At 36.3% G+C, this 72089-nt stretch overlaps 2 protein-coding genes across 3 annotated transcripts; one reads left to right on the top strand and one right to left on the bottom strand.

Moving 5' to 3' along the window:
- The first annotated feature begins 30501 nt into the window (after positions 1–30501).
- On the top strand, positions 30502–41138 carry LOC131065227 (uncharacterized). Of its 2 annotated transcripts, XR_009111388.2 has the most exons (7): positions 30502–30949; positions 33067–33120; positions 33240–33326; positions 33698–33767; positions 33897–33985; positions 40433–40563; positions 40772–40902. XR_009111388.2 is itself a non-coding variant. In XM_057999680.2 (6 exons), the coding sequence occupies exons 1-6, from the start codon at positions 30782–30784 to the stop codon at positions 40901–40903; spliced, it is 600 nt and encodes a 199-aa protein (XP_057855663.1). In that variant the 5' UTR covers positions 30515–30781; the 3' UTR covers positions 40904–41138. The 2 variants fall into 2 exon arrangements, 1 of the variants encoding a protein (XP_057855663.1); XM_057999680.2 differs by lacking the exon at positions 40433–40563 and having other exon boundaries at positions 30515–30949; positions 40772–41138.
- Positions 41139–48734: 7596 nt separating this feature from the next.
- Positions 48735–50042, bottom strand: LOC131065211 (pentatricopeptide repeat-containing protein At1g08070, chloroplastic-like). Its single transcript, XM_057999662.2, has 2 exons — positions 49373–50042; positions 48735–49272 (listed from the first exon to the last, which is right to left on the bottom strand). Exons 1-2 carry the CDS (start codon positions 49617–49619, stop codon positions 49235–49237), a joined length of 285 nt encoding a protein of 94 aa, XP_057855645.1. The 5' UTR covers positions 49620–50042; the 3' UTR covers positions 48735–49234.
- Between the last annotated feature and the right edge of the window lie 22047 nt (positions 50043–72089).

The following is a 72089-nucleotide window of genomic DNA, read 5'->3' as shown; positions in this document are numbered from 1 at the left end:
ATCTTATGAAGAGAAGGAATATAAATTAAAAAAAGTACAAGCTATGACAAATTGAACCAAATTTTGAAGCACTAGAAAACCCTGGACATTGGCAATCAGTGAATAGTGTCTGATACTTTTCTGACAAAATTTGAGGAAGAGAATTTGAGTGACAATTTGATCTTGAAAATATTTTTGATATCCAAATCTAACACCTTTAGGACTAGGTTTCCTATCCTCATAGTTTAACATTTCCAAGCTGAAATTTCACAAACATGTTTCTCTATCTTCCTATTTCCATATTTGTACTTAGTGTCTGCATATCTATTCTGAAACTCCATGTTCATATCAATTACTCTCAATTTTGCATCAGTAGCCCTAATTCATTTATATATCCAAACCAAATCAAATTTCATTCAAAATAATAATCAATCATTAGTGCCTAGCTCTCCCTAATAGGTCTAAAGTTGAGCCTATAATGAGTTTTATTCTTCATTTACATAATTAGACCAATGAACCCCATTTTTCACCATTACAGGTTCCATATGGTTTGACTACTTAAGTATTCAATGGTTAGAGTATGTCAATTAAGATTGATATTAAAAAAGCATAAGAATGACATGGATAAAGATATCCTCCCCCAAAAAAGGAATTTTATTTTAAATATTAAATAATAAATTATCATTGAATGGATAAGGACATCATTCCTAGAAATGGATTTTATATACATCCACTCTATGTTTCCAATCTAGAACTTTCAACATGATTAAAGTAAGTTTCTAAATTCATATTTAAAAATATTTATAATAGTTTTTAAAAAAGTGTTTATTTCTATCTTTAATCTTCTTTGGTTGTCATCCTCCCACTTGTTCAATTTTTTACTTTTCATTTTTTAGTTTTAGTTTTTTTCTTTTTATTTCTAATGATGCATCACTTTACAATATTAAAGGGCCTCTAAGATAGGCATTTATCACTTTCCAATATGTATATTTTATTTGGTGAGGTGTTGGTTGTGTTTCACTATGAATGACTATGGTTATGGGTGATTTTAGACATTTATGATTGCATAATTTCATTGATAGTTCAAGGTGTGGGATTTAAAGCCTATTTTGCAAGCCTTGATATTCAATTAAAGGTAAAGTAGACGATTCTTAAATCAAATGTATTCATATAGGATAGCTACTATTAATTATGTGTTATTGCATTGCAGGACATATCAAAGAGTTAATTCTAAGATAGTTTTATTGAGACATTTCTACAATATTTTGCATACATATATGTTAGACCGCTTTCAACAATAACAAAGCCCCCTTTAAAAATATTTTGTTTGCAAATCTTGAATTATTATTTTTTGTACTTATTATTCATAAATTTCATGGCTTTTGAGAGTTCAAAGACTAATGTCTTACGTATAACTTACTATTTAACTTAGTTATGGATAGATAAATGTATGTGTAATCTTGGATTCGTAAATATGTCTCTTTTGACCCAGAGACCAAACTACTAAAACAATTTTTTTGAACCAAGAGCATTGATAATATGATGAAACTATAAGGATCCGGTCAACTACTAAGAGGGGGGGGTGAATCAGTAGATAGGAAATAAACTAAACTTTCACCAAACAAACTTTCAATTCTGAATCCAACTCATAAAGTACACTGGTTTAGACACTCAGACAAATCTGCAACTGCACTGTCAAACTTTATTGGTTGACCAAAACATCAATGATACAATGCAACAAATCTGAAACTCAAATACAATTCAACCAAAACATTAAACCACTTCACTAATATCAGTAATAGCTCATTTTAGATCAATTCTGGTCATCTAAACATATCAAAGTGGATATACCAGTCATTCATATCAACCATACCAAAAACACATCAACAAAATCATTCACCACTTGACACAATGATTTTTCATGTGGAAACCCAAATGGGAAAAACCACGGTGGGGATGAATACCCACAATTATTTTGATCTCTTTTGAAGTTCGCACTGTTAGGAGCCAAGCCTTGTTAGAAGCTTATATAATAATGTCCTGTTAAGAACAAATCCGGTTAAGGGATTGAGTACAATACCTATTAAAGGTAATACCCTGTTAGAGGTAACCTCAGTGGAGGATTTCAAATTCAAGCTAATGGATCACCTAGTTAGAGGATTTAAATAAGAAGCATGTTAAAGCTTACCCGGTTAGGGGACTTTATTATTGTAATGGTTAGAGAACAACAGGTTCTTTGTTGATCTGGTAACAACACTTCCTTGCTTAATCAAATCCTTTATCGCTCCTATCTGCCTTCACAACATTATGCAGACACTCCTTCTGGTTTGGCAAAAATCACACTACCACACTTAACCAAATTTTCCAACACAATTACAAACAACTCATTGACCTTAAAAATAAATACAATAGGTCAGTAACACAATACAAAACCTACAAATCTCATAGAGATTACAAACATATCGGTTCAATCATAACCATTGGATTACATAGTAATCAACTACACATTGTTCTAGACAACTTCAACCACTTCTGGATCACCGCACATTGGATCCTATAACTCATCACATGTTTTTCACTTCATGCTATGCATTTGATCATTCCCAAGATAAACGGTTATCTCTACGCACCAAAACCACTTTGAAACTCATCACGAGCATCATGCTTACGTGGCATCTTCATCTCTGATCATCATTCGGTCATAGATCATCACAACCGATCCTCCAAACTCCATCGGTTAGGGTTATTGGTTGATGTCTCTGCTTCAATAATACCGGTTGCCTTCACTACATTACTACCGATTGCTTTATTGCATCATTGTTGGTTACAATACATCTTCATTACCGGTTACTATTGACATCAATGACAATGCTATACTTCATCAATGCAATCTTCATGCAATGCCAACAATGACCTGGTGGGGAGTTTTATGTGATTGTTTGGGTTTTACATTTAGGGCAGAATTACAGAATTGAAAATTTCCTAGTGGATGATACTATGTAGATTTGTATCGTGAAGATTGGTTTTGGATGAATTTGAACAAACATATAGATTTTCATTCTTCTTTGTTGGTTTTTACTGAACAATGCATGTCCTCAATATACTTTTATGTATAATTTTTTGCATTTTTCTTTTGATATCAAGATTAATATTTAAGATGGATATTGTGAACGGTGAATTATTGCTTATTTTTTAGGCTTGCAAAAATCATGAATCATTTACAATCATAGATGAAATGCATTAATAAATCTTTTAGAGAGAATAAAAAATATTTTTATTAGTCATTCAATTGTGTCTGATTGTAAAATGATTTATCTTTTTATAGTGATGTAAGCATAATGTGTATGTCAATTGTTATTTTCTTCTCTTCCCAAATGTAGTGCAAAAATATTGTATGAAAATATTGTACATGTGTTATTTATTGCAACATGAATTTATTTTAGCAATACTATATCTTTGTCACCACTTGAGATGACTTCCAAAGAACACCATAGATTAAGAGCTCAGTTAGGATTTTTAAATATTTCTTTTCAATATGGATATTTCTCAACATATTTTACATGAACTTTTATAAATAAATAAGTATGCTAGTATTGATATTAACATAATGTAAATCCAAACTTTAGTCAAAAGGGGAAAATATCATGTGAATCCAACTCACTAAAATCAACAATGGATTTTTCACATTCATCATTGGCGATCAACATGGTAGCTCAATTTGAGTCTCTACAAATGTAAGTTTTTTTATTAAGGGTAAAACAAGTTTTGAAGGGACCCAAGATCCTTTTTACAAAATGTTGCTTACATAATAATTACAACCAAACAACAACCTACCTATGGTAAAAAAAATAAACTAAACAACAAAAATAGAAATGATAAAAACACAGTTGCATCTTCTTCAAAGTTTTAGCTACTTGCAACTCTTGTTGGTGAAAACTTTTATGGAGGTTGACTAGTCCTAGTAGCTCATTCTTTTCATCCTCAAAGGATTTCTCCATGATACCACAATTTCATGGTCCCTTCTCAATAGACTGATTAACTTGTTTACCCTTATTATTTTTTTCCCCATAATTTTTCTCCATACAATAGAATCCCACATAAGGTGCTCCTATTTGAGGTTCCTAATCTTCTCAATACTAATTTTGATCCCTTCTATGTTGTTATGAATGGTGCATTGACTAACTTTGATCACCCTTTCTAGGTTGGTTGACCTCAAGCATTTTATCTACAGACCCCTTAATTCTATTGTCATAATCACTCTTCATCTCATAGATGTCCTTAGTTGACTTGTTCAACATAGATTGAAACTTTATATGCTCTATCATGCTATTGAATTCTCCTCAGTCCCCCCTTGAATACCATCCAACTTAGTTATATAGGGATATCAAATTGGCATTAATTTTATTATCTTCAAATGTGAGTTGATTGGTATACTACTCATCATTTTAAACAAAATGCAAGCATGATTTACTAAATCTTTGAGCTCTCGATCAAAAGGGACAAAGAAATGAGCATCAAGCTCATCAATTTGAACCTCACTTACACAACCATTTGTGTAATCAGATGATACATCACCAAAGTGATCCATGGTCATAAAGTATTGCATATGCTAAAACATGATTGTATTCCCTCCACAAAAAAGACCTTTATATAATAAATATTTTATAAGAGAGAAAAAAAAGAAAAAAAAAATTGTGTACATTGACCCATTGTTATACCAAAATGAGATCAAATATGTAGTATCTCTAGCGGACATAGGTCAACAACAATTTTTTATTTAAAATAGTAGAATGACCATCTCATAAAATGAGGAAATTCTTGGAACATATAGAGCCACCAAGGTAGAATTTCCTAGGTCTTTTCATCAATAGAATCTTCAAACTAATGTCAACCCATCAATACCTTATTAAGTGGGCAACCAACCAAATTACATCAACATATCTATTCCCTTACAACAATTCCATTCTATTGGTGTGAGTTGATGAACTATAAAGCCCACGTAAACAAAATAAAAACTATGAATCTTTTGTTGATGAGGTGTTTTAGAATACATCTAATTGTCTAAGACCCAACAATGGCGATTGCAACCTACCATAGGTTATGTCTAGCTAAAAATATGCATTGAAAATTTGTGTGGGTGGAAGGAGACTCAAACAACATAATACAATGCCTTAAAGGCAACCAAAAACCTTCTTGGACTATTCAGAATTGGATGAAGGACTCCTTAGACATTATTAATTCCTTTGACAAAGTTGTTATTTCCCATGTTTTCAGAGAGGGAAATAGGGTCGTGGATTTTTTTGCCAACCTTGATGTTAGAAGTGACAATTTAATGATTAGGAACTTTGGAGATCCTATTCAAAAGAATGTAAGTCATTTGGCGGCTTATGACTGAACACACATGCATACACCCCACCTTTCTAATTTCCAATGATCTATCTGTTAGTTTCTTACTTAATCGTTCAGTATGGTTTTTTTAATGCAGGGATTTGGAGTTGCTTGAGGAGATTTAGATATCATCTTTGTTTATTTTCTCATGCTTTCGAGGTTAATATTGTCAAGGTTTTTGGTTGTTTGTTTTTCTAGAATAGAAAGAAGAGGAAGAACAATTTTTAGACTATGGGGGGTGATAGGAAGACCCTTGAGCCCATTGATTGTGGGGATGTCAAGAAAAATGCTACTATTTGGAGAATTCTAAAGCATGAGGGTGTCACTCCTTATTTGGAGCGGTTACATGACTTTGACCCAAAGGTCACTACCATTTTTGCAAAAGGATGGAAGGATGACTACGTATCTTTATTTGGGTAGAGCTTTAACATCAATGAAGAGCTTATTGCCTAGGTTATTAGGTTTTCTATGGAGGGGGCTAAAGTTTATAGATATAATTTTTTTGGAGGTTGCCATCAGAAAATTTCCCAAGGGCAAGGAAAAGAAGTTGTTGGTTAAAAGATTTGTGCCTATGGTATTGGGGGCATCAAGACTCTTTGGTGGGTAGTGCTAAAGGTACTTATGAAATATTTTTCCTTAGAAGGCCACTTCGCTATAGTTTATGACCACCACTTTGTGTTACTTGATCACTTTAGGCATAAAGTGAGGATTTCTTTTCCTTTCTACTTGCTTTCTTCCTTGATCACCAGCATTAGGGATCATAAAAAAAAACCCTAACAATCCAATGTTGCATGAGGATCTGTTACTTCTTATCTTTGAAAATTGTAAATCCCTTTCCTTCATCATCCAAACCCAGGGTTAAAACCTCTTGCCTCTTCCATGTAGGCAAAGGATTTTGAGGAAGAGGATTTTGATAGCCCTTACTTAAAGAAAGAGGATTGGTAAACAAATGAGGATTCTGATTATGTTTCCTTAGCCAGGGAGGGTAATGTTCCCAAAAATAAATATGTCAAAAAGAAGTTTACCTCACCTATTTTTGAGGATAAAGAAGTCATTGACATATCTATTCACAATATTTCTACTGATTCTTTACCTGCAATTGATTCTCCTCTTCTCCATTTAGACCAAGAAAGTCCCAATAATCTATTGGGTATTGCTAGGAATGCGATGGTTTATAGCTTCAAAATGTATAAATAGATGTTCCACAAGGTTAAGGATACTAACCTTGAGTTACATGTTGTCATCAACAAATAGGATAATAGGAAGGAGGTGCCATGGGATGAATATGAAGATAAAAATTTGGTTGCATTCTTACAAAAGGTTTTTAAGGATGTGGAAACCATGAAGAATTATTATGAGGGGAAAATTTGGGGTCATGAAATCAAAATAAAAAACATTAATAACAAGCTCATTTCCCTAGTTAACATTAGCCATAAAGTTGTGAAAAACAATGTTGACAATATGAACAACATGGTGGATAGATTAGAAAGAATGCATTAGAGCAGAAGTTAGGTGGTTGATTTGGAGGTTGGGGACAAAGGTAAACTACTGTAGGAGGACAAAGGGTTGTTCAAGCGCACAAGGGCTGATTTGAAACATGTTGTGGATCAGTCCACTCAGGAAATTTAGGGGGTTTAAGAAGATTACCTTGAGTATGTCTCAACTGGAAGCTAAAGCTACAAAAGCACTTGAGAATCTTAAATAGTTCTTTTGATCTCTCTTGTTGTTTCATGTTGTCTTTTGTTCTTGTCTCATTTTTTGGTGATGGTAGGCTACCCGTTTTCTGGTTTTATGCTTTCGATAGCGTGATGTAAATTGGGTATTGGGTCCCTTCAAAACTTGTTTGATCCTTAATAAAAAACATTGGCTAATATGTCATCAATAATGACCATTTTTAATTGATTTAAGTTGTACACACTCAAATTCCTAAGACTTGATAATCTCTTAAGTCATCAGGGTGTTAAACCTAGGACGATTACCACAAACCTATATGTAGGTTGTGAAACTTAGTACCAATCGTTGAGGTGGGAAAGACCTTCACTTCTGGATTTGCAAGTGCAAGTGAGTTTCCCTAAGGTGTTGTAATAGATATTACCATAAAAACACAAAACTTACCTCGACACAAACCATACCCATCGCATAGTGCACTCCTATTTTGGTTGTCACTTTGTGCCTATATGCTAGTTTGGGAGACTCAAGGTTAAGCACCTTTTTAAAATAAATAATCTACCACATAAATTTTAAAGAATGTTAAGGTAAACCCTTTTGATGTCATGGACATTAAAAAATGGTAGTTGGAACACACTATAACTAATAAAATTACCATGTCTAAATTTGTTTATTATGAGTGTGGAAAAGATGATGGGGAGAAAATGCCAATAATAGATCAATGCCTTTATTCAGTTGGGCAACAAAGTCTCTAAATTCGTACAAAAGAAGCAATAACTAAAACCAAGGTGATACCTTAATCAAGCACCACAAAAGACTATGCTTTTCAAAATGCACAAGTAAGACAAGCTCTACACATATATTCAAAAATAGTAATTGATAGTTTTAGACTATTAAATGATCTACCTAGTGATCCATGAGCATTCTCATATATTTCCTTTATTATTCCAAGAATATACCATACAATATCCTATCAGAGATTTTATAGTCCTCTAGTTGACCAACTAATTAGAAACACATCTAGAAATATACATTATGCATATGAATACACTCAATAAAGATTGAATCTACCATTAATCTCTTGATCTATGATGGTTACAAATGTTATTACAAATTTGTGATGAAACCAAAATATTGCAATAAGAAAAATGCAATACCTAGATCTATAAATATGAAGCCCCCAATATTGTTGCATTGTTCTTTATTTTGCTATGCCCCTCCCTAGTCGAAAGGATCCCCTCCCATAAAAATGAAACTCAATTTAAATAATATTAATTTTTATGTTTCCCAAAAATGGAAACATGTAGAATTGCATAAGGGCCTACAAATCTATGATTTCTTGCAATTGCATGTATTAGTCATGCTTGCACATTAGAAACTTCAATTCTTTTTGTGTTTGAAGCATACCCTAACATGTCCTTATTATATTGGTGGAGTAAGGGAGTACATCTTCCATTAGGAGGCATCACTTATGGCATTATTGGCCCGTATATGAACATTAATGGTTTCATAAAGTGGTAGGTGGAAGAAAGAAACAATAGCATGGAAAACATGTCTTTTGGAGTAGCCTTCATTGTTATTGGCAAAGTCATTGGCCATCACTTACCTTCATTCCAATCAAACTTGTAAGAGAATAATTAAAACCTCTGATGTCTTGACATATTTCTCTATCACTTGTGTCTTTTTAGACCATTGAGTTGTCGAGGAGCCTTTTATTTGCATACTTATTATGCTAAGGATGTGGGCATGCCTACCATTGACATCTCGAGAGAATTGAGATATTCGACATGTTGAGCTACTATTGAACCTTTTGATAAAAAAAGGTGGATGAGGCACTGTGAAGGGATGATGATGCCAACAAAGATTTATGTTAACATGGAGGATTGCTTAGGATGGATGATGTTAGTAAGGGGGGATGACGTCAATAGAGGAAAGACAAAGTTTTGAACTTTTGAGGAAAAAAGGAGTTTTAAGAAGGGAAAGGCTAAAAGTTTGGAACACTTAGAAGATTTTTGGAATGGACCAAGGGAAATATTAGGGATTCAAATTTTCAGGAGAAGCACAACCAAGTTGACAAGTTCGATAGAGATGAAGGAACAAAGAAGTTCAAAAATTTGAAAGATAAGGGACTTTCAAAGAATTAGGGAAGGAAAGGATGGCAGGATGACACGAGAAACATTGAAACTTTAAAGGCTTGAAAAATTAGACAAATTAAGGACTTTGGTGGAGTTTCATACCTCTATGGGTAGATGGAAAGAGGTACTGAGAAAGGGCATGGCTGGTTTTTTTTACTTTGATAGGATACATAGAGAAATTGATGAAGTATAAAATAATAGGGGAAGCATAATAGAGATGACAAGTTAAAAAAGAATGGAAGAATGAAGAACTGAGAAATTTTCATGGGGATGGGTGGAAGAAAAAGTCCAAAATATTGAGGATTGAAGTGTTGGGGAAACAAGGAGTTGGGAAAATAAGTACCAAGGGATGGATGGATGAGAAAGTCCATAAGTTTGACAAACAAAAGACTTAGTTTTACAAAGGCTTTTGAGATTTTATGGATCAAGGATGACAAGAAATAGTATGAGGAGGTGGAGATATTTCATATTACGAAGGACCAGTGATTAACACTCTATTTACCTTTAAGTTTTAGAGATTGAGAAATCAAATAAATGGTATGAAAGAAAGCGAAGCTCATAAAGTTTGACAAAACAAGGCTTAGCCACTTTCAAGTTTCATATTCTAGAGAGTGAAAAACAAATGTCACATGAGAGAAAGGGAGACCTCAATGGTATTAAATATTCATATAACAATTAGGAAAATATATGTTTCAAACTTCGATAAGTAAGGATGCTTAAACGTGTTAGGTGCATAAGGGAAACCTCAATAGTTTGACAAATTAACATAGTTGATTTTTGAAAGGATTGGAGTGGGGATTCAAGAGCGATAAGACAAACATGCATGCATGGATACCCTTGAAACTATGAAACTTTGAAAACCTGACACTTGGTCATATTTGGATTTTTTGGGGCATATGAATAAAACACACAAAGGGGAAAGATAATGCAATAATAAAATACACATATTCATAAAATTGGTTCACTTAGGATCTCTCATATTGGTTATAACCAATGGGCAAGAAACGGGCAAAATACAAACATTATAGAGTAGAACAAAGAAAAATGAGACACAACAAAATAGGACATCAACACATGAGAAGCAAGAGAACATGTAAACAACACCATGTTGTTCCCATTAATTCTTTAGAATTTAAGCACTTTCAAAATATCTAGGACTAGGAGGGGATCTACATGTACTTTCATAACTAACCCATGGTAATGATTGGGAGAGAAAGGATCCAAAAAGATCTTTGAAGGAGCATGGGATGAATAAATAAAACAAGAAATCTTGTGATAAATTGGTACATGCCAAAAATTTAAGACATGTAACAAAATAAGGAAAGAGCTTATTTCTCTTAGAAAACACAACCTCAAGTGCTTTTGGAGGGAGATACAACAAAATAGAAAATAATATCTCAAATGCCTAATGGTTAGAATATATGAAGCTTCTATATGACTAAGTCCAAGATAAAGACAACCCTCTCATAATTAACACATTGATCAAGCTTTGATCAAATGAAAGATATCAAACAAGGCATAAAGGCCTTGGTAGGGTTAAGACACAATACACGAATGAGATACAATTTGAGTATTTAAAGTGGGGAGTAAAGATTGTTGCACCATAAATCAAAAGAGTTTTCAATGGCATCACCCACGATGAGTTTTTGAAGGAGTGCATGCTTAGTAACATCAATCATATCTATAAAAGTGGAGACATCAATAATCCATCTAACTATTACACTATTATGTTCAACCCCCTTCTAGATTATTTTTTTTACAAGCACGATACAATGTAGAATCAACAATTAGGCAAAATAAAAGGGATATAGAGCAAAAGGGTAGGAAAGTTTTAGATCGCAACACTCTAATATTGATCACTGCATCATTCTTAGGACCTTGATTGAAAAGTTTGGGATAGTGAAGGAGAAGAAGCTTTATGTTGCTTCATTTATTTTAAAAAGGTCTTTTGACTTAATTTTTAGGGACAACTTTGGAACATGATGGAGAAACTTGGAATTCTATATGAATATAAAGTAGTAGCGTACAAGATTTATGAAAAGGTTGGCGCTAAAATCAAAACAAAAGAGGTAATGCCTAAGTGTTTTGGAAGCAACCTTGACATCAAATACAATTGTCATTTATCCACCACTTTGTTTGGATTATACATTGTAAAACTTGAAGAATAGTTAAACAAAATTGTTGTTATCCAACTTGCTTGATGTACGTGAGGAAGTTGCTCTTATATGTTGATAGTTTGTCTAGATTGGTTATGGAGAAGGATTTAAGTTGTAAGAAGTATATGTGGATAAAATAAAACAACAAATGGATGAATAAGTGGGACATTGAAGTGGAAGAGTGTCCTATCATCAAATATGAAATAAAAAAAATATGAGATAGAAAAATTAAGATTCCATGTCAACAAAGCAAGTAGGTTTTAAAAAAGCATATTATGCTAAAGAGTTTTACCCCATTTGAGACCATGACAATTTGTTTTTATTTTGGGAGTTGTGATCAAAGAGAAACCAAAGTTGCTGATTTGCAAAGTTAAGAACCAAATCACATCATTTTAGAAGTGAGACCGGTTGATGGAATATATCTAAGAAATTTTTAGAAACATGAAAGTGGCTATTTTGCATCAAAGAAAGCAACATAAACAAAATGAAACTTCATCATGAAATGTAAACTTATGAAAACATGTATCGATATAAAAACAACCTAAAAATAAACTGTATGCGGGAAAAGTGGTGCAATGAAACGAAAATTACAAAAAATATTCAAAGACTTGCCCACACACCAATGGGACTCTTGGTGCAAGTAATGGAGCTGTGTGGAATAACTCAACTTCCCAAGGGGTGTTCCATTGTTCTCTATCTCACAAGACCCCTCAAGCCAATGCCTTTGCTCTCATATCACTGAGAAAAGTGACTTAGGGATGACAATTTTAAGAATGAGGGATGCTTTTGATCAATCTTAGTATGAATGCATCCTATTTATGCATGATTTTAGATATGAACTAAACTAGTGATGATAAGATGACAAGATTAGTAAAATACTATCCTAACATGATATACTAGTTTATATGATTTAACTAAAATGATAGAAAATGCTTCTAAAATGATTATTAGATTTATTTCTATTCCAAAGAGCAATTAAATGCTTTGCTAAAAATGAGTATAAGTATGATGCAAAAGACTTGGATGATAGAAATGGAGGGATGATGGCTCTATTTATAGAAGAAACAGGGCAATGGATGGTTAGGATTGAATGATCCAATCAATGGTCAGGATTGAAAGTTATCAATCCATGTTTACAATTCTCACCAATGAAATGGTGACAATTGTCAACATAAGACTGCTTGAGAGGAGAAGTAAGAAGCATTAAATGCTTGAGAAGACCTCATGGTTACCCTAGGAGGTAAGGGTTAAGGTTAGGTTAGGGTTATCCAATGGATAAAGGTTTTACCCAAAGGATAAACTCTTGTGCAAGGGTTAAAGGGATAACCATGGTCAAAGCAATGAATGCTTGATGAGACCCCTGGGTTAGATGAGGGTTGAGCTAGGCAAAAAGTCTCTAACCATGCCACAAAGGGTTAGTTAACCATTAATGGTTTGAAAGAATTTGGGGACAAATTTGTAAGAGTCCTTCCAAATTTGGGGGTATTCAACAAGTTAGCTTGTTGAAGGCATAAAGGCTTTAATGCCTTTGGAAGACTTTACTCCAAATTTGAGAAGTGACCTCCTCAAATTTAGGGAAAGGGGATAATTGATGGGTTTAGGTTAATTGATTAGGATTAGATGGGTTCTAGAAGAATTTAGGAAGAGGGTTAGAAGGCAAGTGGGAGATGTAGGAAAATGCAAGTGGGTGAGGGATAATAGGATTTAATTAAAATAAATTGCTTTATTTTAATTTTGTTGCAAGGGGGATTTAAAATAAATTAGATTTATTTATTTGGGGTGAACTATTTAATTAAATGTAAATTTAATTAAAAGTAGAGAGAAGGGATTAAATTAAATTAAATGATTTATTCAATTAAATGTTATGAAAGGCTTAAGTGAATTTAAATAAATAAATTCAATAATTTATTTAATTTAAATAGAGGAATGTGGGTGATTTAAATAAATTAGATTTAACTAAATAGAGGAATAAGAATAAAATGAACATTAAATATTCATTTAAGAATATGGTCATTTTTATACGTCTACATTTTGCCCCTCTTTGAAGTCACGTGTGTGCACATATTGATTCAAAGAAAATTGATGTGTCGTCAAAATTTGATCAGTGATCAATGTGATGTCGTATATCGAGATGTTCATGTCGTGCCCCAGATTTGATAAATGATGTTCCAGATTTGATAAATGATGTTGATAATGCCCCCTCGGGAGATGAATCAAAAATTTGAAAATTTGATTTGATTTGATAAATTTCATGGTATTTTAAAATTTTGTCCATTTTGAATGCGTTAATTTTATTCATCTCTCGATAATGATGTTTGGTAGGGTTATAAGTGAGACCACGAACAATTTACATGTTCCATCACGTAACCCTAATTTCCATTTACCCTATAAAAAGGTAAAAAGTGAATTTTTTTTGTATCATTTATGTTTGTTGACTTTGGAGAAAGTGACATTTGGAGAGAAGACAAAATGTCGGTTCCCCATGCTTCTCATCGATTCGAGCACGTTTGGAGGTATCGAAGGCCCACCATGTATGGACCACTGGTAAGTCATCATTTTTTACCCCTTTTTGCTTTTTGTTTTGTCAGTTTTAGTCATGCTTTCCAAATTTTCACGCGGATTTTAACGATTTAGCACGTAGGGTCTGTACCCTAGCGCATACGATAAGAAGGGTAGCACGTCCAGGCTTAGAAACTAGGGTAGCGTCCGGGTTGGGTCGGGTAGCACGGTAGGGGGTTAGGATAGCGCATCGATGGTATTTAGCGTAGTGGGTTCGTAGGCTAGTGCGCAGGGGGGAAAGGGTAGCGCATAGGTAAGACCTAGCGCATAGGGTCCACAAGGAGTCGCATGAGTAGGCTAGGCTAGCGCGTAGGTGTAACCTAGTGCATAGGGTTAGGGTTGCAACGCATAGGTAGAGTAGAATAGCGCATAGATAAAGTTAGCGCATAGGGTGATTTAGGTGGCGCAATGCTAGATCAGGGTAGCGCATAGGTGTAGTTTAGCGCTTAGGGTGCATTTGGCAATGCATAGAGTATGTTCGATAACGCATAGCGAGCAACTTAGTGCGTGGATAAAAGTTTTTAGCGCTTGGGCAAAAAATGTTGATGAAAATAGGATTTTTGAGATGAATGAAGATAGTTGGGGGTAAGTAGGTGTTTGCCAGTTTTTCCAGGATGGGTGCGATAGTCAGTCTGCGTGCCTGCTCTGTGTGATATAAATTGTCTGATATGAGTTCCGATATGGTACTTTGATTTGGATTTTTGATAGATAACTTGATTTGATTTTCAATGTTTCAAGTTGATGTTGATTTGATGTTGATATTGATTTGATATGAATTTGATTTGATATGAACTTGATTTGATAGGCATTGTTTCAAGTTGATATAAATGGTAAACTTGAGTTGTTTTTTATATGGTTGTGAAACTTGAGTTGTTTTTCAAGCTGATATGGATGTGAAACTTGAGTTGTTTTTCAAGCTGATATGGATTTGATAGATAACTTGATTTGATTTGTGGTGTTTCAATTTGAAATGATCTGATACTGATATGGATTGATATGATGTGGAACTTGATTAGATTTTCAATGTTCCAAGTTGATATGAATTTGATTTGATGAGGAAACTGATATTGGACATGTTTTGTTTGCGACAGGAGCGGCTTGGGGTTTTGCAGTCGCGAGAGCGACTTTCGAGACCATGGTCTTTGATACCATGACTGACACAGGCAGACCGGGATATAATTGAGAGATGTGGACTATCCTCTTTGTTAGAGATGCCCCGGCATATCATTAACCGGGGTTTATTGACAACTTTGGTCGAGAGGTGGCATAGTGACACCAACACCTTTCATTTGGCGACAGGTGAGATTACAGTGACACCTGAGGATTGCTACTGGATTTTGTGGATTCTCGTGGTAGGTGCACTATTGCCATATGAGCAGACCGAGGAGGGTGGCACAGAGGCTTTTCGCAGGATATTACAGGATGATATGATTTGCGGGTATGAGATCTCCTGGCAGGAGTTCATTGATTTAGATTATGCTCCTCTACCATCAGTGTTGGCAGGATTTATAGGTGGTTTCTTATGTCCTAACCGTAGGTCGAAGGGACTGGCAGTAGGATGGGGGTTGGTCTTGGAGGACATGGTGACACAGGGTCACCGATTTGCATGGGGGCCTGCTACGTTGGCCCACTTATACAGGGACCTGCATCAGGTGGTTTACTTGGGATATGGGAGTCTATCAGCTGGGGTTACATTGCTACAGGTGTGGGCGTGAGAGCATATTCCCACAGTGAGGCCACTTGCAGACAAAGATAGGCCAGTTGGGTGTGCTTATGCCTATGGATACCGAGGGATAGTTGTCCAGCGTAAGCTGGGCAAACTAGAGCATTGGAGGTGAGTGCTTGATGATATTGACACGGTCGTCTAGAGACCATTTATGGATTGCGAGGTGTGGGCAGAGGATGGGATGGAGATGCCTTATGTCTACATGTCTTGGTATTTGATAGGGCGGATGCCCTTTGTTATTGAGAGATTTCTACACAACCGAGTTTTGCGGCAGTATGGACGACAATAGGGGATACCATAGGGAGCATGCTTGTATGCTCAACGGAGGCAGGATGTGCTAGAGTGGGGACCCACCATTGATAGCGTGACGACACTTGAGGATTTCTTTCACCTCATTGGCCAGATCTGGGATTATGCCTACGAGATAGTGGATGCAAGTATGACAGAGGAGTTCATAGCACTATTTGCGTCTTATGCGGTGGCCAGGATATTGGATCCAGCGAAGATGATTCCCGCTTTTGATGAGGATGAGGATGAGCAGCTGGAGAGTCTAGGTAGATGTGGAGAGGAGGGAGAGGAGCTAGATGAGGGAGGTGGGGATGGTGGAGGTGATGATGGTGGAGGAGGTGGTCAAGGTCGGCGTGGGGATAGAGGGAGAGGATATCGGGAGAGGAGAGGAGATAGAGGTGATGTTGGTGGAGATAGAGGGATACGGGTTGAGAGGGTAGTGCGGTGGGCCATGGCAGATAGAGGGAGGGGAGGTTTGGATATTGGAGCTGGTGGTGGTGGGCGAGTGGGGGAGGTGATAGCAGCTGTGGGAGGGACAAATGATTTTAGGTGATCAGCCCAGAGGAGGAGGTCAGATGTTTTACCCCCACCAGCACCGAGGACAAGGAGAGGGACAGGGTGTACCATGACACAGGTACCCCTCCAGATTCGGATTCCCACTCATCGAGAGGATGCTCAGATTAGATCCTTACAGTTATCAGTGCAACATCTGCAAACACAGTTGTTGGCACATCAGCGTCAGATTACGCAGCTTACCGTAGAGCAAGATACAGAGAGAGAGAGAGCGTCGGGGTCGAGCAGAGGAGCTTGCAGAGAGATTGCAGAGAGCGACAACAAGTGCCCCGATGTGAGACACACTGTGGGAGATACGACACACTACCATGGCAATCAAGTACTATAGGTGGTTGTATGAGGACCTAGTCCCCAGAGAGCAGAGGGCCCCTATCTTTAATGCTAGTCGGTCATCTCGGAGTCAGTCAGGGACAGAGAGTAGGGGTGTGACCAGGCCACCTCGATAGGATCCACTTGGAGATCCAGGTGCGGGGACATCTGTCACGAGACCGTTACCCTCAGGAGATAGTCATACCTAAGATACCTTGTCTCTATTGCATTTTGATCATTTGTTGTATTTTGGGACAGACATGACATCTTTTGTATACTTGATCTTTGTTGAGATATATATACGACACCGTTTTCTTTTATCCATGTGTGATGTTTTTGATGAATGATGCTTTATATATGATCTTAATGATTCTATGATGATGTTGCAATGCTTAGATAGATGTATGTGATTTGATATATGATGGACATGATATGACGATGCATGATGTATGATATGTGAGATGTATCTTAAAAATGAGATGTATGATAATGATAATGATGTGAGATGTATGATAATGATAATGATGTGAGATGTATCTTGAAAATGAGATGTATGATAATGATAATGATGTGAGATGTATCTTGAAAATGAGATGTATGATAATGATGATGATGTGCAACTATTTGTAAAATGATATGCAACTAATTGATCATCCTCATTCTTTTGTTTGTCATTCCTGTATAGTCACATGTTTTTGCTTTCTTTGTGTTTATCATCATTGAGCATTGATTTGTTGGGATATGTTGAAAATTTATACAAGCATAATGGTATAATTGAACCATAATGACCTGAGAAAAATTTACATGATTTTTGATTTTGCAAGATGGCACAAGCATCGAGGTATAATTGAACCAAGATGACTGGAGTGCGGCTTGTGTATAAAAAGACAAGATTAAACCAGTTGTATGTGCAAAGTGGAACCATGTCTTCAGTGATATGCCTTGAATCATGTCTCGAGACAAGTATTTGCACAGTACAAGTGATCGCGTCACAGACAAAAAACTAAAAAAAATATTGGAGTCCCCATTACTTTCTCTAGCTTGATGCATTGTTTTGAGAAAATATAGAGGATCCAATAGTTCAAAAAAGTTAAAGTGAAAAAATAGTCAAAACTTTATGCCAAATGCAAACATTTTATACTTCAGAAAATCATCCATCATGTGTTTGAATTGTTAAGTGTATCAATGTTTTGTTCTCGTGATTGTTTGGTTGCTTGCTGGATATGATGCTCCTAGTCTGCTGGAAGTTTTGATTTAGAACGGAATGGTGATTAATGTTGCCCCTAGATAAAGTTACCTCCTGACGTGAATATATATAGTGATTACCAAGCCATGGTGGGATATGATGAGATGATATACGAATAAACCAGGATAGTGACTACGCTAAGTATATCTGAGATGATGCTATTTTGATAAAGTGTTGGGCGATGGCCGGTAGTGATTGATTGTGGATATAAAAGTTCGAGAGTATAGGTAGATAGAGGAGTTGTCCTTTCACAATAGCACTTGTTGCCAGATTTTCACTAGTTGTTTTTATGGTACCTTTTTATTTGTTTTTTTTGCTTTTTTGCTTTTTGATTTTTTTGTGCATTAGACTGCTCAAGTATAGTATTTCTTCAAATGGATGTTGTTAGTTGGTTCATCGAACACATCTCCTTCTGAATTTGTTAGCTGATAGGTGTCTAATCCATAGGCTGATATGATGACATAGGGACCCAACCAGTTAGGTTCAAATTTCCCTTTCTTTTCCTGATCCTATTGATTTCTGGGATTTTCTTTGAGTACTAGATCACCAATTTTAAAAATCCTAGGGATGACTTTGTGGTTGTAGCTTCGGCACATGCATTGCTGATATGCTTTGAGGTGAGTATAGGCATGTTGTCGCTTTTCATCTAGAAGTTCTAGCTCTTGCAGTCGGTTGACTCGATACTCTTCATCCAGAATGAGGCCTTTTAAAGATACTCTGAGAGATGGGATTTCTACCTCCAGGGGTAAAATTACTTCTGATCCATACACCAATGAATATGGTGGAGCTTCTGTAGGTGTGCGGATGCTAGTTCTTTATGCCCAAAGTGCTGGATTGAGTTGCACGTGCCAATCTTTTCCTGCATCATTTACTATTTTCTTGAGGATTTTCAATATTATTTTGTTGGATGCCTCAGCTTGACCATTCCCCTGTGGGTAGTAAGGTGTAGAGAAACGATGTTGGATCTTGAATTGTTCACATAGTTCTCACACATCCTATTTTTTGAAAGGTCGTCTATTATCTGTGATGGTGGAACTTGGAATGCCATATCTACAGATCAGATAATTAAGAAAGAAGCAATTTGTTTTCTAGTTACTGTGGTCATGGGGACCGCTTCAATCCATTTGGTAAAATATTCTGTTGCAGTGATAATGAACTTATGTCTATTTGAAGATGAAGGGTCTATTTAATCCACTAATTCCAGTCCCCACTGACAAAAAGGCCAGGATGTTGTGAATGGTTGCAGTTCTCGTGCTGGTGCATGTATAAGATTGCCATGGATTTGGCATTTAGGACATTTCTTTGCAAAATGATAAGAATCATTTTCCATTGTCGGTTAGTAATATCCCATTCTTATAAGTTTTTTAGCAAGCGTAGGACCACTTGAATGTGTGTCATGGATACCTTCATGAAGCTCTTGTAAAGCAGAGTCAGATTCATTACGATCAAGGCAACGAAGAAGAGTACCATCTAGACCTCGACGGTAAAGAGTATCAGCAGTGAGGGTATAATGGGCGGCTTGCCGGATAAAGTTACATTTTTTTATTTCGAGATAGGTCAATGGGTAAGGTATTGGTTTTGAGATAGTCGTATATTGTTCTGTATAACAGAGAGTTTGAACCAATTAGGGCATAGATAACATGGGATGCAGAATGGTCATAGGCTGGGGAGAACAGTTGCTCTACCAGAAACTCGTAACGACTTTGTTGTTCTGGAATTTGTAGCAGTGAAGCGATAGTAGCCATTGCATCGACTGCTTTGTTGTCCAACCTTGGTATTTGCTTGAAGGTGATGTGTACAAAATATTGTTTTAAATCATCCACCATTCGTTTGTATGGTAGCAGCTTGTCATCTTTTGTCTGATAGTCATTGTTGATCTGAATTATGACTAGTTGTGAATATCTGTAGACTTTTAATTATGTGATTCTCCATTCCATGACCATTTTGATCCCGATAACTAGTGCCTCATATTCAACAATGTTATTTGTGCATGGAAACATGAGCCTATATGATCTTGGTATGGTGTGTCCGTTAGGAGATGAACAGAATGCCAACACCTGAGCCATGTTGAGTGTAGGATCCATCAAAGTATAGGGTCCATTGCTTGGTGGAAATAGCAAGAACATCCCTATCTGGAAATTCAATCTCCATTGGTTGTTTATCTGTTAATGGTGCATTGGCCAATTGATCTGCAATCACTTGTCCTTTGATAGCTCAACGCTCTGTGTAGTGGATATCAATTTCATTGTGAATCATTACCCATTTAGCCAATCTGCCAGTGAGAGCTGCTTTGCCGAGTAAGTACTTTAGAGGGTCAATTTTTGCTACTGGCTTGATTGTATGAGCTAGCATGTAGTGTCAAAACTTTTGAGAAGCAAATACCACTTTTAGACAAGCCTTCTCGATGAATGTATAATTGAGCTCATATCCATTCAAAGTTCTACTGATGTGATAGATAGCTCGTCCCTTTCCTTCTTGATTTTCTTGTGCTAACAGTGCCCCCAGTGATATGTCTTTTGTTGATATGTAGAGAATAAGTGGCTTCCCTGGTATGGGTGGTACTAGAACTGGTGGGTTCATTAGATATTGCTTGATTTGGTAGAAGGATTCCGCACATTTGGCCTCCTATCTGAATGGTACATTCTTATGTAGCAAATGATTGACTGGTAGACTTTTATCTGCTAGTTGAGCGATGAATCGCCTGATTGACTGGAGCCGTCCTTGCAAGGATCTGAGTTGACTGATGTTCTTAAGTGGTGGCATCTCCATGATGGCTTGTACCTTTGCTAGATCTACTTCAATGCCCTTTTCTAGAGACTATGTAGCCTAATAATTTGCCTGATGTAACCCCGAAGACACACTTCCTAGGGTTGAGTCTGACTTGAAATTTTTCCAATCTGTCAAAAATCTTTTCTAAGATGCTTAGATGTTCTGCTCGAGTAAATGACTTAGCTAGTAAATCATCCACATAATCCTCCATGAAGGTATGCATCATGCCATGAAAGATCATTGTCATTTCTCATTGATAAGTTGCCCCAGCATTCTTTAAGCCAAACATCATGACATTCCAACAGTATGTTTCCCAAGGACAGGTAAATGTTGTTTTATCTTGATCCTCTGGAGGTATCTTGGTTTGATTATAGCCAGAAAAACCATCCATTAGTGATAGCATTGCATGGCTTGCTGTGAGGTCTACAATTATGTCGATACTGGGTAAAGGAAAGTCATCCTTGGGACAAACTTTGTTGACATCTCTAAAATCGGTGCATATCCTGATGCTGCCATCTGGTTTTGAAACTGGCACAATGTTGGAAATCCATTCAGCATAGTCGATAGGTCTAATAAATCTGATGTCTAATAGTTTCTTTAGCTCAACTTTGACCATGAGTGCTACATGTGGATTCATCTTTCTCAATTTTTTCTTAACTAGCTTGGCTCCCAGAGAAATGGACAAGTGATGCATGATTAAGTATGGATCGATCCCGGGCATATCTGCATATGACCATTCAAAATTGATTTGCTTTTCTTTGAAAAATTGGATAAACTCTGATCTTTCTTCCTCTGTCAGAGATTCTGCTAGGTGTATTTTTTGGCTACTTCTGTTGTACCAATGTTGATTGATTGAGTGGGCTCAATCAATATGGGTGATCGCTCCTGATAATGTTCAGGAAGAGTGTCAAGTCTCCCATCTTTAGATGCCTCAAAAAGGTTTTCACCCACAAATGCGTCCTTTATTTTTACTTTTTTGTGATCTAGTGCTGTCATTGACTGGTTTTCAGCAATAGATCCTTTATTTCATTCATTTTTGTGGCTGAGAGACTTGACACTCCCCTAATTGTAGATGTCGTTACCTTGTTCACTGGTAGAGTCTGTTTCCGGGTTGATGGTACATAAGTAATGGATAATGGAATCATCATTTGGGAAAATTGGTATGTCATGATTTTCAAGTTCATCCCATTCTATGAGGTCAAGAAAGATAAGTGGTAAAGAGTCATTGGGTGGGTCGAGCTCAGCTGTTGTAAGTGTCAGGATGGAGGTATCATCGTGGTTGATCGGGATATTAAATAAGTTAATGATTTTGTCGAGGTCTTCGATGGTATCATCTTTTGTGTAGACTTGCTCGTAATGTTGCTGCTCGTTTTCCTTGGCGTCATAGATATTATGTGGACCAAATTCAAGTAGTCTAGGTTTTGTGCCTTGTTCTTCTTGAGAAATGGGTGTATGACTGTCATTTGCAGCAATATATTCAGTAACATTGGAACAACTACCCCATTCATATTCATTTGAATCAGTCTCCAAGGTATTATCCCAGATTTTTTCAGTGTTGTGGACTGGTATGTTGTAGGTTGAAAATAGGTCCTTGATGATTGATACGAGTCTGATAGTTTTCTCTGATTCTATATCAGATCCCACTTCTACTTTTTGCATCTGCTCATAAACTATCTCTCTTCGGGGAGTAGTGAGGTTGTCCGGGGGTGATTCTTATTTTTTTGAAACAGGTTCTTGAATATGATGTACCTCTGCACAAGGTGCTTCTGCCTTTTGACTGACTGATTGTTCTTGATGTTTCTCTTTTTCCTGATATTCACGTTCCTTGCGTATTGTTTTTGCTGATTCAAATAGTTCCTCTTGCCATGAGTCCTCTTTGTATTTCTTCTTTGCTTTCCACTGAGGTTTTTGATATTTACTTGGTGTCTTCTTTGGTGGTAGAGTGTGTTCATAGCCCAATCCTATTTTGTTTTTACAAAATTGTGAAGGAGGATCTAATGGTTCTGTGACGCCTTCCTGACACTTGTCGATAGGTCCTTTGCCATTGTATCCCATTTGTTGCATGATTAGGTAGCCTTTTCCATACAACTGTGTTGGTATGGCTACTTCCATAGTAGTTGCTCAGTCTTCTTCTTCATCTTTGTATAGCCAACTAAGGATGTCCTTTTCCTCCGATTCATGTGCTAGTGTGCCTAGTTGAATGGATTTGTCGTCAAACTTGGTGATGGGCTGTGTTGCTTGATGTGTTGATACTGAAGGTAACCCATGAGATTTAGGCGATGCTCGTAAGTTGGTTAGGCACAAGGGTTCCAAAGAGTATTCTCCCATGCTTTGTTCTTTGATTTTCATTTTCTGTTTGAAATCCATAGATAGAGGTTTACGCTTTTCTTGTTGAAGATCTGGTGCTGAGGAAATTTGTTTTTCTCTGTTATGGGGAACTAAACTGTCTTAGGCTGCCCCCATAGCATTACGATGTTGAAAAGGGTTATGATTTGCTGATATAGAAATCTCCTGTCCATTGTAGGGGAACTTAACACACTGGTGATAAGTTGAAGGTACTGCTTACATTTCATGTATCCAAGGTCGATCCAATAAGATATTATATGTGAGGTCTATGTCTAAGACTTGGCACATAGTATCCTTTTGTATTGGTACCACTTGAATTGGCAACACCATTGTTCCTTTGGATGATCTCTCTTCATCATCATATGCTTTGATAGTGATCTTTTTGCATGGATCAATAGACTGCTCAGAGAAGCCTAATGCACAGATAAGTTTTAAGGTACAAATATTGAGTCCAGCTCCTCCATCTATTAATACTCTTTTAACTCTATGTTTGTAGACCAAGACTTCAATGTGGAGTGAAGTATTGTGTAGATGGCTCAATGAAATATTATCCTGCTCAGAAAAGGTGAGATTATGAGGCCCTGTCATGTGAGCCACCATGGATTGGAATTTTTTAGTATCCAGATCCTGGGGTACATTTGTTTCCAATAGTGCTTGTTCCGAGATGCCCTTGTGTTTTGGTGAAAGTTTCAGCAACTCAAGTATAGATATTTGAGCAGGAGTTTTGCGTAGTTGACTAACCAAATCATATTGAATTTTGGGTATGGTGCTTGTTGCTGATGTATGTCCCTTCAAGACATATTTTTGAGCTCTGGTGGTTACATTGATTGATTCATGTTCACGCTTGTCGTTGATTGTAATAACATTTACTTGATTGTCCTCAGTTGATATATGATTGATGGTGCTATTGTATATGTGATCGATATGAGCTCCACGTGTATCATTTGAAGTCGAAGCTCCATCCTTGTTGTAGTTTGGAAGAGGATTCTTAAAGACTCCATGGTCACCATTTGTCTTGAGACCATCGATTGTTAAATCGCCTCTATCAATCATGTCCTGAACTATGTTTTTCAATCTCATGCAATCATTTGTTTGATGTCCTTTGTTTCGATGAAAATCACAAAAAGTGTGAGTCATTCCACCAAGGTGGTTTGACGTGTGGTTCAAAGTTGTTGATTGATAGTAAGGAGATAATTTTATTTGCCAAGAGCTCTCTGAATGCAGACTCCAATGATTTCCCTAATGGTGTGTAAATGCGTTTAGGAAAGTTGTTGGTGTTACCTCGTGAGTTTGTATTGTGTCCTCGATTGGTGTTATTGTTTTGGGTATTGTTGGTGTTGTTTGTGTTGAGATGATCTTGGTTGGTATTTGGTGTGTAAGTGTTAGTACCTTGGTTAGCACCTTTTTGATTCTTGGTATCTTGAGGATTGCCTGATAAAGCTAACACTGGTTGTTTGGATTTTACATCATTAGTCTCGTTTCCTCCTTCATTTCCAGTATTTTTGTTTCTGGTCCAGAACCTGGATTTGTCTAAGTTGTTGTTGTTTTGGTTATTGTAATTAGAGTTGGATGAGTTCATCCCTTCTTTGAAATTTTTTAATGTTCCCTTTTTTACACATGCCTCCTCTACTTGGATGCCATTTTCAATCAATTTGGCAAAAGATGGTATGCATTAGAGCTTGAGTCTGTAACTCATCTCGCTATTCAAGTTGTCGATGAAAATTTCCATCTTTTCCTTTTTAGGCACATCTCGAGGATATCTTGAGACCATTCGTCACCAACGTTGAAGGAATACCATGAATGTTTCATTGTTTTTCTGTTTGGTATTGCAGACATTTAGCATGTTGAATGTTGTAGGAATATTGAGTTATGAATTTGTTGACTAATTCATCAAAGGATCTGATAGGAGGTGTGATTTTGGATAACCATTCCATGGTTTGCCCGCCCAAGCTTCTTGGAAATAATCTCATTAAATAAGTGTCATCATGGGCAAATTCCAGGCTCAAGGTACAAAATTTCCGGACATGATCACGAGGATCGCTTTTCCCATCATATTTGTCGAATTTGGGAATGTTTGAATTTGAGGGAAAAGGTAACATGTTTAACCTTCTGTTAAAAGGATAAGGACAAATTTCATTCAAGGAATACCGTACTGTTGATCCTTGTTGCATGTCTCACATTTGTTTTTACATCATTTGCATTTGTTGTGTAAGAGCAATCAAGGGTGCATTCATTTGCTGAGGGAAGAGTTCTTCCCTCTCATTGTGTCTAGGTTGGAATGACATGTGTAGTGGTATGTTTTGCTCAGGGATGTTTTGCTCGGGTATGTTTTGCTCAAGTATGTTTTGTCCAGGGTCACGTGCTTCCTCCTCTATTTGTCATTCTTGATAAGCATAATGTTGAGACCTTGTTCTAAATATGTTAGTATCGAAGTCTTTAGGGAGTTTAACTCCTTTTCTTGTGAGCATGAGTAGGTATTTTTCTTTGTCGGCTTCCATTAGTTTTTCCACAAGTTTTTCTGAAATGAAGCGCTTTCTTAACATTCTTGGAGGAGTTCCTCATAAATTTTTGTGTCTTCTAGATTTGGATATTCGAAAGGATTTGATAATCTTCAACCCATGCTGGACTCTGGTTGTGGTTCACTTTGCTTATTTCGTTGAGAGCGAGTAACAACGGGCATCTAGTAGAAACTTTCAGTGACAAAGGGAACGAACTCCTCTTCGATGTTTTGCTCAGGGGTTGGTGGTTCAAATTGAGGTATGTTGTAAGTGATGCACACTTCTGGGAAGAAAGATGGATTGATCTTTCCTCCTTGATTTAGGTGTTGGCTGAATGTCGCTTTTTGACAGAATGCTCTACTCCTCAATGGTTCCTCGTCAAATTCATTTGTTTTGTCTTGAAGATACAAGCACATATGACAGAGGAATGTTCGATGAGATTTGAAGAGTTGGCGATTGATGTATAAAAACCTATTCCGTTTAGCAAGTCTTAGAGAACTGGGTTGTTGTTTCCTCAACTTAGTGTTGTGATAAATACTCTTTCTTCTCAGAATATGAGGATTAGTCATGCACAAGTGATCAATGGTTTCCTTTGATTTGTTTTGGATTCAGATATCTTGTTTGAAAACTTCAAGTTTACTTTATCAAATGAAAGTTTAGATGCCCCCTTACGACAAAGTGCATCAAATGTTATGGGATAAGAGCTTTCCCGATATGGAAACTCGATTTGACAACTTGGAGTTTGAAACAAGTATGTTTTTGGGATAAAATCCGCTTGATTGAAGGACCTTTTGATATGTGTGATGGTGTTTCCTGATTCTGATAGGAGAGATGTGTTTTATCTTTTGACTAGTTTTAGGATTTTGACAACTTTTTTTTAAGGAAAACTTTCTTTTGGAATAGTTTTGATACTCTGATTTCGATTTTTTGTCTAATGGAGTTCAAGTGAGGAAAAAGGGCTTCCTAAACTGTTTTCAATTTTTTTTAAAAATAGTTTCTGTTTTGCCCTCTGTTTTCTTAGTTTTGGCTATGCGCTAAGACAGAAACCCAATGCGCTACCAAATACCCTCAATGCGCTAGTGAATGATCTCAACGCGCCAAGCTGCCTTTTTGACGTGCTAACTCAGACTGTTTGATTTTGGTTTGGTTTGAAAGCTATGCGCTAATATGTCCTATCAATGCACTAACTATTGATCTTAATGCGCTAATGTTTGATCTCGACGCGCTAAGCTGTTGCTCCAACGCGCTAGGATGTTTTCAACAAGCGCTAAGATTCGAACTGTTGAATGCTGGGATTGATTATGCGCTAAAGTTTAGAACTGATGCGCTATGTTGAAGCTTGGACGCGCTAATATATGTTTCCAAAGCGCTAAGATGTTGCTCTTACACGCTAAACTGTCCTGGTTGTTTTGCCTTGGTGGTTTTTCTATGATTTTTGAATTTTTCAACTGTGATAGATGATTTTCTGAAGTAAGAAGCGAAAGCACAACACAAAAGAGATAACCATTTTGCTTAGTCTAAATAATGAGTGTATGTTCTGCGAGGATGTGTTCAAATCCCCAGTGTTTTAACAGGTTTTGATACAAAAAATACAATTCAATCAGACTCTTTATTCAAGGGTCATCGACAATACCATAACTCACTAGTCTCGATACTCCGTCAGCTGAAACAACCTTGTCACCCCTAGAGGGTGCCCATTTTTTTGCCTTTTGCCAAAAATTAACTCAAAGTGAATTGTTTCACAATTGAGTAGTTATCTTGGGAGATATATGGTGAGTAATCTTGAGGGCGGATGCTTCCCCACCCTTGCACTATGATACAACAAATGTTTGGATACTGACTCGACTCAAAGTTTCTAATGCTAAAGTTTGTAATCGGGCTTCATGTTCGGCCGTCAGTGATAAAATCCCTCAAGAGGTTTCCCAACCTTTAGAACAAAGGCTTTAAATATTGTAAAGATACTGGGGGAAGGCTAATCGTTGCGCACAACCGTTGAAAAGGACTTTCGTCATTTTCCACTTTTGATTATAGTGGGTTGGAACACTTGGCGTCAAAGCCGTTTCCCACTTAGGTCATTCCCCTCACACCGACCAAAGAATGGCTTTAAGAGTTGTTAACTCATCGGGAGGGCATACCTGCTAAAGGATTTTAAAAATGCTTTAAAACACTGAAAGCGTAAGAGTGGTTTTGCCTTTTGATCACCTAGTTAAGGGGAGAGCATATACCTACCACTTTTGAAGCAAAACACACAAGTGTTCTTTTTAGCCTTTTATTGCAATGATTTGTTAAAGTCTATATGGAGATATTGCTCCACAAAAACATGGTGTTTATTTTATTTCCTCAAATCAGTGATTGTCTATTCTAGTGAAGAAACCTGGTCAACCAAGCAAAATTTCGATTTTGGTCAACAAAATAAATCGACAAAGGTGAAGAACTTCCCTCTTTAACTTGGAATAAAATTGGACAAGTGAGGTTATTTTTGCTTGCAAAAATTTAAAGTTGATCCTTTTAAACAACAAAGGATGGTGAGATTCTTTTTTTAAAGCTCTTTTGCAGAATGAAAATTTGTTGGTTCTTTTTAGATGTCCAAAATGAAAATTTTCTCCTAAGAAAGCAAGAAAGATTTTTGTTGTTGTTCTTTTTAGGTGCCCAAAATGAGGTGTGAGTTCAATTTTAGTTTTAACAAGAAATGAAAGAAATCTAAATCTAAAATTTTCAAACTACTTTAAACCTAGCTCAAATAAAAATATGCTCCAAACCTGCAATTAAATTGTCAGTTACTTGCAAAACAACAATTAATCAGTAAGCAAAATAATGCCTTTGTGGAATTCCACAAGTCTAACTCTCGAAATCTCTGTTACAAATTATTCTTGCTCTCTATTTGTGATGCGCTACAGAATGCCCCAGATGTGCTATCCGACAGACCCGACATGCTAAGCTATTTTCTAAATGCTCTGGACTGTTAAATTCAGGCGCTGAAAGCTACAGGAAATATTAAAAAGGCTATGCACTAAAGATGGGTTCCTACGTGCTAAGAGATGAGTCCAACGCGCCAAACAGTAGACCAGATGCGCTGAAGTGTCGACCGGATGCGCCAGGAAATATTTTCTACACGTCGATTCTCGTTTCCTGCATACCTGCAAAGTTAGTCCTATTCAAAAACCAATTTGATAAATGGGGTTATGCCCCATGGTGGGCGTCAGAAATGTATGCGGGAAAAGCGGTGCAATGAAACGAAAATTACAAAAAATATTCAAAGACTTGCCCACACACCAATGGGACTCTTGGTGCAAGTTATGGAGCTATGTGGAATAGCTCAACTTCCCAAGGGGTGTTCCATTGTTCTCTATCTCACAAGACCCCTCAAGCCAATGCCTTTGCTCTCAGATCACTGAGCAAAGTGACTTAGGGATGACAATTGTAAGAATGAGTGATGCTTTTGATCAATCTTAATATGAATGCATCCTATTTATGCATGATTTTAGATATGAACTAAACTAGTGATGATAAGATGACAAGAATAGTAAAATACTATCCTAACATGATATACTAGTTTATATGATTTAGCTAAAATGATATAAAATGCTTCTAAAATGATTATTAGATTTATTTCTATTCCAAAGAGAGATTAAATGCTTTGCTAAAAATGAGTATAAGTATGATGCTAAAGACTTGGATGATAGAAATGGAGGGATGATGGCTCTATTTATAGAAGAAACAGGGCAATGGATGGTCAGGATTGAAAGTTATCAATCCATGTTTACAATTCTCACCAATGAAATGGTGACAATTGTCAACATAAGATTGCTTGAGAGGAGAAGTAAGAAGCATTAAATGCTTGAGAAGACCTCATGGTTACCCTAAGAGGCAAGGGTTAAGGTTAAGTTAGGGTTATCCAATGGATAAACTCTTGTGCAAGGGTTAAAGGGATAACCATGGTCAAAGCAATGAATGCTTGATGAAACCCCTGGGTTAGATGAGGGTTGAGTTAGGCAAAAAGTCTCTAACCATGCCACAAAGGGTTAGTTAACCATTAATGGTTTGAAAGATTTGGGGACAAATTTGTAAGAGTCCTTCCAAATTTGGGGTATTCAACAAGTTAGCTTGTTGAAGGCATAAAGGCTTTAATGCCTTTGGAAGACTTCACTCCAAATTTGAGAAGTGACCTCCTCAAATTTAGGGAAAGGGGATAATTGATGGGTTTAGGTTAATTGATTAGGATTAGATGGGTTCTAAAAGAATTTAGGAAGAGGGTTAGAAGGCAAGTGGGAGATGTAGGAAAATGCAAGTGGGTGAGAGATAATATGATTTAATTAAAATAAATTGCTTTATTTTAATTTTGTTGCAAGGGGGATTTAAAATAAATTAGATTTATTTATTTGGGGTGAACTATTTAATTAAAAGTAGAGAGAAGGGATTTAATTAAATAAAATGATTTATTCAATTAAATGTTGTGAAAAGCTTAAGTGAATTTAAATAGATAAATTGAATAATTTATTTAATTTAAATTAAGGGAATGTGAATGATTTAATTAAATTAGATTTAACTAAATAGAAGAATGAGAATAAAATATTCATTTAAGAATATAGTCATTTTTATACCTCTACATAAACAATCTAATTATCTTATAGAAAAAAACAAACCTTAACAAAATTACAATTCTTTGATCCAATCTTTTTTAAATACCTAAAAATTACCTAGAACTTTCAATTCCTTAAATTGTTTGATGTGGTGAAGTTCATTAAAATCTTCCATTTTATATCTTTTCATATCTCTAAATAAATTGCCCAGTGGTAGGTTAATGGAGTTTCCTAGAAAAAACCAGTCCCTATTTCCACGTGGCAGAGGCTTCGACCAATTTCCTTTTCGCACGATTTAAAAACCGGGAAAAGTAGTCACTTTTTAAATAGCACGCCCAAGAAGTTTCTGGAGGTTATGTATTTTCTCCGTTGGGCTGACTGACTATTTATCAATGCTGTAAGTCATTGCAGGCATTCTTTCCCCTCGATCCAGCAAGAAGAATACTGAAGGTTTATTGTAGCCCCGCGGTCTGCGAAGCAATTTGGTTTATCTGTAAGCCTTTTAATTTCATACGGAAGAGTATTACTATTGTTTTAGTTAGGTTTTTTTTGATCGAGGGCATGGAGGGGCAGGTAGTAGAAGAACAGAAGAAATCGACTTCATCTTACAGGTATTGGGTGAGGGAAACGACGGTGGAGGCGGCGCCGCTTCCTGTTCCAAGGAAACTTTCTGCCCAGGATTTGGCCACGCAGCCGCAGTCAGCTCCTTTGGGATCTCTCTGGAACAAGGTACACTTTTTCTATTCAATCTTTTAATTTTTTTTTTTTTTTTCTCCCAATTCTGCGTAGTATCCTTAAGGCCTAGAGTACTACGAGTGCTGTGGGCAGAACAAAAAATTATAAAAGTGAAAGGAGATTTTATATATAATATTCATCGACTGTCACAGTATGTCCTAAGTAGAGACAATGAAACTGACAATTATGTCCCTTTTTAATGATTTGGCAGGTTTATTTTGTGTGGTAACTTTCTGCTTAGATGCAGTGGTAGTCTTCTGCTTGTTGCAATGATCTGTAATGCTATTTTGCTTTATTTGTTAGATTTGCAGGTCTATTGCAGAAAATCACTACAAATGTTGTAGTAGAGTAGAGTTAATGCAGCTAACTGACTCAACATATACTAATTAAGACTCTACATGTACTACTGTTCTGAAACAAAAAGACATTAAACATAGAGCTTACATTGTAGGACCAAGGCATTGCATTCAATAACTGTAGGGGTGGAGAATAGCAGTAAATAAAATAAACACACGAACTTCTAGATTTGACTGAGTCCAAACTAGAAACCATCAAACAACTAAGTAACACCTGAGGGACAAAAGAAGAAATTTAACTATCCTAGAAGATATGATTTCCAACCCAGATCAAACCCTACAAATTTACAGCAGTATGTATACCACACTTGGTTGTTAGTTTGATTTCTCCTAGTCTAATGTTATGTGAAGTCACTGGAATTGCAAATGTTCAGAAATTTTTGATAATCTGAAGGATGAGTTCTGGTAAATAGGTCACACAATCCAAAAGAGGTGCAGATTTCCAGTTTTCTTCAATGTTCGGTCATCTATACTTTACATGTTATCTGTTCATTTAAACCCATAACTTGTAACTCAAATCAAAGACCAATGTTGGCAAATTTGTGGTTGGCCTATTCATTGCAATCGCATATTGGTTTGTGATTACGAGCTTAGATAGACTAAGATATGGATAGACGTGACAATGTTGAGATTGGTGGGTATTCGCAAATACATGATTTTGATCCGTTACAAGAGAAAAGATTGCCCTCAAAGAAAGACATTTGTAGTTGGCCTCATTGTAATTACATATTGTTTTGTGATTATGATCTTGGATAGACTAAGATGGATGTTAAAATGTTGAGAGTGGTGTATTTTCAGATGAATATATAATATTTGATCTGTATTAGATCTAATATAAAAATACATCCTCAAAGGAAGACATTTCAGCAAAAATGAAGTGAAAGATCCACCCAAAGAATTTGGTTTTGTAGACAAAACTGTCAGTTGATGCCCTCATGGGTAGATGGTCTGATGAAAGACAATTTATTTATGTAGCACAAGTACAAAATTTAAAACCCAATGCAAGAGAACACAATTCAAGTTCACTTCTTAAGACAAGAATGATCAACCAGATGACACAGAATAATATATTTTGTATATGCTTCATTTGACAAAAGTCACAATAGATCCATGTACAAATACGATTGTACCAAAATAAGTACATGCCAAGATTCACAACCCTTCTGGATGCTTGATCTTCAATTTTCTCTATCTCCCCTCGTCTTTACTTGTTCAAGTAATATGCCACCTTTTTATAGAGATACTTGATATTAGAAGGCAATTTTCTTCCTTTTTATTCTGAAAGTACTTTTTAGAAGTATCATAAGCCGGAGAAGAAATTAGAGGGCATTACATAGTTTGGTGTGAGAAGTAATTCAACCTGGATGGCCAACTTTTTGTCAAAAGATTGAAAAGGCATAAATATATTCTCGTGAAGTTACCAAGTTCGGTGTGAGAAAGTAATTCAACTTAGATGCGCAAATTTTTGTCAAAATACTGGAAACGCATAAGTATATATCCATGAAGTTTTAAGATAGTTTCCGTATGTGCAATTATTGAAGTGATGGTGCTCGACTTGTCTGCTGTTGGATATTATTCTCTTGTCAAAAGACTAGAAATTCATACGCCTTTTTATTGTATGGAATTATAAGTTGGTTCTTTCTGGGATAATGATGACTGTTCATGATTAATCTGATGTTGACATATTTATTTCTGAGTTTTGAGAATTTATTTCCATTTTTAATGATAAAAATAAAGCTAGATTATTAATAACAGGCAGGAACTTGGGAGGAAAAGAATTTGAGCGCGTGGGCAAGCAATAGGATAAAGGTGTGTAAATACAGCATTTAATCATGTGCAGTGCTAAACGCGATTAGATATTGTTAGACTGTCTTAAGTAAATTCTTATTAATTTCTATGCTACCTACGTTATGTATTATGAATATCAGGAACTGCTCAATTGTTTAGACACTCAAGAATTAGAGTTTGCTAGTGGAAATGCTAAAATTTTGGAGGTATCGAGCTGCATAGGTGAGGTAAGGCTTCGACTTCTTAATTTGTTTGAAATAATGTGGTATATTTGGATGTTTAGTTGACAAAACTTGTTGTCGTGCTTGTATTTTGTGGGGATTTATGGTAGCTGATTTGCAAATTCATAAGTAGTTATAAACATAAATGCATATGTCAGTTACCTTTTTCATGAATATTATTATATTATACGTAGAGTACACCATGATGCTGTACACAACAAAGAACAAACTTTATATATGTAGCGAAGTGAACATGTATGTTTTCTAATTATCTATATTCTAGTCCTTTGAGGTTGTATTTTAGCATGGCATCTCCTGCAGTATTTATTAAGGCCAAGAAGTTGACTCCCTGGAATTAACTCAAAATATTCCTATAGGCTTCCATGGTAACGGTGCGCAATAAGAAGCGGATTGGCTATTCTTATGAAATTTCCTTGAGATTTCAAGGTTAGCTCCTTTAAAATGCTTTGACATGGCATGGCTTTTTTTTGGGATGTTTGCTAATATTTTTTCTATTGCCTCCCTAACAGTTGTTGAAGAATTTTATCGTCTGATGCATGTTATGGTTTGAGACAGGGAAATGGTTGATCAACGAAGGAATGAAGGAAATAAATGGCAGTTTAAAAATTCCAGAAGCCTCATTTGGTGATTTGGAAGATATGCAGGTGTGGGTTTGAAATATTTTAAATCCTATAATAATTCCACAGATTAGAATATGTATCAGTTCATGCACTGCAATTGCAAGGTGTGGCTTCGAAATGTTTGAAATTGTTAAATGCTATAATAATTCCACAGACTGGAACGTATGACAAAAGCATGGACTGGAAATTGCTACTGGTACTATCTCAAGGTTCTAGAGGCAATGCAGCTAACTTATGTCTATGAATAGGGAAATGTTTCAATTACATCAAGTAATATCTTAGCTGAAGGTGACTTCAAAGTTAAGAATATGATGCATCCCTTTGCTTCTCTATTGTGGCTTTGAACTATTTGAAATTAGAAAATAGTACTATAATACTTCCACAGATAAGAATGTGTATCAGTTCTTGCACTGGAATTTTTACTGGTGCATTTTCAAGGTTCTAAAGGCAATGAATGAATGGATGTTTTTAATAATGTCCATGAGGCCAAACAGCCTATGGGACCCACGGGTAGCCAGTAAAAGAAGAGTATGCAAAGACCAAAGAACAATCTGCGAAACCTCCTTTTCCATTTCTTTCTGCATCTTGGATCTTAAACTGTGTAACTTGATCAATAAATCTGCGATTCTTGTTATCTTATCTTCTTCAAATAAACTACTCAAGGTGTTTACATTTAGCATGTCAATGTAGTGAATTCGGATACCATTGTAAGCTGGACATTCCATGATATAGTGCCATTCTGTCTCCACAACCCCTTGGGTGCAATATCTACATTTTCTATCTGCCCACTCCTCTTTAGGTATCATCCATCTCCTGGCTTCACACCTAAGTTGATGTGAACTAGTCCAGATTTGAGCAATTAACATTTTTGCTTTCCATTTTATATCCATTCCTATGTAATTTTTTTGACTACAGCAACACAGCTAACTTATATGTCTATTAATATGGAAATGTTTGGACTACATTATGTAATATCTTGAACAAGGTGACTCGAAACTATTTTGAATTCCTTTGCTTGTCTAGTTTGTTTTATTCAGATTTTTACTGACAGTCTCCAAGTGACAGATGATTGGAAAATCATTCACCCTTTATCCTTTTGTTTAAGCAAGCATATTTTTTCATATTATGTTGTTTTGTTAGGATTCAACTGTTTAGTTTTTTGACTCAATACTTGTTGACACATATTTCATTGATCCAACTCTCATGAGCATAGATGTAGCACTCATTGCGTCTAGGTGAGGCTCAAAGGTTGAATCATCACGACTTCCTGGGAGCTCACCCATCTCAGTGCTACTTCAATTCAAGTGCGCTTACCATGGATTTTCCCTCAAGATCAATCCCACTTAGCTTGCTGTCCCATTTGTAAAACCTTTAGCAAGCGCTGTGCCTTATGAACCATTCATTATAGAGCCCCATTAGCTCATTCAAGAACAAGTAAGAGCCATTTTTTTGTAGTGTGTCACATAATGGTGGTTTATAAGGATTCAATTGTGTAGTTTGAGCCAAACACATTGATCCATATTTAATAAATAGTGGTCCACACGGGCACATTTCTCATGAGCACGAATGGACCATTTAGCACTCAGGCTTGCTTCTAGGTGATACTCGTAGGGGTGAAGCATTAGGATTTTTTTGGAGGCCACCCATCCTAGTACTCAAGTGTACTTAACCATGGAGTTCAAGCTGAAGGTTTTTCAAATGGGCTAGCAAAACCAAGTGAGCTTGATCTTAAGGGAAACTCCAACTCTATTGTGAGTATTGGGTTGGGTGCCTTCTCAAAAAATCCTAAGGCTTCACCCTTGCGAGCATCACCTAGATGCAATGAGTGCTAAGTGGACCATTCATGCTCATGAGATATGGGTTTATGTGAACCATTACTCATAAAATATGGGTCAATGAGTTTGACTCAAATCCTTCTTAGTTGAATCTTTTTTTTCGATTGGTAATGACTTTTTTTAGACTGGAGTTTCTAACCAGTGAGGGTCACATTAGGGGGACCCCTTCCCGTGGTTACATGGTCTGAGGTATTAACACCTACCTAATTTGTCTATATTGATCTCAAATCTTCTCCTTTCCGGGGGCATTCTATTTCTTCCTCTAAGCTCCATAAGTCTCCTTATTCCTCCTCACCTTATTACTCCATGTGACATCCATCACCCACCTTATCTTTCCGAGGACCCTCCATCACTCCCCTTGCCCCTGGCACCATCATCTCCTTGCTCCGGAATCACCACCGTGCACCACATCTGCATCAACGGGGACATTGCCTCGTACCTTCACCTCCGTCTGTCGCCGCCAAGCATCTTTCAACCACCTACACCTCCCGTCCTGCGCTGTCGCATCGACTACACAACTTCTTGCGTCAGCACCTTGTCCATGTGGCAAGGGGTATTGATACTCCTGAAACTTTTTGACCACTTGGACATCAGGAACCACCTGCACAAGCCTCCAGAAACAACGAGCTGGTTCGATGACTTGAACCAATGATTTCTGTTATAACACGGATCTGCAACTTCCGTTGCACTGCGGGTCAACCCCCCTTCTTAGTTGAATCTTGATAAAACAACATATTTTGATACACTGCGAAAAATGCCTCTTACACGTTTTTTCACATTTTTATCGACTACTCTGTAAGTAGAGAAAAATGTCTACAGCGTCTCTCCTTTTATGATCACTTAGTCTTGTCTTTATGGAATGCAAACATGATCTTAGGTTTTAAGGGCTTGGCCCTTCAGGGGCACTTGCAGGTGAGAAATCCTGGTGCAAAGGAATTTTGTATACTCGAAACATGGTTTATAATCTATTAGTATGACAGCTTGGAAATTATGTGTGTTCATGTCAAAAACTCCAAGGGATTTTAGGACATATTTCAGATTGGAGTTGTGTTTTGCATGATTGGTTAGTAAGTGTGATGGATAAAATTCATTTCTGAGATGATAAAATTGAGGAGCAATGGGAATCCATTTCCATGTTAATTGTTTCATCATTGACAATGATGACACCTATCATAGCTAGTAATTTAACCATTGTTATGTCTTTACATAAGTGCGTAGTAATAAATAAATTGAAAGAGGCGGACAACTGGAATAGTTGTAAAGGTAGCTACAAATAAATAAAAAATGATCGACAGTTTGACATCTATAAATAATAGACTGCAATAAACTGAAAGTAGATGGACAGGTGGAATGTCTGCTAAGGGTATAGATAGAAACAAATATGAAAGTAAGTAGAACTAGAAGCTAGGAATATTAAATGTTATTGTAAAATTTTAGCCTATCTATACAGGCTTCTCTTTTGTAAATGGAAACTTAGGAAATGCTCAACAATATAGTGATGCAGTGGTATCAGTCCAGTTGGTATGATTCTGCATTTAAAAGATTTTTGGGGCAGTCTTCTCATTCATCCTGAGTATTGGTTTCAACCACTAGCCTCAACACAATTTAGGCACCCAGGGCACTTCTTGTCGAAAGCCTTGAAATCTAATTTTTATTGTTAAATTGCTGATTCGTTATATTCTGCCAATATTCCAACCGTCAACTTTTTGTTAAATATTTCCCATTGAAAAATTTTAGCTGTCAATTTTATAATGTATATTTGTGATTATCATTTGTATTTGTGTTATTTTGTTGCGGTTTATAGATTGTTGATCATAACAGTGATCGTTTTGATTTGCATCATTTTGTTTTGTAGCATTTCATTAATAGATGGTTAAATAGCTCCCCCAGATACCCTGGAACTCCTGATTCGGCGCAGTTGCTCTCTTAATAGATATGCAACTGGCAGCAACAATAGAAGGCGTATCAACCCGAACTTATTTAGATGATGGGTACGTTCTTTTCTTTGATGAGATTTCCCATAGAATCATACAATATCTTAGTATGTGGTCTGTCCCCTCAGTAACTTAGGCTCTTTATCTACATGAACAAGATTGTCAGTTCCATTTCCTATGTCTGTCAAGAAAATGGATGACTGTCCTTCGCCACCATCTCTACAAGATTATGGCAATCCTAATTAGTAATTATGATACACCTTGCACTCAGATGGTTGCCACAAGGTCCTGTTGTGAGCAAGGTTTTTATAACTACCTTGCCATCTTGCTATATCCTAGGGTTGCATCCATAAGACATGGTGATTAACACACTTATTTTTTCTCTAATTTCCACAACTGTAGTCCACACCTTCATTGGGCCAATTTGAAATTCAACGAACCAATGAACTCCATCTTTCTCATTCCTTTTTTTTTTAGTTCAGCGGCATCTGATATTGAGTGAACTTTATCAAGTGACATTGGTGTTCTGATTCCTCTTGTTCAATAGATTCCCATGTTGATGTTTGTAGCTTACATGAACTTCATGCCTCGGTAGAGTCCATTTCCCCAGGGTTATCTTTGTGACTACAAGGTGGTTCTGATTTATTTAGTGAAAGTGGAGACAATCCTCTTTAGATGAGGAATTGATGAGGAAATCTATTATGTTAAGTAATTTTGATGTAGTTATATCCATGTAAAAGAGGGTAGATAGAAATAAAGGAGACAATCCTCTCCAGTCGAGGAATTGACGAAGGCATTTAATATAGTTAGTCATGTTGATATTAATATATTGATATAAAAGAGGGTAGATAGAAATAAATTAAAGGTTGGGCATTTTGGAAGAACTGTAAATGCATTTTGAAATATATCAAAAGTTGTTGATAACTGGAAACATCTGTAAATGATACACAGCAAGGCATTAAAACTAGATAGACAGCTAGAAGGCTGTAAGGAAAGATAGAAATAAATAGAAATAAACAGATTGCTAGCAATATAAGGTTTCATTATAAATTTTTTAACTTATACGCTAAGTGTATGTAATATGTATAGTTATACAAACTTCTCTAATGAAAATGGAAATTCAGAAACAAACTCAAATAAACGGTAGAAAACTTGTTAGCAATATAGTAATATCAATTGATGAATTGTCCATGATAGAAGAATGTGTGCTAAAATTAAATTTGGAAGATCCAGTCACCCGAGGTGTCTGCATTTTAAATGATAGGCATTTTTATTATAGGTACTGTTGGGTACATTTCTGTGAGGGATTCATCTTGTTTGTTGATTTTGTTTGCCCAGCTTTGTCCTATTTATTCTATTCTTTTTCAATCTTTTCATGGTCGGTATATTCCGTTTCTTTTTGAAGCTAGTATAGGAGCTGGTGAATGGCTTGTGTTCTTTGTTGTTAAGTTGTTTGTGGTTACAGGCAGTTAATGGCCAAGCAGGGTTGCAAGCCCTGGTGTTAAAACCCTCTGCCAAAGATCAGAACAAGTTTAAATTTTGGTAGGCACAGACATAAAATAGAACGAGTAGAATCTGTTGTGCTTACAACATGAAGCTCATTGTTGTAGAAAGGTGGACTTATAGGGACACTGTGACATGTGCATGTTTGCTTGGCAACTTTACATATTAATATATTATGATGAGGTTTCTTCCCTGAATAATTTAATTTCATTTACTGAACCTGAAGACTTGTTCTTCACATGATAAAACAATGATTTTGCAGCAAATATGCCTGAGCAAAAAACTGTACTTTCCCAGGAAGAAAAGCTTTTGCGGACCAAATTCTAGTGATAAATTTTTATATTTTAATTTTAAGTTACGGGAAAGGGCCCAGTAGTTGCCCACCCTAACTTTGTGCACCCAAAGCTCCTAAACAGTACATTGGATTTTTACGAGTTTTTTTTGAGTTTCTTTGTATGCGACTCAAGAACCTAAAGCTGTTGTTTCAGCTTCTGGATAGGTACCTTGACCATGGAACTGGTTGTTATGTGCAGAAAGGTTCAGAAGTGGTCTTTTAGAGCTGTTGCATCGTACCTATTCATAGACTCCCCAATAACCATGTGCTACAACCACCCAAAAAAATTGTGAATTGATCAATACCTATGCACAAATGCCCTAGTAACTGTGTGCTACGGTTACCAAAAAAGTTGCACAACTCCACTAATTCAATATTCAGTGTTTATTTGAATACTGGTACACACGCACAAGTGGGCAACTATTTTTTCATGTGGGATATTTTAGTAGGTTTTTAATTTTAATGTATTGATTATTCGTAAAGATATTAGTTGGGGGATTAGGTGTGCAAGAGGTGAGTGGTTATTGGTACAAGGGCAGCTACTGGGTCCTTTCTCCTATACAACATTGATTTTGAATTACTTATGCTAGGTTCAAACCCAGAAATGTTTCATATAGAGCAAATATACTTGTGTTGTCTGCAACCATATGTTGAATTAATTATTATTGACTTCGTAGTTGCATTGTTGACACGGACAGTTTGTCAGTATTTAGGTGCTTGCATTGGCTGAGACATGTTCATTCGTTGAATTCACCCGATTAGCTGGCCACTATGGATGGTATTTCCAAAATAATGATATGGGCGTGAAAGGAGTTTACTATCTCAATGCATTGAAACTAAACGTTTTTTTTTTATTGCTTTGAAGGGTTTAGAAGGATGATTTGGAATGCTTTGAGTTTAAACATGATGATGCGATGCCTCAAAACAGTTTGCTTCCAACACAAATGTGCCAGTTTTTGGATGATCTGTGTTGATAACATACTCTTAGTCTTATGGGTATATGCTCACAGATGGTTACCTTATAGTTCTTGTTTTATATTATTCTTCTCTAAAATAAAATTTCACTCACTTGCTAGGGTTGTTAGGCTTTTTTAAGAGAACATGTATTTAATTTTAGCTGCCAATAAACGAATGAAATTTTGAATTTAAAAGTCTTGATCATCAGATATCCTAATAACGATATAATTTTCTCTTTGTTATGTAGTTGGAGGTGACTTTGGACGACAGGATTATTCCAGATTCTGAAAGAAGTAAAATTATAAAAGATCTGAAATCATTCTTATCACCGATTCAGGCTAAATTGCTGAAATTTGAAGAAGAGCTGAAAGACAGATGATTATTTAGATTTTATGGGTCTAGTTCAAGCAAAACAGTGCTGGGCTATTCTCACCATCTTCTTTATCATTGTTTTTAATTTGATGAGCGTCTCTTGGTCTAATAATGATTTGGAGATGTATTCAACTTGTATTAATGGAGTTAAAAAATAGCCTTTATATTCGAGCATTGACTAGAACTACACAAACTGTATCATTTCAGTTTCACATGAAAATATATACATTTCATTCTGCGTAGATGTGAAGCTTACTCTAAATGTATTTGACTATAATATTTTTGTTTTAATCAGCTCCCCATATAATGGGGGTTGCATGCTTCTTTTAGGTTGGAATTTTAGCTTATTCCAAGTGCATATAGCCTGAGTTTTTCTTGATCTGTTTAGTGGCTTGTATATGTAAATTGATTTGCTTGTGTTGATTTACATATCTAATAATATTTTATCTTTACATGATTCTATTGGGTTTATTGGTTCTAACCACAACCAAGATTATAACCAATTACATAACCTATCAATAACTAATAATGACGTGGTAGGCCTCTATCAACTCGTAGGTGTCATCTTTGTCTCTGTCAAATTGAGTTGAGCTAGTAATTGACAATTTAAATCTCGACTTTAGATCGAGTCTACTTACCTTCTGTTTGAGAGTTCTCGTGAAAAAAGTTATCTTCTCGAGGCTTATATATTTCTGTGCATTTTTTTGAATTGTATTTTCTCACATTTTTGAAATTGGAATTTGGTTGATGCTTGCATATTGACTAGAAGGCATTTTTGTTTAGGCAGTGTGTTAAATCCTGATAGTTAGATCAGGATTCAATTGCATAGTTTTTTAGTCAATGAGTTTTGACCAAAAAACCATGCAGCCTAATCTTTATATAAAAGAATTGTTGTTTATTCACATTTTTGAAATTGGAGAATGGTTGATACTTGCATTTTGAATAGGAGTTTTTTAAAGTTTATTTAAGATTCAATTGCACGGTTTTGCAATCAAATTGTTAAAAACAATGCAGTTCAATCTTGATATAAATATAATAACTTGCATTTTGCATAATTTGTTGCTTGTATGTAGTTTGTGTAACTTGTGTGTTTTTTTAATAGATTTTTTAACCTTTGTCTTTGTTGTTTGTTTGTGAACGATCTGAATAGAAACACATCTGCCAAGTTTTTTATTTTGTCATAGGCATTAGAAAGCTCTTTTTGATGTTCACATCTGACATAAATTGTTTTAATATATTTTGATCAGAATGCTTGTAATTTTATCTTAGTATTCTCTTGAATATGCCTTGTGATAAGGTAACAAAGCTTTGAAGTGCTTGCTGGGATGTTTTTTACTTTATATTACGTTCATTTGATTAGTCAAAGCCACCTTTGTAGTAGTTAATTAACTCCTATTGATTGATAGTTCAACTCTTGACCTCTTGATTGAGTGATTTGAATGTTAAACTCATTATATGTTTTTGATTATATAGATTGAGTTAGCTCACCTCTTGGACATGTCATCTATCTAATTTATGTACCTGTATATACACACCTATATATCATCTTTTTTTTCACATTCTCAATATTGGAATATGATTGATATTTGCATTCTAACAGTTGTTTTTATGTGCTCTGTGTAACTTGTTTTCATTCATTTAGATTCAGGCTTGCGTTCAGATTCTTATTGAATTTGTCAACACCTATTTGTGTACACTCCTCCACATATATATATATATATATATATATATTTTCACATTCTCAATATTGGAATATAATTGATATACGCATTCTACACATTTGTTTTTATGTACTTCGTGTAACGTTTTTTTCGTTCATTTAGATTCAGGCTTGCGTTCAGATCCTTATTGAATTTTGCATCAACACCATTCTTTAAGATCGAGAGAAGTATAAACACGCTGGACATTTTAAAATTCCCAACTCAAAATAACTTGAAGGTTATCGTCTTATCGATGTAGAAAGAAAGATTAAAAAAAGTAGTTAATGTTTTAGACCAAAGTGAGGTGACACAGTAGGGAATTCAAGGCTTTAACAGTAAGAATTGAAGTGAAGGTGCATTGCATAGGGCTAGCCTTAAACAGCACACACTAAGCGCTGACCGCGCTTAGGTGGCTGATGTGGGGCCCAGCCGTAATCCGTGCCCTCACTGCTGCCGTTAACTCATTCCGTTTGTTAAATGCTCCTGAATTTGAAATTTTAAACCTCCCGCCCATCCACATATGTCAAGTTGCTGCGCTGCAGGAGTAAATGGGCTAAAAGCACCAAGGATAGGAGATTAAAGAGATACATGTATCCAAAATGTAGAGGCAAAATGTAGTGCCTTTGATTATGAACATTTGTCCTTCCCTACCATAATCTTTCGAATCTCGATCAAACTTTACTTCTCAACATTATATTTCCCATTCTAATTTGAAAGTATTATTTTTTATCCTTTTCTACTAATTTTTGTTCTATATATTTGACTAGAATCGGTGATCAATTCTACAACATCCTTATATGAAGAGGAAATAGGAAATATTCTCATCTATTTTTATTATAATGTGAGGGGTTAATCATTAAATAAATTGTTCGATTTATTTCTTTTATGTTAAGGTTTCTTCTAGTTTTCTAACCATACTTTTAGAGATTTGTTCATTATGTTTTACTAATTGCTCCTTAGTTTTTGTCATCTTGGATATTTTATTTATGTTTTTTTATTTATACATTAGATCAATAGAAATTTATCAAAAATAAGTCACTCAATTATTTCCACACTTCGTCATGCTTAGGGCATTCTTTAATGCACCATCTTAGTTTTTCTTTTAAGAAGTTTGTATTTAAATTTTTAAGAAACCGTACTTGAGAACTAGGGTTTAGAATTAGCACATAGTGACTTACTTTTAAGAAGTTTGTATTTAATTTTTTAGGAGTGTGAAAGGAAAATATGCAAAGAGGAGAAAGAATTGGCAAAGGGGATACTTAATATTAATGGAAGAGGCAGTGGGATCAAGGTGCGGGTAAATATAATACCACTAAATGATATGGATGAAAAGCTAAAGGAAAGGGATTAGGTATTAGGGATATAGAATTATAGATGTAGTTTTTGGTAAAGGAAAATAGAAAAATCCAAAAGTGTATGACTTGAGAGAAATGAATTAGGGATAATTAATGTAGTGTTCCTAATGCTGGAACTGAAAATAACTAGGAAAATAGGGTGGAAGAATTTCAAGGGTTAGTGATTAGTTTTAACACATACCTTAAATAACTTTTCGAGTTTGATGGTATCAGTAACCATACAAGTATGAGCCCCATAAGGAGCAAGGGAGAAGGGATGTGGAGAGAGGGAAATGTGTAGGGGAAATACTAAAAGCCCAAGATTTTGAGACTTAAAGGAAAAGTGAACCCCCAAATTAAGAATTGGGGATGGTGAATACTCAATGCTTAATGAGAGAAAGAATGGAAAAGACTAAATGGAGAATAATGGAGGTTCATAAATTAGTATTTTATCTTAAGAAGTACATGATTATATGGAGACCTAAAATCCTTGGGCCCAAGAGAAAGACATAGTAAGTTGTGGAAGCATGGAGAAAGCCATGATATACCTAATTAAAAAATTACTATGGCATTATTAAAGACTTTACATCATTGAACCTTGTAAAGGGGTAGTGGTTCTAGTCAAGTCTATTACATTTTACCTCAAAGAGTTTTGGTGATACTTACTTTGACAATATATCCATGGGGTTTAGATAGTTAGCTCTAAATAAATTTTGACCTATGTAGGCATATACTTTATTGGTACCGTAGAAGTGACCTTGAGCACCTATCAAGAATGTGGTTGAATAGGGAGTGCATCTAATATAGCCTCGTTCAACATTAAGGCACATTTTATATATTTTCCATTATTTTTCTTTCTAGTCTTATTTATAAACAATATTTCTATGATCACTTTCCTACTTCATGATTCTTTCAAGTTCTTGATCTAACAAATTTTAATTGTTGGAAGTAATTTGATAAAATACATCAAGTTCTTGTTCTTTAAGCGACAAACTTACTCTAGCTATTTTCTTCCTTGTGAAATTCGATGGAAGAAATATTTGGTTCTATCTACTTTTTTTAGCAATACTACTTAAATGCGCATCTGCACACACTTGGAAAGATAATTTTCATCCTAATAATACATAATTATATTATTCTTTTTCCTTACTAATTACCTACAATTCTAGCTAAAGATATGTTGTGCCTTGCATAAAACCTCCATTTTTCCAAAAAAAAATGATGAATCCTTTTTTTCTTTTCAATTTTATTGATCAAATGTTCTCCTAGCTTTAAGTGTTCTATTTTTCCTTGGTTCTTGATGAGTTTATTATATTGTGAGATCTAAATAATTGAGCTAGTTAGAATTTTTTGATATGAAATATTAATTTTGTGGTATTGAGATTTGACTTGGGTTCTAAAATCCACCTCTTGTTTGCATTTTCTTTCTTAGCTAGTTGCCAAGTTAGTATCACTAGAATTCTCAATTTGAGTGCTTAATGAGACTTTTAAAAAAATCCTCACCTAGTTATCATTACAAAGCTACAATTATCAAGTAGGAAAAACTATATGAGGAAATTTTTTGGTGTGTAACATATATTACAAGGTCCAACATATGTGATGTATGATATCAAACCCCCTATAGTTATCACAAAGAAAAAAGTATACTTTGACTATGTGTAATTAGTATTTGAATGTGGATTTAAATTCCTAAAACATCATTTGTTGTTGTATTTTAATATTAGAGTTAACTAGCTGTAGTGATTTACAACTCATTTTAAATCTCAATGCTAAAGAAGAATCATAGTTATGAAAACCCTACGCAAATCTTGATAAATGTGTCCTAACATATTAGGAATTAAATATAAAATAAGTTTTAAATGCATACCTCTTCAACCATGGGCAAGGATAATAGATCTACAAGTGTTACTTTTTGTGAGATTCCTTAAAAAACAATTGTGATTTATTTTAGTATAGTTGTTTATTTTTAAAGATGCATGCAAGTATAATCATGTAGAATACATTTGGTTTTCTTTATGTAGTTGGAATTTCTTATTTAAAGGTCAACACCATTGCTTAGATTCAAGAAATTCATTGAATCCATAAAGAAGCTTATTTTGTATTAGTTAGCATTTCACCATTAGGGTGTACGTATAGTTGTGGAGAGAAATACAATTGTTCATCATTCTACATGAGAGTTCTACATAGCAAAGATGATTGTTTTATTTGGTGGTTCACATTTAGCTCTCATAGTAATTGAAAAAAATATTGAAAGTACTTTCAACAAACTCTAGATAGTGAGTTATCTCTTCCTTACCAACCCTATGGTTATAAAGTGTAAAAAAATTTATCATGAGGGTTATAGTCTACTGAGAAAGAGAGATATGTTGTGAAACTAGGTAGAATAGTCCACATCATTTGAGAACAACCATATTATTAACAATAAATGGCAACCTAAGACTACTACAACAACAATAAGATAGTGAACTTTGGAGCAAGGTTATTCAGGGAAATATGGTTGAACTAGATGAGTGCTCTAAGTTCAAAAATAATGGCAAACTCTAGAGCAAGTTTATTAAGGGAAATCTGGACTCTTATGTGGAGGGCATGATAGGTCATGACCCCAAATTATCCATGGCCTTCGTTCAAGACTGGAACAATGGTGATGTGAAGATTGGGAGCATTACTTTTGTGGTATCAAATAAACCATAATGAAAACTATTGGGTTGGCTCTATATGGCATCCCCTTTCCCAAAAAACATAAGGGTAATTATAAGGAATATTTTAATAGGTTCTTCCAACCTAGTGAAGGGATTTCTAAATTGCAAAGTGGCTACAGTCATGAGGCACTCCCAATTATTTGGAAGGAGGCTACACTTCTCTTCATGAAATACTTCACACTCGATGGTAGGAAGACGAGATTTCACCTTCAGCTCTTCCCTATTTTGAACCACCTGAACCATGGGGTAAGAATGGAATTTCCTTATTTGGTTTTATTTTCCTTGTCTCAATCTATCTCTAGAGGTGTTGTTAAGGGAAAATCCCCCTTTCATCAAGGTCTTATTCGTAGGCTGTATATTTTCATTTGGACCAAATGCCCTCGAGTGGGATTCCCACTGTTGAAATCGGGTTCACCTATGACAATGATAAACAATGATCCTAAAAGGACTAGTACACTATGGTCATAAGATTAATCACACCTTGATCTTGTGATAGTAAAAAGTTACCTATATGACATGATGAAATACTTCATTGTGTAGTCATAAACAATATTCCTAAATGCAGTAGTACACTATGGTAATAAGAATAATCACACCAATCTTGTGATACTAAAATCTTATCTAGATGACCTTATAATTTCATGAAGTTGTGGATACTATCATGTCCCATTCTAAAAATTAATTTAGGGTACTCATCATGTTTTTACTACCAAGGGGGTATTAATACAATTTCTATAGTCAAAGTGCCATGGAAGAAATGGTGTTACTAGAGCAATTTAACAATCAAGAAGGGTTGTCCTATCCTTAAACCCTTATTTCCTATGTATGGGATAATCTTAAAAATTTAAAGGTACTTCAAAAACCATAATAGATTCAACATCAATCACATTTATAATCAATATCCTAGCTACACAATTAGTGATGATAATAGGTTGTCCAAATACTGTCAAATAGAAAAAAGGGGTTGCTGCTAAGGTAGAAGATAGTTATCATATCAATTTTTTTATGAAAGATAACCAACATTCAAAGATTATTCATTCATTATATCCTACCATAATAGGTAGAGAGATGATTATTTACAATGTTATAGAATTTGATGTTGTTTCAAGTAACTAAGAAGATAGACATACACATTTTAGACACTGTCATATATGATTAGATGCTCCTAGTTAGTTAGTCAATCAATTACATGCCCATGTCTTATGCACTTATTGCCCCTTCAATTGATTTGTGATGTCTCATTCCAACAACTAATCCAAGCAAAAGAACTATACAAAGTAGAAAGTGTAATTTTTTTCTCCACCTCAAGATCCAACTTTTCATTTCATACATATGCAAGAGTCTAAAAAAAATTCTATTAAATGTCCATGTTATCATAAAAGACATTTTTGATAAATACTCAAATAGTGTATATACACTCTATGTATCTAATTTTACAAAGCCAACACCATACTCTAGATTGTCAACTATCCAAAACTAAAACAAAACCAATTTTTTACTTTCTTCTAGAGAAAAGAATCTTGTTCCTTCATTATTATAGGTGCGATATAGTGCACATTATTATAGTGTGAGTCTATATTTCAAATCACTTCATTTAGCATTACCAATAATCTCCACAAGAACATTCTACCTATTTAAAATGATGGAAACAGTTGGTGATCAACACATATCAAAGGCTCTTATAACAACTATAATAGTTGTTCTAGGGGTACATCTAACGAACCAAAAGTAATTGCCAACTTTTCATTATGGTGGCAAAGAAATAATTATTTTCTCTACTTTTTCACATCACCAATTAAGTGTCTTGAATTTAGGGAATGCCCTATTGCCTTCATCTTCTAAGTCAATCTCTTCAACTTTGCACATATCTCCTATGTCTGTAAATGTGATCTATATCTTAATCTAACTATATCTAGAAATATTTTTAATTTCTTTATCATTTATTAATCTCTTTACCATTTAAACCTCACTCCATCTTTCAACATTTGCATAATAAGTCATAACACTTTTAAGATCCAAATCAGAAAAAATCATTATAAATACTCTTAAGCCTATAATCATATGTGACCAGGCACCAAGAAAACACATCCACACAACTCCCGCGTATTAAATTGACATCTTAATCAAAAAGTTTAGGTTGTCCTCAAGATACTCAGGTTAAGCTGAGAAGCTCAAACCATAAATTGTAGGATAATGCGATAAAGGTTACTTGTGTGATTAAAAATGTACAACCCTCATCCACTAAACCTGAATGGCAGCATGCACATAAGACACGCGAGCAGAACTCAGAATGTTACGATATGTTCTAGAGTGCTTCATTAATTCAAACATTTTGAGAGCATCCTTCCAAAATCCATTTCATGCATATCTGGTAAATATCTGAATTCCATGAGCCCACGTTTCTTCGAGGCATTTTGTTAAACAGTTCACGAACTTTTTCTATTCTTCCACATTTTCCAAACATGCCCATCAGAGCATTTCAAAACTATAATATTTGACAACAATACCCCTTTCATTATCTGTTGATGGATGTCCATAATGTAATTTGGCACAGGCGGGGAGAATACTAGGTTCACAGCTATCAATTTCATATACTTCTGGAAGCTTATAAATCTTTGTAAACAAATCCACTTTGTTCATATCCTGCAACAATGGAATTCAATGAGACCAAATTTCTTTGAGGCACATTGTCAAAAAGTTCGCGTGCATTTTTTATTGTTCCACTATTTGCAAACATGTCTACCTGGGTAGTCGCAACTACGACATATGAAGCGCATAACCTGTTCCAAAGCTCCCATTTCGGCACAGCCAGTGAGGACGGTGGCAAGGGTTGATACGCCTGTAGATTGCATTTGCTTGAAAGTTTCTAAAGCCTTTTCAACAAACCCATTTTCTGCATATCCTGCAATCGTAACATACCATGAGAGATTTTGAGGCATTCGGCCAAGTAGTTCACGTGCCTCATCTTTGCATCTACGTTTTGCATACATGTCGACCAGAGCATTCCCATTTCTGACTACAGTATCTCTCTAATCTCCTTAGCCCATTTACTCCTGCAGCGCGGCAACTTGACATATGTGAATCTGGGCGGGAGGTTTAAAATTTCAAATTCAAGAGCATTTACCAAACGGAATGAGTTAACGGCAGCAGTGAGGGCACAGATGACGGTTGAGCCCCACATCAGCCACCTACGCATGATCAACGCTTAGAGTGTGCTGTTTAAGCCAGGCCCATTGAAAACGCTAGTCTGAAACTGCACTATAAGCTTACAGCCTCCCAAACTGAGGAAGACCAAAGCACTCATTTAAATGAATGACGGTACGTTTCCCTTGCTTAAGCATTTACCTCTTGCATGTATATTCAAACTGAAGAAATAGATGTTAAAGCCATAAAAATATTGCCAAAGCAACAATTTATATCGATTATTGGATAGGGGACAAAAATTTAGAGGAGGCGGTGAACTAAGGCATATCATGTTTAATGATCGCACTATTACTCCATTGTGAGGGATGAATGCTTGCTTTACAGAAAAGTGAAATTGGAAAATACCCATCTTAGCCAAATAATCAGCTACACCATTATTCATATGATGGATATTCATGAATGTCATCTCTTGAAAGTTGGCGAATCATTAATTATATTCTTGAGCATTCAATCATTTTGATACATCAATGCCGATCACATGTGACTCTCCTTCCTCTCTTCCAGATATATATATATATATATATATATATATATATATATTTTCAATAAAAGTGGATTATTGCACTAAACTTTTTTGTTAATATTTTTTATTTTTTACATAGGATTCAAAGAGCATATTGGAGGAAAGAACCCTGGGAATCTGGTCACAGCTCATAAAATGAACCTATAGTATCTAACATATTAGTTTATAAGAAGAGAAAAAAACTTCTCTTTATAAGAAACCTCAATTGAGTTCAAATCAACCCACTTTTAGTAGAGCCCAACTTACCTTTCCTACTCAAACTTGATCTTGTAGTTGGAGATGGGATTAACGTAATAAAACTTCCTAACCAATTCCTTTAAGAGTGAAAATTACATCACGACCCTTTCCCTTTTTTTGTCTTAAAACAAGATCATATTTATTGCACATAGTAAATATTATGTTGATATTAAAAAATATTTGGCACAACTAACTAATTCCACCTAGTTACTAGAGTAATTTCATTTTCAATCTATATAGGTGAAATATTTTGATAATATTTTGGATTTATTGGAATATTATCATAATTGATTGAGAACGGAAGTCACCATAGTAATCTCTTTTTCAATCGATATAGGTGAAATATTTAAATAATATTTTGAATTTATTTAAATATTATCAATAATCGATTGAAAATGAAAGTCATTAGAGTAATTTCATATTCAATCACTATAGGTGAAATATGTCAATTTTGGCTTTTTCTCTCATAGGTATGTTCTTGACTAGTTGTAAGTGGCCTATTTGGCCTATCTTTGTATAGGGTCAGCACCATTGTTTTGCTCCTTTTATAATGAAAAATAATTGTCTCAAAATTTAAAACATGTGGAATCATAATGCTAACCCACGATTTCAATTAGGATTTTTCAAATAAAATGTGTGATGTAAAGAGCATGTGTGATGGAAATAGGGCATGGCATGTGGACAACCAATCAAGGATAAAAGATTTTAAGACATTATCATAACATTTGTACCTTTAGGAAGATAAAGGAATTGATACTATCAAGTTACTATAAATGTGGGGTTGGTAAAATAATGGGGCTTGGGGGACTAAGACTCATGCCTTAAGTGATACAACTAAAGTGACTAGTCATTATGGAATCTTGCAGATAATAACACGCGAAGAATTCTATAAGGATTAGGATTTTATCCAAAGGCATAGAAAGATAAACCCTAGAAAAGAAACACAAGGCCAAAAGCCCTAAGGTTCAAAACAAAATTGCAATAGTCCAACAAAGTGCTCACATGAATCCTCTCCTTATAAATTATCTTAAGCTTTAAATTTTATAGTAGGAACAAGGTGCCAACACACCAAATGATAGACCAACACACATCCTCACAAAGTATCGTAAGCTTTAATTTTATAGTAGAAATTTTTTAGGCTATTCCCAAAGAAAAGATGCACACATAGACACATGTATATATGTATGTGTGTGTATACACACAAACACACACACACACGTGTGTGTGTACACACATACACACATATGTATATGTATGTATATATACATATACATGTGTGGGTGTGTACAAATATCTGTATATATATGTATATATACATACATATATATGATGTATACATGTGTGTGTACACACACACACACACACACACACACACACACTCATCCAATGATTAAACGTTTAGGATGAAGAAATGATGGTTTGATCTCAATTTATAAGTTTTTTATGAGATGAGTAAATGACCAAGATTTTATCTTGGAGTATGAGTTTATCCCCATTGATGGTGGAAGGATGTGGTAGCTATTATTGATTTTCATGGAGGTAGTTAACTTTTTATCTCATTTAATCGAGTGGTTATTTATTTAATTAAATTATTGCATTATTTTGATTAATGAATTAGTGATGTTGCTTGATGAGTTAACTATTTTAATTGATTAGTTGATTGAATTATTGATCACTTAATTATGTTGATTGATTAGTTTTTGATTAAGGGAAAAATAGATTTTGAAGGGATCTTGAAACCTTATATACAATGAGCTGCCATCAAGATACAAACAATAAAGACCAAGCCTACCTACAACAAATATAGCAAAAACTAAGAAATATCAGAGAAAAAGGGGCAAAAATTCGAGAAAACAAGGAATAGGAAGGATCTACCTAAGCTGATTGAGGGCTTCAACAACCTTTGCTTCAAATTGATTCAGATCCTTAGCCATATTGTGCAAATGGATGTCTATTTTATCTTGCTCTTTTGATTTCTTAAGGTTGTTGATCAGGTTGAAAGCATCAGAATATTGAGAGGGGAGGAGGGTGAATCAACATTCCCACTTAATTAAAACAATAAACTTTTTACCAGTTGATGCCATCCTCAAAATATCAAACAAACTTGACTGAAGTAAAACAATTAATGCAAAATAAACAATAACACAACCACAAGACAAACATCAGAATTTTGTAGGTGGAAAACCCAAAATGGGAAAAACCACAGAGAGTGTTAACTCTGAGGAAATATAACTAGTTATAGTCGTGTTTACAAACAGGTGGCTCACTGCTAGATTACAAAAATGGCTCACTGCCAGACTGCTCACTGTAGATACAAAAAGAAATGACTAACTGCCGGAATGCTCACTGCAATTGAAAGGGTTGAACTGAGAAAGTTTGCATCTCCAAATTCATGAGATTAGTTCCAAGTTAAGCTCAAATTGAAAATCTTAGACTTTACTGAAGATCCAGTTAGAGATCTTTGCACCACTGCTTCGATAAAGGACTACTACACTACTGATTACCTTCATTGTTTGTAACTCTCACATACACTACTTCTTTCGCTGCCAACTATCTTTTGCACATCACACACACTCTTGGTCGATTCATTCACCACTCATGAACATGTATATATACCAGAGTGTACAAATACAAAATAGTGTGTCGACCAAGTCCAACAATTTATCAATAAGCTCATGTCGGCCTCCGCAATACTTCTACACAATTCCTTTACATACTTCCGATTACCAAAGCATATATCCTGATTATCAGAAAAGGGCAAGGGTCATTTGGATCCAAGAGAACGCACCTATCGTCACAAGATTATGCTCAATATCTCCAAAATGTAGATTCCACACGTATCAAGGAAACCACAATCACAAAACTTGAAGAGATACTTCAGATAGATACCAAAGCTGCTAACTACTGACATCGAGACACATAACTGATACCGGGATTAACCATAATTCCTAACATTGGGATATCGGGGTCAATGGGAACTCAAAAGGTCATAATCCAAAGCTATCCATGCTACATAATAACTTCTAACCAAAAACCACAACACCTGAACTACACATACATAATTGCAACACTTTGCATAATTACATCCATATAATATCCAAAACATCCATGACATCCGAATTGATATTCGGGCTTGCATACACTGTCTAGTACAGAATTAAATGATTGGTTTGACATCAATGACAACCTCTACTTCTTGCACATGGGCCCCTCTCATCTAAAACCTATTTCCCTTTATTAGTGCAATCTAGATCAATAAAGGCCTCATGTTTAGAAACATTAACCCGATTCTTTTGCCATTTGCCCACCATAATTTTAATACAATCAACACTATTATGGATGGACTTACAACTAAAGTTAACCAGGTTAATGAGATTTTCATCAACTCTCTTAATCTTGTCTTCCAGAATGTCAATGTGGCCTTCATAGTTATTTTTTGGTAAACTAACATCATTAACAACTTTTTACATCTTCGGAATCATTTTCTTAACATCATCTTACATATCAGTCTTACCTTCACCCTTCTCAAGAGCTTGAATCTTACACTTAATGGAGCAAAGAGTGATGTTGTCTTGGATCATTTCCAAAAAGAGCCATTTTGAAATCCTAAATTGATCAACAACAACATCACATGCCACTCTTATTAAATTCTCCTGATGTTCCTACTCAAAATTTAGAAGAGGAGAGTTCTTATTCAAATTCATAGGGAAAGGAGGCTAATTAGAATTGCCCACATTCCTTGGAGAAGAAGAAGAGGGAAAATCCACACCCTTTGTAGAGGCTTGTAAACCAGGATTGTCACTTAAATCATCAGTACCTTCCAATTAATCTCCCATAGTGCCCTCAAATTGAGAATAAGGGGAAGGGGAGTCCCTTTTCTTGCTTTTCTTGAATCTACCCTTCTCATCACATAAGGGCTTCAATGACTTCCTCTTGTTAGAAGAGGCACTATCCCTTGTTTCCCAATCCAAAGCACTCCACTCCTCTGCTTCCTCCTCAGAACCCTCTTCCACCTTGTCATTCGAACGAGAATCTAAACCACCTACAACATCAGCTGAAAGAGGGGCCTTGAAAGTACACATTCTAGAAGAGGTTGAGGGCAACAACTTCAAATGTTCCACAATCAAGAGAATTAACCCATCACAGGTTATAGGTTTTTTGATATTCTTTTAGTGTTCTTGAATCCCATACTCCAAAGATGAAAGCAAGTAGAAAGGGAAAGACACTCTTTTCTTATGGCGAAAATGGTTTAAGTGGGAAAAATGATAACCAACGATGGTGGTGAAACCACCCTCAAGAGTAAAAAACTTGATAAGGACCTTGACCACTTCAGCCCAAAGAGGTTTAATAGAATTTACTTGATAGGTGCCATTGGATTTCTTCACAAGTTTGTTTCCTTCCTTCCCCTTAATAAATTTGTTCATTGTCGATTTAGAGGAGTTCCTATCTCTAAATTTTTTCATCTCATCCATCGACAAGCCTGTAACTTCCACAATGGGATTTTCATTAATGCCAAACATCTTCCTAAGCATCGTAAGAGACCGGTGCTTTCATCCTTTGCAAATTTTTTGAGATAGTTTTGGATCAAAGTCACAAAGGCACTCCAAAAGGGGGGTAATCCCTCCCTTCCACAAAATCCTCCATATAGTTGCATTTCACTTAATATATTTGTAGGAAATAGGCTCATGTCTATTTCTATCAGCTCCCATCCGAAGGAAGAGCTAAAGAAATGGAGAAATTCATCTACCCCACCTAAGAATGGGCCCAACAAAGCCAAATTTTTTTGATCTAGATGAAAAAGGAAGATAGGGCAAGAAAATACTCACAATCCATGTGGGAATTATGAATTAGTAGGGGGAGTGCCACGATAAACAAATTACAAAGCACCTTCCAAAACTCCCACCTAAAGTAATAAGTGAAAGAGCTCCAAAAATCACCTCCCATGATGAATGTCATAGTTAATAAGGTCTAAAAGGTTATAAGGAATAGGATCCCCCCTATTCCAAATAAAAAATTCTCTCCTACCAACCCCCAAGTTAGCAAAAGCATCGACCAGACCATTACCCTCCCTAAAGATATGGGTAATACAAACTTCATCAATGGACCTAAGTAGATTAATAGAATAAAACCAAAGTTGACCAACTAGGCTTGTGAACTCTATTCAAACAATTGACAATGTTTAAAGAGTCACCTTCAACCCAAACTTTGCAAAAGCCCAAAGAACAAGCAAGTTTGATCCCATGATAAATCATAGTAGCCTCAACTAAGTGGTTAGTTTGAGTTCCCAAGGGAAGTTCTACTATCGAGAGAAGCCTACCACAATCATCTCTTAACATTCCCCCACAACTAGCCGGCCTTAGATTCCCCTTGGTCGCCCCATCAAAATTAACCTTGACCTAGCCGAATGGAAGTATTAACCAAAAAACATTATCACAAGAGGATTTAGGATTCTTTATCAGCTTAGAGATATCAAACTCCAGTATCGAATTCTTGGCAACCATCCATTCATAATTTGAAACTTGACCCTTGAGAGTAAAATTGCAATAAATTTTTTGCTTAATTGCCTTGTAAATTTTAAAAGAAATCACACTAAATTTGAGAGAAGAGTCTTTGAAAATTTGATTATTGCGTTCTTTCCACAACCCCCAATCCACATGAGGAATAATAAGAGACTGGAGGAGAGACAATGCAAAGTTGCTTGAAGGTGATACCCACTGCTTCCCAAAATCTTCCATGCAACAGGGGAAGACCCAAACTAGATTCCATTTGGATAGAAAAAAGGACCAAATCTCTTGGGCATAAGAACAACTCACTAAAAGATGAAAAGAATGTTTTGAACCATTACAACAAAGCGGGCTACGATGAGACAAAGAGAAGCCTCTTTTACAAAGATTGTCTAAAGTTAACACTCTCTTTTGAATAAAAGGCAAAAAAGAATATTGGATTTAGGATTCCAAATAGACGTCCACACATGAGGAGAAACAAGACCAACTAGAAGATTAAAAGTTGAAGCCGTCGAGAAGAGCCCTAAAGGGGAGGGGCCCCACACCAAGTGACCATACATAGAAGTTGAGGGAATATGATGGGTTGCAAAGAAACACTGCAAGTCACTAAGACCCTGATCAATAAGCAAAAGATCACTCCATTCCCCATTAACAATATAATCTGTTGATGATTTATAGCTTCAGTCGGATAAAATTAAATGTTAAATTGGCCTTAAGGCCTTCAACATTTAATAATATATATAATTATGTTATTTCATTAGAGACTCTAACCGATATGATCTGTTTGACTGCATATAACAAATGGTTTAAGTGACCGATTAATTGTTTGAAGAACCCGATGATACTATCGTGGGATATGCATCGGGCCATAAACACCAACGTGACTCCACACGGGAGTCATGACTCCCTAGGGAACCATGTCGGTTCCACAAGGAGTCGTGACTCCTTTGTGGATCACTACTTGCTTAAATACTTTGCTATCGTTGGAAGCAAAAGTGTGAAACACGAAAACGGTGAAGACAAGAAAAGCTCTGCAGATCGGAATTACATTCAACAGTCGCCATCATTAAGAGAGCAGTTTGCAGCCAATATTATTGTGATAGTAAACGACAACAATCTGTAAGACAATAAGATGTTACATTAGATAGAATATTGTGTGATATCCAAATAAAATTAAAAAAATATATCAACCTATATAAATCTGATCCAATCTTCAACATGGTATCAGAGCCAAGTTTCCTTCTATAAAGCCTAACCACCTGAAGGAAGATCCGATTAAGATCAGATTGATATCTCCTTGAAAGTTTGTATTTTAAAATGATGAATGGAATTAGATTCGAAGACAGACTTGAAGGTGCCTCAAACTATGATTCATGGAAACTACGAATGATGTTGGTACTAAGGAAGAATGAGTTAAAAACAATAATAGAGAATCCTTCTAAACCTGATGGAAAAGACGAACAGAGTCAGTGGGAAAAGAACAATATTAAAGCAATGGAGTTATTAGTAGATGGAGTAAAGAGTCATCTACTACCTATCATTACAAGGTTAGATTCTGCATATGACATGTTCAAATCCTTGAAAGACATGTTTGCGATTAACAACACGAGCATAATCCTCACACTTAAAAATCAACTTTCTAATATTAAAATGAGTAAAGAAGAGACTATCACTTCATATTTTATGAGGATAACAGAATTAAGGAACCAACTCTCATCAATTGGTCACATTTATGATAATAAGGAGCTAACAATGATAACTCTAAATGGGCTCCCTATTTCATGGGAAAACTTTAGACAAGGAGTTAGTGCTCGATCCAAAGTTCCCAAATTTGATAGACTAAAAGATGACTGCATTCAAGAAGAGTGTAACCTAATATCAAGAGGAATCATGAAATCCGTTGATGAAGATGTTCAAGTTCTAGTCTCTAGTTTGAAAAGGAAAAAGGACAAAAAGACATATGGTAATCGATCATTCAAGAAGTCTAGAAACTTCTCTAAAGTACAATGTTTCATATGTGACGAATATGGCCACATTGCAAGAACTTGTCCTCTCAAACTTAAACTACAAGCTTCCCTTGCTGAAGTAAAAAATTCAGACGTATGTTCAGAAAAATATGTTATCTAGAAGAAACTCAAGATACCTTGTGATTGAGAGGGAGCTTACTAATAAAGATTGAGCACTTCTGAGGTAAAATTGTAAATATTGATTATTATTATTAATACTAATAATTATTTTATGGGCCTTGTGTAAATCATAAGAAAGTGACGACTTCCAAATGATTTCCACTTATATTTTTTGAGGTTATTGGAAGGTGACGATCTTACAATAACTCAAGATTGTGGATAGAATCGCCGACTGAGGCAATCCACACAAAAGCTTGTGGATAGAATCGCCGACAGAGGCAATCCACACAAGAGTTCATGGATAGAATCGCCGACTGAGGCAATCCACGTAAGAGCTTGTGGATAGAATCGTCGACTGAGGCAATCCACACAAAGAGCTCATGGATAGAATCGCCGACATAGGCAATCCACGTAAAAGCTTGTGGATAGAATCTCCGACTGAGGCAATCCACATGAGAGCTCATGGATAGAATCGCCGACTGATGCAATCCACACAAGAGCTTGTGGATAGAATTGCCGACAGAGGCAATCCACACAAGAGCTTGTGGATAGAATCACCGACAAAGGCAATCCACACAAGAGCTTATGGATAGAATTGTCGATAGAGGCAATCCACTCAAGAGTTTGTGAATATAATCGTTGATAGAGGCAATTCACATCTTGAAACTGTGGTCCCAAGATAAGCATCATACGATTTATGAATATTGCTCCCAATATCTTTTATCCTCCCTAGCTAAGAGGGAGTGTTGATGATTTATAGCTTCAGTCGAATAAAATTAAATGTTAAATTGGCCTTAAGGCCTTCAACATTTAATAATATATATAATTATGTTATTTCATTAGAGACTCTAACCGATATGATGTGTTTGACTACATATTACAAATGGTTTAAGTGACTGATTAATTGTTTGAAGAACCCGACGATACTATCATGGGATATACATCGAGCCATAAACACCGACGTGACTCCACATGGGAGTCACGACTCCCTGGGGAACCATGTCGGTTCCACAAGGAGTCGTGACTCCTTTGTGGATCACTACTTGCTTAAATACTTTTCTATCGTTGGAAGCTAAAGGGTGAAACACGAAAACGGTGAAGATAAGAAAAGCTCTGCAGATCAGAATTACATTCAGCAGTCGCCATCATTAAGAGAGAAGTTTGCAGCCAATATTATTGTGATAATAAATGACAACAAGCTGTAAGACAATAAGCTATTACATTAGACAGAATATTGTGTGATATCCAAATAAAATTAAAAAATATATCAACCTATATAAATCTGATCCAATCTTCAACACAATCCATCATTTTAACACCAACCTTTTCAATACACACTTCCTTAAATGGACTGAAAGAGAGTATCTCCGAAAGAGGGGAGTGCTCAATCCATTAATCATCCAAAAGCGGATCAATATCCCATCCCCCAAAACCCATCTCAAGCCTTTGGAGATCACATTTTTAGATTTAACCATATTGTTCCACATAGCTGAGCTCAGGATGAGAACGAGAACAAATAAATTCATGCAAAAGAGGAGTTTGAGGCACATATTTACTCAAAATAATTCTATTTTATTCCAAAATTTTGAGAGAACAACCTCCATAATTGCTTTGCTAGCAAAGCAAAATTAAAGTCCTTCAATTTTCTGATACCCAAGCCACCATTTTCTTAGGCTTTACTAGGCCAAAGAAAACACTTTCGGATTCTCTCAATCATTTCCAAAAACTTTGAGGGGATTTTCAGCAAACTCATGACACAAATTGGAAGATTTTGGAGACATGATTTTAAGAGTTAAACTTTACCTTTTTGACTAAGGAGAGAAACCTTCTAACCAACCAATTTAGAGTTGAACCTATCAATCAAGTCATTCTAGAAAGAATCAAAGTGTTGTCAACAAACTATTGATGGGAACAAATTAAGTTGACAGAGGAAGGGGAGAGACCTTTCAGCAAGCCATCATCCACTGCTTTGCCAAAAAAAAGCTACCCAAAGATTCAACCATAATAATAAAAAGAAAGGGGGAAACATGATCCCTTTGCCTAATCCTTCGAGAGATTTTAATAAAACTAGAAGGAGAACCATTAAAAATAACAACAAAAGAGGGGGTAGAAAGAAGCGCTAGATAATCAGAATGAACTTAGGACCAGAACCAAAAGCCTTTAAAATACGGATAAGGAATTGCCAACGAACATGGTCACACACGTTTTGAAGCTCCACCTTAAGCAAAAAACCGACTTTGTTATTGCAATAAAGTGAGTGAATGTTTTCATGGACAATAGCAATTGAATCCATGATTTGCCTTCCTTGAATAAAGCCATTTTCCTGAGGGGATATGATACGAGGAAGAACAGTTTGCAAACGAAGAACCAGAATCTTAGGAAAGATCTTATACATTGAACTGCAAAGTCTGATCAACCTGAACTTCTTAAAGGAGTTAGCACCAACTACTTTAGGAACCAACACTAAAAAGGTCGAGTTAAGGTCCTTCAATAGCGATCTACTGTTAAAGAATTCTTTTGCTGCATCTAAAACATCTTTTACAATGATATTCTAGATATGCTGAAAGAAAAACACAGGGAACCTATCCATACCTGGGGATTTGTTTCCCTCAAAAGGAAAAACCACCTTTTTTACTTCCTCATCAGAAGGTATCGAAGGCAGCCATTTATTATAATCATCCCAACAAGGTTTGGAATCACCTCCAAAAGTTTATCAACATTGCCAACTTCAACATTCACCTCCTCCGAAAGTAGATTAGCATAAAAATCTGTAGCCATCTGTCTGATATTAGCTTCATCATCAACCACACAACCATTTCTCAAAATATTAGAGATTTTATTAGAACTTCTATGTTTTAACCTAGAAAAGTGGAAAAAATGAGTGTTTCTATCCCCACATTGAAGCCACGTAGCTCTCGATAGCTGCTTCCAAAACTATTCTTCCCGAGATATTATGTTATGGAGACGGACCAGAAGAACACCCTCACAGGACTGAATATTCTCATCATAGATCCCAGACTAGATAAGAGCTTGAATCTTCTTTAATTCCGTGAGAACATTCTCCTTATCTTTGAAGATATGACCAAAAGATGCCCTATTCCAAATCTGGACCCTTCTTTTCACATGATTAAGTTTCTTAGCAATTCTAAACATTGTCGTACCTCCAATGCTAATGCTTCACCAATCCTTCATCGTCTCCAAAATACCAGGGTCTTTAAGCCACTTCTTCTCAAACCGGGAAGGAAAACTTTTAGGTCTACCAAAAGGGTTCGCAAACAAAGCGATGGGAGAATGGTCAGACCCAATCTACATCAAAGCGGACAAAGAGTAGGAAAACATCAAAAGCCAATCAGAAGAAATTAAGGCTCTATCCAATTTAACCTCGATCAAGTCAGACCCCACCCTCCTATTGGACCAAATGAACGAAGCTCCTTAAAGCTCAAGATCCAGAAGGGCACGATCATTAATAAATTCCACAAGATCTTGTCTACCATCATGTTAAAATTGAGATCCTTCAATCTTTTCATTTTCATTAAGAGGAACATTAAAATCTCCCATAACCAACCATTTAGAATTAGGGAAAGATGTTTTAAAATCTACAAACCTTACCTAAAGCCTTCTCCTAGCTATCTTGACATTGGGAGAATAAATATTGTAAATGATCTAAGAGGAGCCATCCCCCAAATGAGCAAAGGAAGTGGCAACACGGTTTGAGTCAGCACAAAGCAGGGAGCCTTTAACCACCCTCAGGTTCCAAAAAGTTTCTATTTACCACTCAAGGCATCATTAGAATTTGAAAAATGAAGACCACAATATTTGAAGAAAGAAAACTTCAACTTCTCCAATTTCTCATAGTGCATCTTAGTTTCTTGTATCGAAACAATATCTGGTCTTTGATCTCTTATCAAATTTGACAAGAGCTCAATGCTTGTGAGGGTGTTTCAACCCTCGTAAATTCCAAGAGATAATCTTCATAATTTCCTTTGGGGAGTGCTCTTAGAGCACATCTCCGGAAGAGTCTTCTGTATCCTACTTACTTTCCTTATCTTTGCTTTGCTGAAGGGAGGGTCTTCCTTTTCCCCTGCCCTCACCACAATACGCCTTCTTTCTGTTTCTAGTAGTCACACCTCGAGAGGAAGGGGAAGAAGAAGGTTTTTTCCTTTGTCTAGTTTTAACAACAATGAAGGGAGTAACTGAAGGACCACCTTCAACACATGAACCATTATCATTCAAAGAATGTGTTGGATCTCAAATCAACAGATTGGATAGGTTCTAGGGAAATGCCAACTCCTATGATCAAACCCTCCAATTGACTTGGCCAACTTATAAAGTGAACCTATGTGGTTACTAAGTCCCTCACTTTAGGCTCTGCAAGACCTAGGTGGGTATACCTATTCACTAGTGGCTTTCGATGACTAATGCTTTTTATAGCAGATTGTTTATCTTAATCTAACTTTCTCCTATCTCAGAATGGCATAGGTTCCTAGGATGGGTGGCTTTTAGACGAGTTCAAAATTGTTGTTGTGGAAGCTATTTGATCTTTGTACTTGAAATTTATATGTATGTATATTATTGCTAATCGGTTCTATGAATCATACTTACTTATCTTATAGTTTTAATGCAAAGATAATTAATATGGTAAAGGTTGTGATTTGTGAATGACCAGTGTCTTTCCTGTTATTTGGGCTATGGAGTCTTAAATTTCTCTAAGACTTAATGTATGATTTGTGAGACAGTTTTTAAACCTACCCCCTTTGGTAAATCTGTCAGTTACTGTTTCTTATGAGATCTGCTAAATGTTTATATCATAAACTGCCTGAATGAATTTAACCTTAACCTTAAAGGACCATTCAAGGAAGAACTACAAGGAACAATTACAATCCACGAGTAGATCTTTTTAATCCAAATTTATAACATAGAAACATAAACTTTACTGTAAGAATACGAATAACCTTATCTCCTTTAGATAATATCACAAACAACTGCCTACAAAAAATGAGATAATCCACAACACATATGTAGAGAAAAAAGACTAATTCTATTAAAGCTTCAAAATGGTACAATAGTATGTCGGAGGCTATAGTATTTGTCTGGTATATTTTATTTTAATGATGTCTTCATTTTACAAAATATGCTCATATAAATAAATGAGCAACACCTATTCTATGAGAAGTCATGTCCCTTCATCATTAATAACCCGATTACAATTGCTTAACAAATTGAAAGAGATTCAACTTCTCGGTTTGAGAACGCGATGGGTGTGGAGCGAAAAGGAGCAGGAATCCCAGATTTTAAAACTGGGAATGGCGGACTTTCTGGGTAAGGTGGATTTCTTGGGGAAGACAGTTTTTCTGGGGTCGGATCTGGCAACCAAGCAAGAGGACAGGCATCTCAAGGGTTAGAAGAGGACAAGGAAATAGTCAAATCGGGAGAGGACAAAGATTCTACAACTGGGGTCCCACATGGCAGAGGTAAAGGTAAAAAATGGTCTTCGCTCTATGGAGTGAAGCTGCTGGCTAAATCAGGGCTCCCAGAAGTTACAAATATCTCAGATCCAGTTTCAGGGCTGGTTGCTATTTCTGTTCCGGATAAATTGGTAGATCTGACTATTGCTTGTTTAACCATGACCTTAGTGGGACGATTTTATGGCTTTAGGCCTAACATTGATGTTGTTAGGAATTTCATAAGGAGGAAATGGATTTTAAAAGGTCAAGTGGATGTGGCAGCGTTACCTAGGGGTTTTTTTTTGCTTTTAACTCTGAAGAAGATATGAATAAGGCTCTATGTGAAGGCCCATGGATGTTCGACAAGTCAACTTTGGCTCTTCAGAAATGGGTCTTGAATCTCGCCCTTGATGATTCCTTCTTTGTTTCTGCGCCAGTCTGGACTCGCCTCCTGGGTCTCCCGCTGGAATTCTGGAATGAGGAATTCTTCAAGGGTATTGCTAACTCTTTTGGAGAACTTCTTTCGATTGATCCAATGACGGCGGCTAAATCAAGGTTGGTCTTTGCTCGCATCTGTATAAACGTAAATCAAATGACTGATATGCCCCAATCTATAAATATCATTTCTAAACTAGGAAAATGGACCCAAGCCATTGAATATGAATCACTTCCATTTGCTCGTTTCCATTGCAAGAAATCGGGGCATTGGGCAAAATCATGTCCGCTTAAGAAGAGTAAGGAAAGCAAGACTGACAACAATGTCAAGTATAAAAAGACCTAGCAAACGATTGATAAAAAAGGAGACTCATTTGCTGAGTCTGATCAAAATAAGGATGTAATAGAACTAGTAAATGAAATCAAGAAGGCTGAGAACAATAATAATGAAAAACAAGATTGTGTCTGCTCTAATAACCAAACAAAGAGTTCTAAAGAAGGGGAGCAAGGTACATAGTTGAACAAAAAATATAACCCAGAGGTCCAAGAGGTTGGATCCATCAGTCAGGAGAAGGAAGAGGCAAGCCCCAATGAAGCTATTCCTGTTTCTATTCTCTCAAAATTAGTAGAGGAAAACTATAATGAAGCTCAAGAGTTTAACCCTTCTAATATTGAGCCTTTATTGCTTTTAACTAATGGAAGCCCAAAGCCTCCTCTATGTAAAACCCCATCTCATAGTATGGTTGTGGATATCTTGGAAGGGAATCTCCAGATTCTCGATTTGAAAGAAGGAAAAATGAATAAGGAGGATCTCAATGGAGGGATTTCAACTAGAAGTAGGAATAAGAAAAAGGCAGATGTTGGAAGCCAGAAAAAAAAGTAGGGAAGGCCATCTCTAAAACATCAAAGGGAACAGGAAAGCTGGAAGAACTGTGCTAATGGAACACAGTGTTCCATCGAGTCAGCCCTATCTCCGGTTAAAGTATGAAGATAATATCCTGGAATATCAGAGGGCTAAATGCCCCTCATAAGCAGGATGTGTTACGAAACATCATAAGAGATCATAAACCGGATGTGGTCCTCATTCAGGAAACCAAGATGTCCAAGGAAAAAGTGGAAAAGATTAGAATTTTTAAGAATAATGGTGTCATAGGATCTAGCTCGGAGGGGATTTTGGAGGAATTGCGATTTTTTGGAACCAAAAAACCATCAAAGGTAAGGAAATTATCTCTGCTCTTAATAGGAACTCATTACAGCTTGAGCATATTAAGGATAGCTTTGTGTGGGTGTTAACTAATGTCTACGCACCCAACACCAAAATCGGGAGAGTTAAATACTGGAGAAGCCTTGCCGATGACAGACTTAAGTTTGCTGATCAAAGCTGGATTATAATGGGAGATTTCAACACTCCGCTAAAACAGGAAGAGAAGATGGGAGGTCTCCCTTGCAGCTTGATGGGAAACAAGACCTTATGGAGTTCATCAATGATCAAGCTCTTATGGATGTGGATCTTCAGGGCATTAACTACACATGGACTAATAGAAGAACCGGAGCTGACTTGATCCAAGTAAAGTTAGATAGAACCTTAATTTCTCCTGAGTGGTTAACCAAGTATAGCTGCTCCCTTGCTACTGTTATCAAAATTGGGTCAGACCATTATCCTATCTCTTTTACTGCAAACTCTTTTTCAGCTAAGAGAAACTTCTCTTTAAGATTTGAAAAAGTGTGGCTATCCCACCCCTCTTTGGAAGCTTGTATCGCTGAGTGGTGGAATTATGAGGTTGAGGGCATGACTCTCTTTAGAATAGCTAAAAAGCTCAATATTTTAAAGGCCAAAATCAAAATCTAGAACAAAGAGATTTTTGGGGACATTTTCAAGAGTAAAATTCAAATCAAAACTGAAATTAAAGATGTTTAGGATAGAATCCAAGAGATTGGGCTGTCTGAAGAACTCAGGGTGGCGGAAAATGTTCTTTTGTCTAAATACCACACCATTATTTCTAATAAAGAGACGTTCTAGAGACAAAGATCAAGAGCCTTGTTCTTGAAGGAAGGTGATAAAAATACTCGGTTCTTTCACTTAACTGCTCTTAAGCATAAGGCAACTAACAGGATTTCCAGATTATCCTGTAATAAAGGGATCTTAACGTAGGATAATGATATTAGAAAGGAAGCTATGGAGTATTTCGGCACCCTATTGGGAGAAGTGGATAACTTGGATATCAGTAATCAAAACATCCTCTTGAAAGCTATTCCTTCTACCCTAACTGTTGATGATAATAAATTTTTATCCCATATTCCCTCTAATCAGGAAATAAAAAAGGTGGTGTTTTCTTTTCAGGGAGATAAATCCCCTGGACCGGACGGTTTTCCTATGTTTTTCTTCCAAATTTTTTGGCACATCATGGAGGCAGACATCTGCAATGGTGTTAAAGAATTCTTTGGCTCTAGAAGGCTCTTAAAGGAACTGAATGCTACCTTCATTGTCCTTATTCTGAAGATCCCAGGTGCTGACTCTCTCAATAAGTTTAGACCCATTAGTCTGTGCAACTCTGTGCACAAGATTTTATCCAAGGTTCTGACTTCCAGGTTGCTGGAAATTCTTCCAAGAATTATCTCTGTCTAGCAGAATGGCTTTGTCCCCGGTAGATAGATTCTGGATTCCATCATATCTGTTCATGAAAATATCCACTCCTTGAAAGTGGTGAATAAACAGGGTTTCTTCCTGAAGTTAGACATGGCTAAAGCTTTTGATAGAGCGAACTGACAGTTTCTCCTAAGGATCATGAAAGCGTTTGGTTTTGGTGAAAAAGTTATTCAGCTTTGCTCTCAACTTATGGAAACCTCCTCTTCTGCTATTATTGTCAACGGTTCCCCGTCTAGTTTCTTCAAAATCTCTAGAGGACTTAGACAGGGGGACCCCTTATCCCCTATCTTATTTACTATTTTAGCTAAATGCCTGGGTAGATTTATTCTTAAAAATATGGAAGATGGCAATCTTAAGGGTTTGAAACCATCTTCATCCAATGTCACTTGCTCCCATGAACAGTTTGTTGATGATTCTATTACTATGGGGGAAGCTTCCATCTTGGAAGCTAAAAACATGAAGAAGGTGTTGAATACTTTTGAATCTGCCTCTGGTCAAAAAATTAATTGGGATAAAAGTTCTTTGTTCTTCATCAACACCCTTATTCAAAGGCAACTAAGGATTGAAAGAATTCTTGGTTGCAAAATTTCTGAGCTTCCCTCTTCTTATTTGGGGCTTCCTCTATGTATTAAGCCTGAGGATTCTTTCTGGAATAAGCTAGTGGATAGATTTAACTCAAAACTTGCTGGTTGGAAAGGGGCCATCCTTAGTCAAGCAGGCAAAGTTACTCTCCTTAAAGCCACTCTCCTAAACCTACCTGTTTATGCTCTCAGTTTGTTCAAAATCCCCAAAAAATTTGCGGAAGCTATTGAAAGAATCCAAAAAAAGTTTCTTTGGTTGGGGGTGGAAGTCAAAAACAAAATTCCCCTAATTGCTTGGAATAAAATCTGTTCTCCTAAGGCGTCAGGTGGTTTGGGTTTAAGGAATATTAGTTCCATGAATAAGGCTTTATTAGCCAAACAGATTTGGAGAATGAAAGGGGAGGAAAGAGAATGGAACTCTATCTGGAATAACAAATATCTCTATATGCAACCTTCTAAGGAAGAATTCTTAGACGATTCTTTTATTGTTGAAGGTTTGGCTATATGGAATGCTGTTCAATCTACTAAAACCTGGGCTGCTGCTGGACGAATTTGGAACCTTGGGGATGGTAGGAGAATAAGATTTTGGGAAGATAGGTGGATATTGGACAAACCTCTGGAGGATGTTCAAATCATTAATGAATGGAAAGATTGGTTCAAAAGAAGGTTTGGGGAGCTGGTCAGAGACTACTGGAGAAATGGGAATTGGATTGATCTCAGCTAGCAGTGTCTGGGGCTTAAGTTCCTTCAGATTGCTCTCTCTACTAAAGTTCCTAGAGACAACAAAGATGATAGACTGATATGGAGGAAAACCCCAGATGGGAAATACTCTGTCTCCTCAGCTATGGCTATCCATAATGAATCCGTGGAAGAAATTCCTATTTGGGCTAAAGTTTGGAACAAGAAGTTAGTTCCTAAAGTTAATATCTTTTTTTGGATTTTCATCCAAAACAAGGTTTTAACCCTGGACAACCTTCAAAAGAGAGGTTTTGTTCTTCCCAACAGGTGTTCTCTTTGTTGTAGGGAAGAAGAGACTGCCTGCCATATTCTTAATCAGTGTACCTTTAGTCAGGATATATGGAAAATCATCTTAAGTAGGTGGAACTTGAGCTGGGTTTTTCTGAACTCCCTAGGGGAAACTTGGCAACAATGGCACTGCCCCAATTCTTAATCCTAAGATTGTGGAGACTTGGAGACTTACTCTTCTGAATGTTATCTGGAATATTTGGAAAGAGCGCAACAATAGGATTTTTAGGGATAAAAGTGCTACTCTTGAAGTGGTGGCGGATAAAATTTACAGGAGTATATTTGAATGTATCTATGGCACTGATTATGGACCAACTGCTAAAGATGACTTCAAAGATAGGTGGAACTTCTCCACTACTACCACTAGCAAGGAGAGGGGAAGAGAAGGTCTCTTTTGCTGTTTTTCTCCTCAGGGGTGGATTAAGACTAACTTTAATGGGGCCTCTAAGGGGAATCCGGGTAAAGATGGATATGGGGGCATTGTCAGGAATTTTGCTGGAAGTTGCTTAGTGGCGGTGGTTGGTCCTTTGGGGAGTAAAACAAGTCATTTTGCCGAAGCCTCAGCTTCCCTGAACACCTTAATTATAGCCAAGAATCTTAATCATGATAAATTATGGCTCGAAGGAGACTCACTTAATATTATTAAGTGTCTGAAGGGGGAGTCAGAGCCATCATGGTCAATTGAAAATATTATCTTGCAAGCTAGGGAAATTATTGCTAGTTTTAAAGATATTATAATTCAACATGCCTTTAGAGAAAAAAATACGGTGGCAGATTGTCTGGCGAACCTAGGGGTTAATTCTGATTCCCAAATGATTTGGCACGAGTAAAATGTCAACATAAACATTAAAGAGCTCCTTAGAAGGGACATATATATGGGAAGGGAAGGACCGCATAATCATGACAAAGCATATGAATAATTTATGCCTTGATGGAAAGGTAATTATTACCTAGCAAAGTGGCAGATCCCCAACCATTTCTTATAATACGTCGCACGCTTTGTGGGTCACCCAGTTCAAAATCTTGAGTAACTATAGGAAAGAAGTGCTAAGTTTGCAAAGGAATAGAGCTGATAATCCGAATTCGAAGATGGGAGGAGATTTAAGGAGGGAGGAACCAGATAATATGTCAACATGGAAAGTGATGCCGAAGGTGTGGGCGAAGCTGGAAAAAGGATCCCTCACAAGATTTATGGAGAAGCTAGTGGATTATGATAAAGGTAGGGTAAATCTCGCTGTTACCAAAATTTCTGAAAAATTGGTGTAATGGTTCCTTTAAAATCTATGGAGTTAAGTTCAAGCTGGACGCATGCCTCATAGCTACTGTGATTGGCATGCCCCATACTGGGCTTAATTTTTTTAGAGACCTTAAAGTCTCCAACAACACGGTTAATCTGTTCCTGCGGAAGGAAAAAGTGGGATAGAATTGGCAAAGCCACATGAGGTTACTATGAAGCTGCTAATATCAAGAAAATCTAGGGCTGGGTTTTGAATGCTATAATGGAATATATCACGGTTGAGGGCTGATTCTCCAAGGCCCACACCTACCACTTTGTTCTTTTAAACCATTTCAGACACGACAAAAAGGTATCCTTGCCCTACTACCTTTTCAGGTCCCTCAATAAACACAGTAAGAATCCCTCAAGTCCGGTTCTCCATTGTGGCCTCTTTCTGCTCATCTATGAGCACTGCAAAACCCTCGCCCTGCTGGAAAACAAGAGGTTATCCGCCTCCCCTGGGAAGAGAAAGATGGAGGGAGGCGATTTTGGCAAGGAGAAGGCGCCTTCTAGCAAAAAAAGAAAGAGTGCCCCTGGGATGCAAACAAAGGAAATTGAAAAAGAAGGCAATGAAATGGAGACAGATGATTCTGATGGTGAAGATAGCTGGAAAGATGAGGAGGTGGGTATTGAGGAGGAAAGCGGTGATAATGAGTCTGACAATGAAAGCCCTATCCACAGCGAATGCCCTGACAAGGACAATAGCCATCCTATGGAGGATGTGGATTACAAGGATAATGAGGAAATAGATGTGAATTTCAAGAGGGAAAGGAACAAGGAACCTGAGAAGAATATGACTAAGGATAGTTTAAGCGAGGGCAAGGAAAGTGTGGATAATGGGTTATTCTTGGATAACCTCAAAAAACTTACCAAGGCGAGACTAGATTATGACAGATGGACCTATGAACTCTTGAAGAACCTGGAAAAAAAGGGAAAAAATACGGATGAGAAGAAGGAGAATGACGACAGGGAGCAGATAAAATGGAAGCAGGATATGGAGGAGAAGGTTAAATCATTGGAAGAAGGGAGAGAGGCCATGAAAAATTTGATGGGCATTATCCCGAATATCCTGTCAGCTGTCACTAAAAACTTGGAGGATATTGCTAAGGTCTTTGATCATACCAGCTCTCTTAAACCGGTGGTGGAACTTGACATGGATGATGAGACTATCCAGATTGGCAGTGGTGAAGCTACTCCGGTTGGTGGTGCTGCTAAGAGGACTAGGGCGAGTGTCAAGAAAGCTGTGGCTACTTCTACTGAGGATCTCCCAAATCTCAAGGATAACATCAAAGATCTGCATGGGATTAGCAACACCCTGGCTAATGCCCTAAAAAAAATCAATTAGTTTATCTTCTTGGGTCTGGCTGGTTTTGCTGGCTTTGTGGGGCTTTAGTTGGTTTTCTTTGGTTTTCTGCTGGCTTTTCGTTGGCCTGTTCCTTTTTGTCTCTTGTTACTTTTTCTGTTAAGCTCGATTTGTAAAGGGTTTCGGGGGCCCTTCAAAACCTATTTTTACCTTAATCAAAAACAAATTGAAAGATAAAGAGATTAAGCATGCCAAGATGATTAATATATCTGTCACTCTTATAGCCTCTAACGGCCACACTTTTTCTTTTCATATCTGTCTCCAATGAAAAGAGATCAAACACTGCTTGGTTGACATGTGGGGCTATATCCTCATCCTGGTTAAATCTACCCACGACTTTCTCCTTAATCTGTGCAAATTCCTTTTTTCCATTTCTCTAATGGAGCCAATTCTCCTTCCTTGTAGACAACTGGTATTTTTGCAACATAGTTTTTGTCCAATATTTGGAGATCTCTATTCAGCATGTCTGTGTATTTGCCAGCTCCATTAGGTGCTGGTCCCCTTGAACTCTTTCTTCTTGCGAATCCAATTCTGAATTGTCTGGCTCTGAATCGCTCTCTGTGAATTCTCTTAGGCATTGTCAACAATGTCTCCTACTTCATCAATTCATTGAGCATTTATGGTGAATTTACTAGTTAATAATTTGAGTTAAGCAACGGTCACACAGATATTCGTTTGAATTTATGGTGATGTGACTTTACCGAGATTTGTTTTGATCTTCGCGACAACGGGTAATCATTTGTCTAGCAGTGCTTTGAATTTTTTACCGATGCTTATCCAACCTTACACCTGTGTTGTACTTCGATGAAATCATATGTCTCAATGGCTTTATCTTATGTCTCCCCGAAACACCATATTCCATCAACATCATTCTTTGTTTCGATGAAATTGACATTATCGCTGGCACTTCTCTTGGTCTCATCGATATCTTTATTTCGTCGAAGCCTCGCTATAAGTGTTTATGTCGGTATAATGTTTTATCAATTCATCGAAATCTTCCTTTTTGATGAAAATGCTTTTATCGCTAAGTCCCTCTGTCATTTTATCGATGTTAGAATTCCACCGAAACAGTTCTTCATTATCCAGCCTTTGTA

Source organism: Cryptomeria japonica, chromosome 2 (genome assembly GCF_030272615.1).
Source record: "Cryptomeria japonica chromosome 2, Sugi_1.0, whole genome shotgun sequence".
Classification (NCBI taxonomy): Eukaryota; Viridiplantae; Streptophyta; class Pinopsida; order Cupressales; family Cupressaceae; genus Cryptomeria; species Cryptomeria japonica.
Note: the sequence above shows the minus strand (reverse complement) of the source record. Positions and strands in the feature narration are given on the sequence as shown.

What these genes read in the sequence shown, in the direction of transcription:
- LOC131065211 (XM_057999662.2), bottom strand. Translation starts at nt 49,619, where the DNA reads ATGTATGCAAAACGTAGATGCAAAGATGAGGCACGTGAACTACTTGGC. An exon ending in TCGTAGTTGCGACTACCCAG is followed by an intron (nt 49,273 to 49,372) that starts GTAGACATGTTT and finishes CCATTGTTGCAG; the next exon opens with GATATGAACAAAGTGGATTT.
- LOC131065227 (XM_057999680.2), top strand. Translation starts at nt 30,782, where the DNA reads ATGGAGGGGCAGGTAGTAGAAGAACAGAAGAAATCGACTTCATCTTAC. An exon ending in TGGGATCTCTCTGGAACAAG is followed by an intron (nt 30,950 to 33,066) that starts GTACACTTTTTC and finishes TATTAATAACAG; the next exon opens with GCAGGAACTTGGGAGGAAAA. An exon ending in GGGCAAGCAATAGGATAAAG is followed by an intron (nt 33,121 to 33,239) that starts GTGTGTAAATAC and finishes TATGAATATCAG; the next exon opens with GAACTGCTCAATTGTTTAGA.